At 41.1% G+C, this 56,510-nt stretch overlaps 4 protein-coding genes and 2 long non-coding RNA genes across 7 annotated transcripts; 3 read left to right on the top strand and 3 right to left on the bottom strand.

Annotated features, from left to right (window-relative positions):
• The first annotated feature begins 2,341 nt into the window (after nucleotides 1-2,341).
• LOC130992727 (uncharacterized) lies at nucleotides 2,342-4,340 on the top strand. Its single transcript, XR_009091370.1, has 2 exons — nucleotides 2,342-2,984; nucleotides 3,212-4,340. It is a non-coding gene; the product is annotated as an uncharacterized LOC130992727 (long non-coding RNA).
• An 8,809-nt stretch (nucleotides 4,341-13,149) lies between these two features.
• LOC130993827 (uncharacterized) lies at nucleotides 13,150-13,578 on the bottom strand. Its single transcript, XM_057918863.1, has one exon. The coding sequence runs from the start codon at nucleotides 13,576-13,578 to the stop codon at nucleotides 13,150-13,152; it is 429 nt and encodes a 142-aa protein (XP_057774846.1).
• Nucleotides 13,579-15,318: 1,740 nt separating this feature from the next.
• LOC130992726 (protein RESPONSE TO ABA AND SALT 1-like) lies at nucleotides 15,319-16,434 on the bottom strand. Its single transcript, XM_057917458.1, has one exon. The coding sequence runs from the start codon at nucleotides 16,190-16,192 to the stop codon at nucleotides 15,521-15,523; it is 672 nt and encodes a 223-aa protein (XP_057773441.1). The 5' UTR covers nucleotides 16,193-16,434; the 3' UTR covers nucleotides 15,319-15,520.
• A 22,201-nt stretch (nucleotides 16,435-38,635) lies between these two features.
• Nucleotides 38,636-49,102, top strand: LOC130992725 (uncharacterized). 2 transcript variants are annotated; one of them, XR_009091368.1, is made up of 4 exons: nucleotides 38,636-38,698; nucleotides 40,873-41,251; nucleotides 41,468-47,503; nucleotides 48,834-49,102. It is a non-coding gene; the product is annotated as an uncharacterized LOC130992725 (long non-coding RNA). The 2 variants fall into 2 exon arrangements; XR_009091369.1 differs by lacking the exon at nucleotides 38,636-38,698 and having other exon boundaries at nucleotides 41,111-41,251; nucleotides 41,468-48,132.
• On the bottom strand, nucleotides 39,030-40,508 carry LOC130992724 (protein ALP1-like). Its single transcript, XM_057917457.1, has one exon. The coding sequence runs from the start codon at nucleotides 40,438-40,440 to the stop codon at nucleotides 39,076-39,078; it is 1,365 nt and encodes a 454-aa protein (XP_057773440.1). The 5' UTR covers nucleotides 40,441-40,508; the 3' UTR covers nucleotides 39,030-39,075.
• Nucleotides 49,103-51,360: 2,258 nt separating the features above from the next.
• On the top strand, nucleotides 51,361-53,388 carry LOC130992723 (protein DETOXIFICATION 48-like). The gene is made up of 2 exons (XM_057917455.1): nucleotides 51,361-51,623; nucleotides 51,708-53,388. The coding sequence occupies exons 1-2, from the start codon at nucleotides 51,492-51,494 to the stop codon at nucleotides 53,208-53,210; spliced, it is 1,635 nt and encodes a 544-aa protein (XP_057773438.1). The 5' UTR covers nucleotides 51,361-51,491; the 3' UTR covers nucleotides 53,211-53,388.
• Nucleotides 53,389-56,510: the final 3,122 nt, after the last annotated feature.

Raw genomic sequence — 56,510 nt, 5'->3', positions numbered from 1 at the left:
TAAATTTTTTACCTGGGTTCGAATCCTGGAGGGAGCGAAAATTTTATCTAATTAATTGAATTTCATTATGCAGTCATTACAAGCAGCTTATGCAAGTTACAAGCATTTTATGCAACATATATATTCGTTTATGCAATCATTCCACATTCGCACTGGTAAAGCATAAATGAACGGATGGTCATTTTATCGATGAATTGTTATTGAATTGTGAATTATACCTAGTGGTTGATTGGAAAAGTGAGAGAATTGCTAAGTTGCTGAGAGCACGAGAATAGAATGTAATAGTATTGAAAAGTAGAGATAACGTAGATTACAGAATGCGTATGCATGGGTATTTATAGATTATATGATATGGGTGTAAACACAAATTTTTGTATTTCAATTTGATAAAATACAAAAACGCGTTACAAAGATAGATTTAATAGATTTGAAGATAGATTTATGCGGGTTGTAATCTCTAGTTAATCCTCTGATTCTTCTCTTCCGTTTGATTCTTGAACAAGCTCGAAGGTTATTGAAATACTTGATTTGATGACGCCAATCCAAGGGACTTAAGTCGTGATTTTGGATTGAACGTTGAACTTGATTTGATTTGAGAAAAACGTCCTTAGAATTTTGTAAGAACGCCTTGAAGCTTTCGAACTTGATTTGATTTGATTTGAAGAACGTCCTTAGAATTTGTAAGAACGCCTTGAAGCTTTGGGACTTGGTTGATTTGATTTGAGGAAGATCGTTATTGGAATTTGTAAGAACGCCTTGATCACTTGAAGATTTGAAGGTTTGATCACTTGAAGATACTTGAAGAATACTTGAAGATTTGAATGCTCAAATACTTGAAGATTCGAAGAAGACTTGAACGCTTGAAGATTTCGAAGGATACTTGAAGATTTGAATGCTCAAATACTTGAAGATTCGAAGGATACTTGAAGATTTGAATACTCAAACGATTGAAGATTTGAAGGAGACTTGAACGTTAGATAGAATTCTTCAAGATACTTGAATACTTGGAAGAATACTTGAACTCTCCAATTCTCCGCCTCTTCTACTTGTGATACTAGAGAGAATTCTTTGTGCTCTTCGATCTTCCACTCCTTCACGTTGTGATAATGAGCACCCCAACACCTCTATTTATAGATTTTAGAGATGGGCTTCATGGGCTTTATGGGCTTTGGGCCTCCATGTATGGGCCTTAGGGCCTTAGGTGGCCAATAAGCCCATTAATTCATTATATTAAATATTAATCATATATATCTATTTAATTAGGAATAAAATCCCATTTAATAAAATAGAAAATATAATTGAATATTTAATTCATGAATTTACACGTGGCACGATTTAATTCGACGATAATTTAATTGTCTACAAATTGCCCCATCGAGACTTGTTTATGGACGAAATGCCTTTGGTAATAGACGAGTCTCGAAATTTATTTTTTTTGATAATTTAAACTCTTATCGAGGAGTTCTTGACTTGAATTTGAATTTATAAATAGTTTATACTCATATTTAGGAGTTCTTGAATTTCTTTGGATTTATAAATAGTTTATACTCGTATTTAGGAGTTCTTCATTTGATTTTGGAATTTTAAATAGTTTATACTCGTATTTAGGAGTTCTTGAATTTCTTTGAATTTTGTAAATAGTTTATACTCGTATTTAGGAGTTCTTCAATTTGGATTTGAATTTTAAATAGTTTATACTCGTATTTAGGAGTTCTTCAATTTCTTTGGATTTATAAATAGTTTATACTCGTATTTAGGAGTTCTTGAATTTCTTTGAATTTTGTAAATAGTTTATACTCGTATTTAGGAGTTCTTCAATTTGGATTTGAATTTTAAATAGTTTATACTCGTATTTAGGAGTTCTTCAATTTCTTTGGATTTATAAATAGTTTATACTCGTATTTAGGAGTTCTTGAATTTCTTTGAATTTTGTAAATAGTTTATACTCGTATTTAGGAGTTCTTGAATTTCTTTGAATTTTGTAAATAGTTTATACTCGTATTTAGGAGTTCTTGAATTTGGATTTGAATTTTAAATAGTTTATACTCGTATTTAGGAGTTTTTCAATTTCTTTGGATTTATAAATAGTTTATACTCGTATTTAGGAGTTCTTGAATTTCTTTGAATTTTGTAAATAGTTTATACTCGTATTTAGGAGTTCTTGAATTTCTTTGAATTTTGTAAATAGTTTATACTCGTATTTAGGAGTTCTTGAATTTGAATTTGAATTTTAAATAGTTTATACTCGTATTTAGGAGTTTATTGAAGGTTAGCTTCCACTTGCACAAAAATAGATTACATTATATATACACACTAGCCCCCATGAAAAAGGGTCCCCAAATCCACTACCAAAATCAGCATATCCCCACCACTAAAATGCTTTCATCACTAACCCATATGATATGGGAAAGCATCGCATATTTTGACATTTTTACCTTTACTCTAGCTCCACTTTAATAATCTGAAAACAAAAGTCCTTGCAATAAAGGCAGTCCTTTTGAAACTTTGACAGCCTGCTTTGAAGGGTTGTTCATAGCCCACTGAAAATTGCAAAGAACAGCTGGAACTCCACCTTTTCTTCGTACACACTGGCGGCTAGGATTTCTTTTCTTCTTCCTTTTTTATTTCTTTCTTTTCTTCTAGTTTTGCTTCTGCTTCTTCCTTTTTTTTTTTTTTTTTTTCTATAAATAGAGTAGACCCTCCCTATGTATTGCATCTCAAAACAAACGCAGCTTCCTCTTTCTCGGCTGCCTACAGTAGCCTGTTCTAGGAGTTTTCATTTGATAGTTGTAGTATCTTTTGATAGCTATAGCTATAGTTCTCAAAACAAAGCTCGGCTTGCTTCTAGTTCTCGCGGAGTGCCTACGGAGGGTTGAAGGTGGTCGGAGGACAAGAACTTGGCTTGTTGCCGATTTTGCTGAGCGCCGGTGGAGAAGTCGAGATGAATTTCGACAGAGGGAAGGAGTTTTGACAGCAAAAATGTGGTATGTTTTGAGCATATTTGCTGTACTCATTTTAAGCTTTTGACTCCACATTTTACTTCTTTCTTTGCCCCTGTTTATCACTATTGTTTTCCTTGTTTTGCCTTTATCGATTTGAGATAGCTGCACCTGCACTTACATCTAAAGAAACCCCAATTTCTCTTTTACTTTTCTGTTTCTTTTTTTTTTGGCTTCTTTCGCGATCTGTTTCTGAATCTGCTTGTTCGTAGGAGATTCGAAGGAATCTTGCAGCATACTTTCAACCAGCAAATATCTTCCTACAGAATTCGGGAAAAAAAATTGGGATATTGTCGTTGCTCTCGTGATTGCAGAAGCCGCATCTGGGGAAGGGCGGATTACTCCACATATTGGGGCCCAATGGCGCCTCAGGGGCCTTGTTCCCTACCACGAGCGTCGAGATATCGCCGAATTTCCGCTCCAGATCAAATTCTATTGTGAACTTCTGTTCCCACTTCTTGATTACCATATTCTCTTCTATCAAATGGCCGGGCTGTTGCAGAAACATCGAGACTGCTATTAACGGAACTCCTCCAAGTTGATAGCCCCTTGCCCGTTGAGCCACCGCTAGCAGCCATCCCAGCCCGAGAAGATCGAGAGTAGTGTGCTCAGGGTTGAAAACAGATGGAGTTCCCAACATTAATTCCTTCAAACCAGACCCACTATCACAGCCTAATCCTAAGAAGGTCAAGAGAAGCAGCAGCGGTGCGGCTCTTTCAGGATTTCAACGGTGGTATTTCGCGGAAGATCCAAGTCTTCGGAGCGGCGGCGGGAGTAACTCCTTGTTGCTGCCCTGTTTCGCCGGAGCTACTTGCGCAGCGGCAGTCTCCAGAAGCGGTGGCGGAAGTGTGTGGGAGATGGAGGCCGGAGAGGTCGAGGAAGTGAGGGTGACCAGCGGCGGTTGACGTCGGAGGAGGAAGGGCCTAGCGGCGGATTTCCGATTTGAGCTGAGAGAGAGTGAGATCTGGTTCGTGTTGTTGAGTGGCGGACTGTTGGGATCTCCGGCATCTGCGATGGTGGAGAGACGTAATCCGGCGGCTGTGCTGGTTGGCACTTGCAGCGTTTAGCCGGAGGTCTGAGGCAGGCGGCGATTTTTTGAAAGGAAGAAGAATTTGCGTATGTTTTGAGAGGTGCAGAGAGAAAGAGTCTAATCCCTCAGTGGGCCCATTTTGTCAAACCTTCTATTCATAGTTCAGGCCCAATTTTTAAGTTACTTTAGACATCAAATCCATTTCTATAAGTGAAGCACAAAAACAATTAGGCCAAATTTTTTTTGAATCAATCAGCTGGACGAGAGCCATTGTGTTTCCTCCAATTTATTACCATTCACATTTTTTTTTTTACTTTGATGTAAGCAAGTAAATTCTCAAATCTGATTTTTTTTTTTTTTTTTTTTTTTTTTTGCAGTTGGCCTCGATGAAAGCTTGAAGGGTTCTGTTCAAGATTTGCATAGTCTTATTAACCAACACCATGCCAGATTTTGCCCCAAGCGAGATGCTTTGAGTATTTGCAAAGTTCGGAATCTATTGTTATATTTCTTTCAATCTTGATATCTCCATCAGCCCGACTAAAGACCATCTTCAGAGAGTTCATCCAAAAGTCTGGCAGCAGCTCATCTAAGACCTTATTTGAGTGATGTTTACTTTGCACTTCAGGTGGCTCAATTGGCTTTTAATCAGATTTCGGGTGCGCTCGGATCTGGGCTGTGAGTCTAACCTTTGAAGATTGCTGGTTACATCTTCTCTTTGCGCGCATTTGAGCAGGCCAGACGACTCAATGGTGTTCTATTATGTTTGGCGAACATGTGTTTCAACTCCACGAGCGCATTCAACTTTAGCTTGGAGAGAAGTGAATTTGTCGATGCATAGCCGACCTCAATGCCAGATAACTCAATTCTTTGACAGGTCTTGGGTGCGCTCAGGCCTGGGATTGTTTGAATCTGGTTAGAGTGAGGTTGTTGTTATGTTTGGCATCTCACGAAGTTGGGAGAATTCTGCACAACGGCTCGAGAAGATTGAGTATTTTCTTCTTGATGCTTAAGCCAAGGAGAATGAAGCCATCGTCCGAATTGCTTTGATCAAGGAAGTGCTTGCTATGATAGAGAGGTGGAAAACAGAGATGACGTTGTCCTTCAAGCAAGATAGTGCCTCCTTTCATATTGTCCGAGGTGCAATCCCAGAATTCAAAAGAGATTTTGACAAACATAAAGTTGCACATGTTGATGAGGAAATGCTGCGGAATTTTGAAGACTTCAGAGTCACTTTTGATCTCTGCTCAGAGAACTTTGGAGGATCAAGACCCATTTGCTTAGTATTGGTGCAAACCGCAGTTTCTATCATTTCTCTCTTGATGATTCTTATTTGGTTTGTGATGGATATTTTGACATCTTCTCCAAATGCTTGTGCTTCTTTTGATGGCTTGATTTTCTTCCCAATTTGAGACATATTCGGCTTCACATAATCAACTTAAATCATAACTTTGATGATATAAATTGAAAAGAGCCAAACACAATTCATGACTGAACCTAGAAATTATCTAAGCTGCCTACGTACCCTTTTGAAAGGGATCAAGTCAAAACGTAGTTCATAGGATCAACAGGTGTTTGAGATTGGGTGCCGTGCACAGTTTATACTCATGCGGGCCAGGAGTAACATGCAGTTTAGGCTCGTGCGTCAAGGAGCTGTCTTCATAGACTCCATTTTGTTGCTTTTCTTCATTTCTGGTTTCTCATCTGACTCATCTTTTCGGCTTTTCTGCTTTTCTATTTTTTTTTTTGCTTTTTATGCTTTCCATTTTTTTTTTTTGGCTTTTCTATTTTTTTTTTTTTTTTTTTTGGAACTATATACATATGTACATGCTTCAACTTCTACCACCCTTCAAGGATAGTAGTACTTCAAGAACTTTCTTTTGAGAGTGATAACAATTGGCTTCCTTGCAGCGAGGGCCATGTCTCCAATTTGAAAAGAGGGCGCTCGCACTGCTTTGTTGAAGGATCTTGAAGGAAGAGTTTGATAGTATTCCAATTTTGCTGGACTTCTAGTCTCTCTTCATCCAGAGTTTCCAGTTCTTTGGGGCTCAAGTGCGAATTCTCTTCTCCAACGACCATTTTCTCGCAGGAGGTGATATGGTTTGCTGTGACAACGTCTTCGTCTTTTCGGCGAGGATCTTTGCAATCAAAACACGTCTTTATGCTTTCATTTCTCTGGCGTATGAAGGCTATATTCTCTGCAACGCTTGTTGTGATAACGCCACTTCTAACGAGACTTGCAATTTCACGACGCACTTGACTTTGAGTAGTATGAGGAAGAGGAACTGGATTACTAGCACTATTAGTAGTGTAGTAAGAGGAAGCCACACTTTCTCTATCTTCTTGATCTATGGCATCTCGTGTGAAGATGGTGGTCTTCATTTGAGCTTTCATTTTTTTCCCACATGACATAATCAAAGTGGTGTATCTTTTCATTCGAGGAGGGATCAAACTTCTCCATTTCTCTGTTATGTGCAGTTCATCACTCCCTTTTGTCTTGCTTCGTTTCCATGATTTGCCTTTGCCAAGTCTTTTAAAGACAGATACTCGTTGAGCTTCTCTTCTACCCATCATTCTGAAAACAGAAACCCTTTGAAAGTTTGAATATTCCAGGGTTTGTTGGGTGCTAGTATAGTTAGTGGCAGCTCTTTTGATGGCAATACGAATGGGGCTTTGCACCATGTATCCCAAGCCTGCCTTGGGATTTTGGCCTGCGTTATCAGTCTTTTCCAAATGAGACCTTGACATAGAGCTTTCTTGAGGATTGTATCCAGCATTTACGAGGAGTTTATATGCCTTCGGACCAAAGTGCTTTGAGAGTTCTTTGCTTGAGAGATCTTCATGCTCTATGATGCCACTTCGCTTTGGTCGGACAAACCCTTCAAATGGTTGGTGAATTGGCTTCTTGGCATCAATCTTCGTTAAAGGCATGGTGAATCCTTCCATCTTCAGAAAAGATTCTTCTTTCTTTTTCTCCTGGAAAGATCTCAACTCGTCATGTGATGTATCATCTTTCACCATTGAGACTTTGGTTCTTTCCAAATAGAACTTAGCATCAGCAAAATGTGATTCTGCTTCCGTAAACGGCTTTTGATCACCAACCACTTTTCTTACGACGCCATTTTGATAGTACTTGAAGCATTGGTGTAATGTAGAAGGAATGACACCATTTTCGTGAAGCCACGGTCGCCCTAGAAGCATATTGTAGGATGTCCTTGCATCAATCACATGAAGCAACGCCGTGGAGTCCATGTCCTGCATCTGCAATCGTAGCTTTATAGTTCCAAGAGCTCTTTGCCCTTCATGGTTGAAACCTTGAATCATCAATCGACTGTTTGACAGCTCTTCTGCTTGGATTCCCAATTGCTTCAAAGTCCTTAGTGGCAAGATATTGACTGCCGAGCCTCCATCGATGAGAATTCGATTGACCTTCTGCTCCTGTGTATAACAACTCACGAACAATGGCCTGTTATGAGGTTCAGATCCAAGTTGCAAGTCTTCATTGGATAATGTGATTGCCAATGCATCATCGTCTTCATCCATATTTAGCTCAGGTTCTTCATCTACTTGATTGGATGTGTCATACAGAGCTCCAATACCTTCTATTATGTTATTCAAGTCTGTGGAGACCATATTTACAGCAGTAGCGTCTTCTTCAAGAGATATTTTCCCTTCTCGAGCTAACCGCATGACCCTGTCTTTGAAGATGAAGCAATCATGTATGGGGTGCCCAACCAGACGATGGTATTTGCAGTAACTTGGATCATCTGTCCTCCCTGCTTCATTTGGTCGCTTCATTTCTGGCAACTCGATAAGCTTTTCTTTGATCAGGTCATCAAAAATTCCTGAAACATCAGAGTCTAAGAATGGATATTATTTTTGTTGCATTTCTTTCAAGGTAGGTCTTCCTTGCCCCACGTCTCGGGAAGAGTTCTGATTGTCTCGTGGAGTGTTCTGGTTGCCTTCTTGACTGGCTTTTTTCTTTAAGAATTTCACCGAAGTTGCCTTAATCGCCATGGATTCTTTCTTTGGTGTTTCATTGGATGGTTTGCTTCCTTTCTTGAATTCTGGCATGAATTTGCGAGGTTCTCGGATGGGTGGTTCTTCGATCCCGCTTGCCATCATGCTCAACTCCATATCATGAGCTCTAGTGGCTAGTTCTTCGAATGTTCTTGGCTGGATTCCTCGCAAGATGTATTGCAAGCCCCAATGCATCCCTTGAATACACATTTCGATGGCAGATGATTCAGACAATCGGTCCTTGCAGTTGAGACAAAGGTTTCTCCATCGGTTGATGTAGTCAATGACTGGCTCTTCTTTGAATTGACGTGAACTTGTGAGCTCCACCATGCTGACAGTTCTTCTAGTGCTATAGAAGCGGTTGAGGAACTCATGCTCCAGTTGTTCCCAACTATCAATTGAGTTTGATTCTAAGTCGGTGTACCAATCAAAGGCATTACCTTTCAATGAGCGAACAAACTGTTTGACCAAATGATCTCCATAAGTACCAGCGTTGTTGCATGTTTCAATGAAATGAGCCACATGTTGTCTTGGATTTCCTTTGCCATCAAACTGTTGAAATTTTGGTGGTTGATAGCCAAGAGGCATCCTCATACTGTCAATTCGCCGAGTATATGGCTTGGAGTAAGTTAACGATGACTTGGAGCTTCCATCGGAGTTATTCTTCATTGTTGCTTCAATGAACTCTTTGAGTTGGTCAATGGGAATGAGGCCACCAGACGAGAAGAGAATGTCTTTTCCTGAAGGCCTTTTTCCATCACTCTTTGATTTGTCTTTGGAGATTTCTTCATCGTTATTCTCTCCATCTTCTTCGCTTTCTTCGCCTTCCCTATCGTTGTTGGCGTGGCTTGAATCTCCTTTTTCTCCTTTAAGCTTTGCAATCTGGGCATCTTGCTCTTGGATGTGCTTGGTTAGAGATTCAACCATCTTTGTCAAGTTCAAGAGTTGTTCCTCCATGGTGGAAGTGTTTGTCATCATGACACTTGCATGGAGTTGATAATTTTCAGTGGGGAATGTGAAACTTCTCTCAAAGTTGTCATCTTCTTCATGGATAGATGGAAGACGGGAGGTCGACTTTGACACCTCTTGCATCAATTTTGCTTTGCTTCGCGTGATCACACCGATGCTTTCCGAAGAACCTTTAGATGAAGCTGGAGCAGTTGCATTTGGTTGAATGGACATTGTTCAAGATTTTTGGTGAAGAGTAGAGATGAGAGGTAGAGATGTCCCACCGGGCGTGCCAAAATTTGTAAACACAAATTTTTGTATTTCAATTTGATAAAATACAAAAACGCGTTACAAAGATGGATTTAATAGATTTGAAGATAGATTTATGCGGGTTGTAATCTCTAGTTAATCCTCTGATTCTTCTCTTCCATTTGATTCTTGAACAAGCTCGAAGGTTATTGAAATACTTGATTTGATGACGCCAATCCAAGGGACTTAAGTCGTGATTTTGGATTGAACGTTGAACTTGATTTGATTTGAGAAAAACGTCCTTAGAATTTTGTAAGAACGCCTTGAAGCTTTCGAACTTGATTTGATTTGATTTGAAGAACGTCCTTAGAATTTGTAAGAACGCCTTGAAGCTTTGGGACTTGGTTGATTTGATTTGAGGAAGATCGTTATTGGAATTTGTAAGAACGCCTTGATCACTTGAAGATTTGAAGGTTTGATCACTTGAAGATACTTGAAGAATACTTGAAGATTTGAATGCTCAAATACTTGAAGATTCGAAGAAGACTTGAACGCTTGAAGATTTCGAAGGATACTTGAAGATTTGAATGCTCAAATACTTGAAGATTCGAAGGATACTTGAAGATTTGAATACTCAAACGATTGAAGATTTGAAGGAGACTTGAACGTTAGATAGAATTCTTCAAGATACTTGAATACTTGGAAGAATACTTGAACTCTCCAATTCTCCGCCTCTTCTACTTGTGATACTAGAGAGAATTCTTTGTGCTCTTCGATCTTCCACTCCTTCACGTTGTGATAATGAGCACCCCAACACCTCTATTTATAGATTTTAGAGATGGGCTTCATGGGCTTTATGGGCTTTGGGCCTCCATGTATGGGCCTTAGGGCCTTAGGTGGCCAATAAGCCCATTAATTCATTATATTAAATATTAATCATATATATATCTATTTAATTAGGAATAAAATCCCATTTAATAAAATAGAAAATATAATTGAATATTTAATTCATGAATTTACACGTGGCACGATTTAATTCGACGATAATTTAATTGTCTACAATGGGTAAAATAGTAATTTCGCCCGCAAAGCATGCCTTCCGTATGGTCGAGGGTATAATAGTAAATTTGCCCCCAGGCGGGGGATTCCGCTACTCTTTCGATGATTTCTCTGGCGAAGGCCATTTCTCTGGTGAAGACCGTTTCTCTGATGACATTCGTTCCTCTGGCGAGGTCCGTTTCCCTGATAAAGGTCATTCCTCTGCTCTGCATATATTACTCCTCATCACTCACCACATATATAAAGTTGGGTTCTGGTAGAATCCTTCGTATATAGTTTCAAATCTGGACCATTAATTAAAAAAATGTGGATTGTACAGATGAATGACACGTGGCGCTAACAATAAAAGATTCAATTTTTAAAAAGATACGGAGGGGCAAAACAGTCATTTTTACGTTTTTAGCAATTAGTTGTGCATGGTTGTGTTTTATAATATGCATTTTTATGTTATGTAATATGTAGTGTTCTATTTTGTCATATGCATGGTACTTGCAATTAGTCATGGATTGTTTTATTTTATTGTTGCAGGGTTCATTGACACGAGGTGCATGGTTAATTAACACAATATGTAGGGTTCACTGTGGTACTTGCAATTAGTCATGGTTTGTTTTATTTTATTGTTGCAGGGTTCATTGACACGAGGTGCATGGTTAATTAACACAATATGTAGGGTTCACTGACACAATATGCATGGTTCAATTTATATGAATGCATGGTTCAGTTTAAACATAGTAGATTTTAGGGGGGAAAATGCATGGTTCATTGACACAATATGCATGATTCATTTTAAATTGTAGGAGATACGTGAAAAAGTATATATATAAAAAAAGTCTACGAGTAAGCTTAAAGTGAGAAGTCTGAAAGTTAGCGAAGTAACAGGTGCTACCAGGAAATAGCAGATGGTGACAATCAGTGTAAATTGTCAGTACGATATTGCAACCTTGAGAATTGATCAATGGTCATTGCCTCGTAACTCATGTGATTAGTCTAAAGGTGAACTGACTGGTCAAACTGACTTGCATTTATAAAATAAAGAATCCTAAGGTGAACTAAATTTCCTTATTTAATAGGGTCGTGGATGTAGGAGGACTGAAGAAGTTGCTTTGAACCATGTTAAATTGCTTTATATTTTTACTTCAGTTTTGTTGTTTCTGTCTAAATTGCTTTTCAAATCTCTTAACAAACTGAAGACACAAACAAGCAAATTGATTGTGTTTTTATAATCAGTAATTTGGTTCAATGTTGCCTTACTTGACAAATATTTCAGTACACTAACCAACTGCATCAGCTCTAAGTACAAAACATTAAATTGATTTTCATGATTCTATCAGTATGACTCAAGTCACTGATAGTCAAGTAGAACTCTACTTATGCTGAATTGAAAAGACAAAAGATTTTCTTAACGAGTACAAATCACCATTATTCTGCACACGTTTTAGTTTCTATTCTAACTGATATGTTGACGAGTAATCAGTAGAATAAACAACTAACTATTTGTTAGGCAGGAGCTTTGCAAAACTATACTTTCATATCACCTCAATGCGTTGATGTGTATCGATCTTTCATACTGACTCATTACCTGCCTTAGAGCATTAGCAGTGGGGATGACCTGATAGCTGACCTGATAGACAGGGGACCACATTGGATCAAGGAGGCTGTAGTGGAATGACATGATAGTTGACCTGATCTTTTTAGTTTTGATTTTTGTATTTTTCATTTAATTTTAATTGCACAAATTTAAACATCACAATTTCACTACTACAAAAATGCTCATAGATAACAGATAAAAACGGATTTTATCTGTTATCTATGGCCCCAAAAAACCGATAAGTATAGTGGTGTTATCTATGATACGGTCATACATAACGGTAAAAAACCCGTTATGTATAGTCGTATAGATAACGGTATGACGCTCATACATAATGGTTAATATCCGTTATCTTTACAAATGATACATAACGGTTCTAACCGTTATGTATTATTGTCTTTACCGTTATGTATTAGATGTATATATATATTACATTAAAAAAAATTACATAAATCTTAAAAATTTAAAGACATCCTAAAATAACTATTCCGGCTCTAGAGGTCCAAAACGTGCCCAAACGTGCTCCATCAAATCATGTTGGAGCACAACATGCATCTGCCTATCTCGGAGAATTGCATCTCTTTGCACGTATTCCTCGAAGCAAATCGGGGTTGCTCGAGCACTCTCCATCGAGTCACTGCTAGATGCCCCGTGTCATGCGTCGTCATCTCTCCAATGGCCAGCTCTATCACCATCGTTCTCCACAATCATGTTGTGGAAAATGATGCAACACATCATGATGTCCTTGAGATTCTTGGCGTACCAACCTCGCGCCGGACTTTGAATGATTCCCCACCGAGCTTGAAGCACTCCAAAGGCGCGCTCGACATCCTTCCGTGCCGATTCTTGCATCTTCTTGAACCTCGCCTCCTTCTGATTGGTCGCCATCGGTGGACTCTTGACGAAACAACGCCACTCCGGATATATGCCGTCACACAAGTAGTAGCCCATCTGGTAGTAGTGTTGGTTGGCCTGAAAGATCACCAGCGGCGCCGTTCCATCCAACACGTCGGAGAAGAGAGTCGACTGGTTCAGAACGTTGATGTCGTTGTTCGAACCAGCGACGCCGAAGAAGGCATACCAAATCCACAGATTGTGGGATGCAACGGCCTCCAAAATCAAGGTGGGCTCCCCTTGATCACCGCGGGTATATGCGTCGTGCCACACCTTTGGGCAATTCTTCCACGCCTAATGCATACAATCAAGACTCCCGAGCATCCCGAGAAATCCGTGTCGCGCCTCGTACATTTGAGTAAGGCTTAGATGTCTGTCTGCATTGGACGGCGAAGATAATGGGCTCCGAAAGCCCAGATGACAACCGTGCAAAACTTCTTGAGACATAGACGCCCCGTCGTCTCGGCAACCTTGAGATACTCGTCGAAAGTATCCGCACTGACGCCAGTGGCTAATTGGCGAATAGCCGCCGTGCATTTTTGCAACGGTGTGAGAGAGTCTTGACCTCGTGCATCATGGCTCATCTGGAAGTAAGTATCCTCACCTTGAACAGCCTCGACGATGTGCAAGAACAGCTCCTTCTGCATCCGAAAACGACGTTGGAAAAATGTAGGCCTATACGTTGGATTGTCGTTGAAGTAGTCTTGCATAAGACGTAAATGGGCGCCCTCACGATCACGGTGGACGTATTGACGGTGATGAATAACATGTTCCGGCGCCGATTGGGAGTACATCGCAACAAGCAACTGTTGCTGCTCCTAGAGCTCATCGATGATCTTTTCCATGATCCCGTCAGACGAAGATGACGAAGTATCATCGAATTGCTCCATTTTTTAGTGTGAATGAAGGAGGAATAGATGAAGAGTGGAAGAGAGATTTTTTTTTTTTTTTTGAGGGAAGAAGAGAGAATTTTTGTGTATGTGTTTGAAGAAGGAATAGAGAGGTATTTATAGAAAGGAGAAAAAAAAAAACAAAAAAAAAGTAAGAAGACGGATAAAATAGCCGTTGGGAAGAGAGAGAGAGAGAGAAACAAACGGCTAAATCATCGTTTTTCAAAATTCAATTTTTTTTTTCTTTTTTTTCTTTTTAAATTGGCGCGTGTAAAACACGCGCCTCACATTTTCGCTATCGGGGCACACCCGATCTATCGGGACCCCATCTAGTCATCCTTAGCTGCAGTGGGCAATCCGATAAGCGGGGTGACTCGAGTCCCCCCTATCATGTCACCACTGCGGGTGCTCTTAGAACATTTAAGTTGAAACATAGCAAAAAGTTTTTAAACACTAGTACATACTCGTCCCGTAACTAATACAAACACACTACAAGAAAAAAGCATTTTTAACAATCAAAATTATTAGTCGTTAATTAACGTCGTTAACGACATAACAACTGAAATAATTTTTTTAACGATCTTAAATTTGATAGTTAATATTATTATTTTTTAACGAAATATTAACGACTAAAATAATTTATTATTATATTTTTTTAATTCATTTGTCAATATTATTATTATTTTTATTATTTTAAATTTTATCGTTAATATTAATTTCTATTAATTATTTTGTTATTCTAAAATAGCTGAGAATTTTTTATTTTTTTTAATGATAATATTATCTTTTAAAAACTTTTTGATGATAATATTAATTTTTTTAAAAAAATCTATCGTCATTTTCTACGGTCACTCTCCCACCAACATCAACAATCTTCCTCAAATCATCCAAACAAGTCTCGATATATTTCATCCACATGTATATTTTGAGGGTATGCATGAATGAGAGTGCATATTAAACGATAGTATAAATGAATTGATGGTTGTTAGTTACATCAATAATATGAATCTTCTTTATTGATGCCACTTGGAAGAAATTTCGAGATTAATTGTGCTTGACTCATCAGTTACATGATGGGTGGTCCATTAATTGAGAAGTTTATGAATGTGTGTGATATTGAGGATAAAATACGTTAGGAAAAAGAAAAATTTGATCGTTAAAATTTGTAAAGGGTGAAATTTAATTAAGATCAAAATCGATATTTATAACTACTGAATTTTCGATCGTTAAAAGGCATAACGACCATCTAAATAACGACACTTCAAATTAATTGTTAATTTTGATTGTAAAAAATTGTAAATGGTGGAAATTTAAGATGAAAATTGATATTTATAACGACTGAATTTTCGATCGTTAAAAGTCAGAAAGACCATCCAAATAACATTACTTCAAATCGATTCGTTAACGTCGCTTTTTCTAGTAGTGACACTTCGTTCGAAACTTCTGCTTAGCTCATTCCCACAATGCAAAACTGTTCAACGACGCAATCGCAAAACGACATCGTTTTGCCTTGTATATTTAAGCGGTGATAATTTATTAAATTTTACTAAATTAATCAGACTAACCCAAAATAGTAAACACCCCAACTATTTTTGGGCGGGATTGAAAGATCAAGGGCATGAATAAATAGAAAAAGAATCCGAATCACAAAACAACATACCATATGACCATAATATATATTTGGGAGTAGCGTAATACATATGATAAAACTTCACTTGAATTGAAATGTAGTAATAATTTCTAAATCCAAGAAAAGAAAAAAAAAGGGTAGTAAAGCCGATTTCAAGGAAAGGTCAAAAGTCACGGCCGATGCGTCTCTCTCTCTCAACTCTCAACGAAAGGTAGTCTAGGCGTCTCTCTCGACCCCCCAATTTCTGGCCCGAAGCTGAAAGCGCGCCACCGCCGCCAAAAACCTGACCCCCTGCACCGGATCCAGCACCTCTACCATCTCGGCCACAGTCCACCCCTGAAGCGCATCCGCATTCCCGACCACCGCCCGCATCGCCGCCTTGAGCTCGTCTATAGCCGCATGCATCTCCGGCACCGAGTAGTCGACCGAGTTCCTGAACCTCTTGACCAGACTGTAGACCGGCTGCTCCGCCACCGTCTCCTGCACCCGCGCCATGTCCTGCGTGATCTCCCTCTCCCTCCGGCGCGACTCCGTCTTCACCTCCTCCATCCGCTGCATCTGCCCCGGCGACAGCTCCTCCGCCAGCGCGCCGTCCATGATCGGGAAGAGGATGGACGGCCGAAACCCCGTAATCCACAGCAGCGAGCGCTCGAAGGAGCTCATCCACGGCGGAGATATCGACACAAACACATCCTCCTCAACCGCCGCCGCCTTCTCGCGGTAGAACTCCCGGTAATGCTCGATTACGCGAGGAATGATATCGCCGCATTCTCTCTTCCGGTCGAAGCCGTCAACCGGCGACAAGAGGGCCTCGAGCTGCCGGAGCAGGTCTTCTTGGCGGCTGAGCCACCCTTGGTAGAAGCTGCTGAAGTTTGCCATTTGTACCATTATTTTCAAGAGAGTGAGGGTATAAATATATAGGTGGAATATTACAACGTGGACTTGGGAGTTACACTTTTGTCTTAGGAATTAAGGATTTTTGTATGTATATCATTTTTTTATTTGTTTGGGAATCGGGAAAGGAATTAATAATTTGTCTTAGGAATGAAGGATGTTGTGTTGTAGTTTTATTAATGAATTTCTTAATCCGCAAGAATTTGAATTGTTGGTAAATATCAATGGAAAGCGGTGTTGAGGAACGGCGGAAGACGTGCGCAGTGTTTTGTCGCTTTCTCTTCAACCATTTGGTTGATTTTCTCATCACAACTTTACGCTCATACGTTAAAGACAAATATAAAATAGTCGAGGTGAATTCATTGAATATGGAGCATTTATAAGTCATTTTTGTCACCACACATTGGATTAAGTTTCAAATAGTTGTTAGCTTTTATTTATGTGGAGAAATGTTTGTGTAGGTAAAGGGCTAAGCGAAGATAAAATAATATACTTTCTTCGTTCCAAAATAATATAATATGCACATATTCTTGTATGATTTTAATTTAATAAATATTAGGTGAATGTATTATGAACGAAGAAATTGATTCACTAATATATGTTGTAATATTATGATAATGGGGATAAAAAAAATAATGCACTTTTTAGAAATTATGTGTAATAAAATTGTAAATAATCTGAAAAAAATGAAATAAAGAATTAAGAGTTTGTGACGGGGTGATGACCAAAAGTGAAATGTGTACACTTTAGTGGGATGTGCCGAATTAGCAAAAAGTACATATTGTTCTGATACAAAAGGGCTACTATGTATGATTGACACTAAAAATCAAATACTCGTAACGTTATATTTTATTGGGATAGGTCCAAGTACCCCTCCTCTTCCACTCAGCTATAGGCTTTTTACGTTGCCAAAAAGCAAATTTTAATAACACTTTTGGGGGTCTTTGGGCTTATGAGCCTTGTTATCTAATCAATGAACTTATCTTATAAGGGTCGACATAAAACCATTCACATAATCTTGCATATTAGAAATTACTTGAGTATCTTCTATACACTTATGTTAGAGTGTTTTAGATATTATTGATTTATACAGGAATATTAGTATGTAAACATATAAATTTTAAAGTTTTTTTAAAATTGCACATGGCAATTTCTTTTTCTGAACATAAATACTCAACCTTCCAATTTTTCCAGGTTTGCATACGATTTAAATTTCACCCAAATCGAAGTTGAGTTGCCAAGCATAAATTCCTACACGGCCATATCAGGGATGAAAAAAAAAACGATGCAATATTTAACACATGAAAATGTCGTTATTTATAACTAAATAGGGTTTTTAAATCCAAGAAGCGGCTTCAGGTGTCATTGGCAAGATCGATAATGGTCTTGAAAAACATGATATCCCTATTAAAAATTTATCGTTGTGATACGAATTATTTCTTGAAGAGCTCGACGATGCTCATGAAACCTACCCTTTAAATTGGTAGTTAATCTTTGCTTGAACTCATCATGAATTTTCCTCAATCTGCCATAATTATCATCAATCAAATGATTTATGGATTTGAAACTCACATTTTGTTATAAACGATAATATTTTGGTATGTGATAGTTCCTTAAGGAACATCTACGTGTTTTTAGTAAGATTGAAGGCGGAATTATATGTATAAACGTAGGGAATGATGAAAATGAGTGGTTTTACCGAAGGTAATTAAGTATCGAGTGCGAGCTTTCTGGATTATGGAGTCTGTCGTCTTGTCGTGAAAGCTTCACTGGTTCTCGTTGTACTTGTTTCGTGCACTGCAAAATAGAGGACCAGAGAGGGACTTCTGGGCAGGCATTACGATGCCCAAATCAACTATGGATCGGTGATAGGATAAACGAAATAACACAAAAGTGAAGAAATATCAAATATGTGTATGGAATGGTGAAGAATGAGGCGTACATACCATGCTTTTGAATGGTGGGATTGTTATAGGGTTTTAGGATACTTAAGAGGTATATAGGTAATTCTCCTTGTCGAACGTGTGTGTTCCTGGTGCATGATCGTCGCTTTCTCTCTGTTATACTCGTTGCCTTAGTAGAGGAAAATTATCAGGTGGGGGACAATGGGCAGTTACACACGTCTCACATATGTCCCACCTAACGGATCCTATGTCATTCACGGGAATCTTCCATCATACCATTCTTGATTTGTTCCCGTATTTCTGAGTAGATCATTTTTCCTACGTAGATATTGTTTTGAAGGTTCTTTCTCATGTACTCGAGTATCTTAAAGTTTCCCTTCCAAATAATGTTTCTTTCGAAGGGATTCTACCAGGTCGAAGGCCAATGGTGAGGCCCTTGGAGCAGTCAATGGTCCCCCCACTCCGAATATTTACCTTGGTAATTGTTTCGAATAAGTCCTTTACTCTATCAGGCGTCTTCCCTAGGGATTTCCTGCTTTAATCGGATCTTTGGACACCCGAGGCGATGACATCAACCCTATCGAGTATCTGTCAATTTTCTTACCATTATTCATCGTTTTTGTAGTCGTTTTCAGGAACTCCACTTTTTCCCAATCGTCTATCAATTTCCACCCTTGACTAAAGGGAGTTTTATATTCATTTTGTAACATTGGCCGTCTACGTGGGATCACTACCCCACACATTTTGTCCTAAAATCCATTTTCTTTCTTTCTCTCCTACTTTTTCTTTCAAACTTTCTCATCTTATTTTCTACTCCCTCCGTCCGCCAAGATTATGTCACAATTACTATATCGGACGTCCGCCAAGATTATGTCACTTTCCTTTTATGGCAATGATTCCACCATCCTCTTTAATATTTTATCCTTACTAACACTCTTTATTTACAAAAAAACCACTCAAAATTCAATCTCAACCACTCATCTCATAAAGTGGTGGGACCCTTTCTCCACTACATCAAAATCATCACCAATTTTATTAAATCTCGTGCCCAAGCAAATTGTCATAATCTTGGCGGACGGAGGGAGTACAAAACTTCTCCCACTTCATATGAAGGAATGAAACAGTCGGTGTCACTGCTCATCTCCGTTCTTCTATTTTCCAGACAATGTCGACTCCACGCCAAGGTTTAGATACCTTTTTACATCCTACCATGCTTCTTTTAACTCACACTTTGAAGTGTTTCAAGTATATGTTAATTTGTGGTATTTTTTTTTTCTCTTTTTGCATCTATTTATTTTCTAGCCATGCTTCACAAAATTCCTTCAATTTTGTCTGTTGCCGAGTTCCACAGTATAACCAACTAGGTCCTTATAATAATTTTGACATATGTACTTTGACTGACAAAGATCGTCCTCATACCATCATATCTCCTACCATGGCTTTTGAAAAAGCCACCTAGATGCAATCATTAGGTTCTCAGTTTATCCATATTTATCAGGAATATGTTATAATCCCCCATCTTCTTCTTCTCGCACTTTTTTTCCCTTCATTTATTACTTGTTCAACTACCTTGAATTGATGTCATATTTTCAGTTTTTAATTCTTCGTATTTGTTGTTTTCATATATGAGTTTTGCCATATTAATGATGGTTTAATTCTATGGTGAGCAGGGCCTTTTGCCCATGGGAACTCTAACTTAGTGAAGAATCTCTCTGGAGAGACAAAGGTTACCGCGAGACGCGAAGGATCTGCATCTCAAATCGGCTAGAAACTTGTCCTTTCAGTCTAGCAACTGTTATTCTATGAAACCCTCTGAAAAACTCCCAGTAATTCTCATTGAAGCTGTTGATATCTCGGTTATTCTCCCAAGTGGCTCCCACTAAGTTCCCCTTCCAAACACCATTTTTATCAAAGGGATACCGCCATGTCGGAGGCTAATGGCGGGACCCTCGAAGTGGCCAATGGTATTCGTGTGGTCAACTACGTAGGGTAATTATTACTCTGCATCAATATGTTTTAATACCATGTCGTTTTTTCAACTGCCGACTCAAATTTGATTTGGAGAAACTTAAAACTGTGTGCAAATTTAAAAAATTGAAAGGTCGAATATTTATTTCTGTTAAATAATTAAAAAGATCTTGTGCAATTTAAAAAAATCTATAAAATTCGTGTATTTACAGGGAAATAACTATTTATAAAAGGGTTAAGTACCAAATCCCCCCCTCCAACGTTGGGGCCCCTATCGCGTATAGGACCCTATAGTCAGGGTAAGCACTGTTTACTACCTCAACGTGGCTAAACCTAAGCAAATCCCCCCCGCGTTTTAACGGCCCCAAACGCCGTTTGTTATTTAATTTTTTTTATTATTATTTTAATAAAGGTGGGCCCCATTTCACACGTCACTACCACCAACCTTCTCCCCCCATCCCCGCCGCCGCTGCCCCCAGACATGTTCTTCCCCAACCTCTGCTACCGCTTCTCCCGCCACCGCCAGCCATGCCTTTCACCGCCACCAGACATCCCTTTCCCAAACCTCCCGGCGTCCCTTTCTCTCTCTTCACCGTAGATCCTCCCCCATCTTCCCAATCGCCACCACGACCACAACAAAAGAAATCGAACCCCAATTCAGAGGGAGGTCGAGAAATTGAGAATCAAACCCCAATTTTTGGAGAAATCGAACCACCAATTTTTGGAGCTTCAGTTGGTGCGGCGGAGGCGCATAGTCTGGTGGGGGAGGGCGGCGGAGGAGGAGAAGGGATTGATGGGGGTAGGCGATAGAGGCCATCGAGGAAGGCGGCGGATCTGTGATGGTGGTGGGGAAAGGCGGTGGATGAAGAGGTGTGGTGGTGGGGGAGGGTAGCGGAGGGAGCTGGAGAAGACGCGGTGGATGGCGGTGGATCTGTGATGGTGGTCGGGGAAGGCATGGCTGGCGGTGGCGGGGGAAGCGGCAGCGGAGGTTGGGGAAGAACATGTCTGGGGGCGGCGGCGGCAGGGATGGGGGGAGAAGGTTGGTGGTAGTGACGTGTGAAATGGGGCCCACCTTCATTAAAATAATAATAAAAAAAATTAAATAACAGACGACGTTTTGGGCAGTTAAAACGCGGGGGGATTTGCTTATGTTTAGCCACGTTGAGGTAGTAAACAACGCTTACCCTGACATGTCAAACTTTATATTATAATTAGGCTAGTAACATCATAATCACCAATTTCTTTTCTTCTGCTTTATTAAAGTATGTCATTTTTGTTACAGACACAATGTAAAGATGAAATCTTTATCATCATAAGAGTTGTGACTGATGCACATATGTCTCTCAAATGCAGATACTCTGATGCACATATGTCTCTAATTCACAAGTCATTTTACATCAGTTTACAAGCCACATTGATCTTTAAGGATCAATACTCAGTATGGTTAATCTAATCTTATTTATCAGTTTATTTTATAACCTCCATCCACGAACATATTTATTAGTATATGCATCTACAATGTAGTGTATAAAACACACAGTATCTAATATAATTAGTAGTACACTTATTATCCATAGCAAAATATTTTCAATAAACTTGTATCAAAACTACCAACGTTATAATATGACATAAAAATTTACACAGGATGCAAAAATAATCGAGATTACAGGATGCAAAAACAATTGAGATATACTATTACAAAAACAGGCAAAAACACAGACAAAAGTTTCTAAGGCACAGTTTCTAATCTAGGAACACAAATGCTCATGTTATCTCCTCACCTCTAGTTGAGGTTTGAATGCAATTACATCACACAATTTAACAATTTTTGGTGACGGGACAATACCCTAACACATAATCTAAATACCTAAAAGCAAAGGCAAAAAGAAGGAGAAATATTGGTGCTGCAATATGGCGAAATACCGGAAAGCAAAGGCAAATTATAAACAAAATTATTTAACAGGGGAAAAGAAGAAGAAAAAGAAGAAGAAGAAGAACGACAATCTAGAGCAATTTTAGCAGTTAAACTGCTACTCGATAACAGTAATTGTTAAAAGAAAATTAGGAAATAAACAAATTTATGTCTTGACAATATTAGTCCTGTTTCATTCTAGAAATAGTCTTGTGATAAAAAAAATTGGTATTTACCTTAACATTATGGTTCGATAATTTGAAACTTCGTATGTACTTATCAAGAAAATGCATAATGGAAACTCCCTATTATATTATGAGTCGAGAACATCAAACAAGAGTTATTGAGAAGGACAATTCTCAATGCACAAGAAAATCGACCATATATATGCGTAAATTTAAGTTGATTAAATCTCTATAGCATTACATAAAAAATAAAATTAAAATGATATTCAAAATTACATCACAATCTATCAAAATTACCTCGATGGCTCTATGGGATCAACATTTTCTTCTCACTGACTTTGTCATATTTTTGCTTCTTGGTACCAGCTTTACGTCCTTGCCAGGGCAGGCTAACAAAATAGAACGTAGAATAAGTATGGAACACAAAAATCTCAGCAATTGTCAGATAAAAGAAAAAAAAAATCTTCCAAACATTTAGAAAACGTCGCCACTCAAAAAAAGTAGGGATCATCTATGTTCAACCAACCTTCCTCTCATAAAATACATTAGGAAGACATCACTGTTTGGGCAATCTAATTTCTTCCATGTGATTCTTATAGTTTATGCAAATAACAGATTTCTTATTTTTGTTATTTTGTTCAAGTAACATTATGAATTTTTAACACTTGAGATAGTAAAAATAGCATTATAAGAAGACAAAATATGGAAGGACTGTTAAAGATTCATAGGAGCATGCGTAGTCGATCCAAATAGGTTTGAGGGTGGTATTTAACGAAACCAACACCTAAACTACGGAATGAAAGGCGTAAACTATACCTAGTAAAGTTGATCGGAAAGGATGAAGTAACAATCGGAGAATCGAGCACGAGAGCAAAATATAACTGTAGTATTCAAGAGCAAATGATAGCGTAATTGTCATACACGAGCACGAGGCCTATTTATAGATTACAATTGAGGGTAAAAAGGTAAAATCGATGCTAGTGCATGCGTTTGACATGATTGAAGGGTATATTAGGAATTTCATCTTCACGCGGGAAAATCCTCCGCGTCTTTGGCGATCCTTCTGAAAGAGGCGATCTCTCTGGCACGGATGACTTCCCTGGCGTGGAGGACTTCTCTGACGTGGATGACTTCTCTGGCGTGGAGGACTTCTCTGACGTGGATGACTTCTCTGGCGTGGAGGACTTCTCTGGCGATGGTGACTTCTCTGAGGGGGATGACTTCTCTGATGATGGTGGCTTCTCTGATGGGGATGACTTCTCTGATAAGGGTGACCTCTCTGATGGAATTGACTTCTCTGGTGAGTGTATCTCTTCTGCCATATTCGTCCCGCCAGTGGGGTCGATTTCTCTGATTTGTATTCTTTCCCTACTCTGCACATATTACTCCTCATCAACCACTCCCCCCTCTAGTCTGGTTGAACCGGGTATTCTTCGTGTTCAACCATTGTAGTATTGTTAAAGCTGGTGCTATGATGTTTTCCTTGATCCCTGCAAGTTATGAAGATATAAACACTCTAATATTTTACGAAAATAAAGGTAAGTCCTGTAAGTTGCTCTCTGGTGTTTTTGTCACTCCCCCCTGGTCTGGCTAGTTCACTTCTGGAATAGTGCAACTAGTCAGAGGATTCGCCCGCATGGATGACGTCACCTGCATTAAATGCCTGCCCGATCTACAGTGCTTTTTCCCGTACCCCGAGGTTACTTTTTAACCCTTGCGTCCTTTTGTCTTTCCGTAGGAATTTTTAGCCGTCGATTTATTTCCGTATGCCACGTGTTGTTCATCCCGCATGTTGGTAGTTGCCCGCGTATACTTTTACTTAGTCGATTCGAACTCCCATTTTTCACTATTCTTCTTCTCCGGTTTTATCAAACTCCCTCTTCTGCAAATTCCGGCGATTCTCCCTCCTGTTCCGGCGTATCTTCAGCGACCCTTCCGCTCCGGTATTTTGCAATCAAACTTTATTTAACCTAGGTAATTCGCATACCCTTCTCTCCCAACTCTTGTGATTAGTTATAGCGTAGGGGTGTGATTATTTGGTGCTCTGATTGAGCGTGCTAGAAAACCCTAGGATTGGTATTTCTGGTAATGGCTTCTACTTCCGCTCCTCAACCCTCGCGTTCGCCCTCTCCTTCTTCCCGAACTTCTTCATCTTCCTCTCCCCAACTCCAGGATCTTGATAACCTCCCTTCCCCCACTGCTTCTCATGATTCCCAAACTGTTCCCAGTTCTTCTCAGCCTAAGAAAAGGGGTAAGAAGACCCCCCTACCCCCGAGGCGTGTTCCTGACTCCCTCCTTAATGTCGCGGCGGTTGAGAGATTAGCACGTAAATGTCGTCACCCCGAAGGTTTAAAATTCGAAGCCTTCTCTAAAAGTTCAACACCTCCCGAGAGCCTTCGTAACCCTAGGGTAATAGTCATCTGGCAAGCCCAAATAGACGCTGGCCTAAGGCTCCCTCCTCCTACCTTTTTGGTTGATGTCTGCAACCATTTTCATATTCCTTTTTTCCAAGTTGCTCCCTCTGCCATCCGAAGACTATACGCCTTCCATATCCTTTGCCGAGCCCACGGTGTTGAGGACACCGCCAAACTATTCTGTCAAACCCAATCTTTTCGCATGCAAGGCAATCCTTTGTATAGCTTTGCGGGTCTTCGGAGATTTCCCACTTCTTTCATTTCCTCTTTAAATTCTTCTGATGGCGGTTTTTTGAGCTATTACTGTTATGTACGCACCCTTCTCGGCACCTGGCGCGAGTATTATGTTCGGGAACTAGAATGGCACAATTCCCGGACCAATTATAGACCAGCCTCCCCAGAAGCTCCCTCTGCCTTTGACCTGGATGTCATAGCCCGTCTGAATGCTATGAACAAAGTCCAGCCCTTAGACTGTAAATACCTTGCTGAGAATAATTCGGCTCTGGCATACAATGGCCTGTTTCCCCTATATCCACAGAAATCAATAGGTAAAGAATATGAGATAGAAAAATACATTAACTTCTGTTACCCTGATGCTAACGGTATAGCATTTTGATTTGCAGACATGTCTTGGAGGAAGAAGTGCGGGGACAATCTGCCCACTATTGCTTCTCCTGTTCCCAGTGGGGAGCATGGTACCAGGGGTTCTGCTTCTGGGACAGGCCCCTCAGAACAGCCAATTGAAGCCGAGCTGGTCGCCCTCCCTCCTGTGGTAGAAGTCCCAGAGGGAAATGTGGAAGTCTCACGCCCCTTTGATGCCGAGGGGGTTGATGCGGGTAGCCTTATTCACAGGCGTGGCCGCTCCCATGCTGGTGATACATCTGGTGCCAATGAAGGAGATGTCCAGATTGTGGACATTACCGATGAAGTTCTCTCGCCTGATTCGGTCCCTGGTGTCACCCTCTCCGAACTATCAAAGAAAAGGAAGAGAGGTTCCCTGATCTCCGTTGGTGAAAAAGAGAGACAGGAGGGCCTGAAGAAGGCCAGCAAGTCTTCAGAGCCAGCGAAGAAGTCTGCTGGTGGTTCGAAGGTTCTCTCGTCTGCCATGGAGAAGGGCAAGGGGCCAGCAAAGAAGTCTGCTGGTAGCTCTAAAGTTCCCGCTTCTGCCGGGGGAAAAGGCATGAGGAAATCTGTGGTGTCCCCTGCTGATGAACCAGCAGATGTTGTTCCTGGGCCGATCTCGAGTTTGTCGGGTCAAGGGCTAATTGATGCCTTGATAGCTCGTGTCCACTCAAAGGACCAGGAGAAAGTGGAGCAATTGTCCCGGGGAGCTTTAGCCACTCAGTTATGCCAGTTGGCTCTTCAGGTACCCTACTTCTTATACTTTTATCATAGAAAGAAAAACGAAGTTACTAACCTTTTTATTGTTCTGTCGGAACCCCTTTTGTTTTCTTGCAGGTGGAGGCTCGGATGTGGGGAGCTGTTAAGTGCATCCACGACTACGACATGGAAGAGAAAGAAAGGGAGAAGGAGCAGGCGGACATCGCCAAGCGTGATGATGATGTCGCTGGGGTGGTGGAGCGTCTGAGTAAGGCTGAAGCAGAAATTGCTGAGTTGAAGGCTCAGTTGGCTCAAGCAGAGGTGGAAAAGTCTTCCCTGGTTTCTGAACTGACCAGGACGACCAAGGAAGGCCATGAGAACTTAGCCCGGTTCAAGGCAGGATATGAAGAAGCCTACAAGGAGACCCGGCGGGGTTGGAAGAAAACGCTTGTAGAGGCGCAGCATCGTGCCTATGTCTTGGGGGCGCGAGATCAACGCCTGGAGTATTTCTTGTCTCCGCAGGGTCAACACTTTCTGGGATTGATGCTGGAAGGCACTTTGTCAGCCTTCAAGCGGACTCAAGAGTACTTGGAGGATTTCGGACCCCTCTTTGCCTATGTGATACAGCAATCCGCCTCCAAGGCGTTAGAGATGGCGGGGGCGACCTCGGAGCAGTTCGCTACCCTGGATTTGCATGCCCTGATGGATAACCTCCAAGATGAGAAGATAAACAAGCTGATGGGGATCCCTGTGGATTCTCCGAAGAAACCAGAATGGTGGTATCCAGTGCTGGAGAGGGTTATTCCCTATTTCGCCTTTGGGGTTGGGTCTGTTTCAGTGCCCTCTGCTCCATTGTACGCGCCTGCCTTCTCTGCTTCCCTGGCGGGCTTTGTGAATCGGCTGCGGGACCCCACCAACAAAAGCACCCGAAGGTTTTCTCAGTATGGTGTGGTGCCTCCTCTGCCCTCCGACTTAGCGGCCTTCGTTCCTGAAGATTCCGCTTCCTCCTCCGCTGTGATGAATCAGCTTTTTACCTTGTACCGAGATGAGAAGACGTTTGTGCAAGAAGCTGTAAAATTGCTGGACCTGGGAGTTCGTCTCCCCGAGGTAAAGGAAGCTGGCATGTTGCCCGTGTTCGCAGAGGGAGCCGTTTCTGGCCAAGTCTCTACGAGTGGTGTTCCTCCCCCGGTTTCATCTACCTCTGCTCCTGCCCTTTCTGCCATTGATAGAGATGCTTCCGTTCCTCCTGCCTGAGTTAATAAAATTTTTGTAATTTTTTGGTCTGTACAAACTTAATACTTACTTCCCGTTTTTGATGTGCAACTCTGCCTTCTCGGCATGTTTATATGAAATTTCTTCCCTGTTTGTACTGCTTTTTCCCTTTCATTACTTGTGTTGTTTTTGTTGTTCCCACGTTCATGTTGAATATGTACTTGGCTTGGTTTGGCTCATCGTGCTTGTTGTCGGTGTTTCTTTGATTTTCTCCTTCGAGATTCTTCTGATTTCTGCTGTGGGGATTTCGTTGATTTTTCTGACGAGGATTTCGGTTGACTCTTCTGGCAAGGGTTTGGCAGGTTCCTCTGGCGAGGATTTTGATTGACTCTTCTGTCAAGAGTTTGGCGGACTCCTCTGGCGAGGATTCTGATGACTCCTCTGGCCAAGATTTGGCAGACTCTTCTGGCGAGGACTTCGTTGAATCCTCTGGCGAGGATTTTGCTGACTCCTCTGGCCAAGATTTGGTAGACTCCTCTGGCGAGGACTTTATTGAATCCTCTGGCGAGGATTTTGCTGACTCCTCTGGCCAAGATTTGGCAGACTCCTCTGGCGAGGACTTTGTTGAATCCTCTGGCGAGGATTTTGCTGATTCCCATCCAAGCTGCTTCCCATCCGAGCTGCTTCCCATCCGAGCTGCTTCCCATCCAGGCTTGAGCACTCTGCGCGGAGCATGGAGGACCCGGGGGGTGCAACCAACTTTCGCGGCTTACGATTAAATAGTAACCCTCTGCGCGGAGCATGGAGGACCCAGGGGGTGCAACCAACTTTCGCGGCTTACGATTAAATAGTAACCCTCTGCGTGGAGCATGGAAGGCCCGGGTGGCACGACCAACTTTCACGGCTTACGATTAAATAGTAACCCTCTGCGTGGAGCATGGAAGGCCCGGGTGGCACGACCAACTTTCACGGCTTACGATTAAATAGTAACCCCCTGCACGGAGCATGGAAAACCCGGGGGGTGCGACCAACTTCCGTGGCTTACGGTTAAGTGCAACCTCCGCACGGAGCATAGAGGACCCAGGGGGGTGCAACCAACTTTCGTGGCTTACGATTATGTGCAACCTCTGCGCGGAGCATGGAAGGCCCGGATGGCACGACCAACTTTCGCGGCTTACGATTGAAAGAACACCCTGCACGGAGCATGGAAAACCCGGGGGGTGCGACCAACTTCCGTGGCTTACGGTTAAGGACAACCTCTGCGCGGAGCATGGAGGACCCGGGGGGTGTAACCAACTTTTGCGGCTTATGATTAAGTGTCACCTCTGCGCGGAGCATGGAAGGCCCGGATGGCACGACCAACTTTCGCGGCTTACGATTAAAAGAACACCCTGCACGGAGCATGGAAAACCCGGGGGGTGCGACCAACTTCCGTGGCTTACGGTTAAGGACAACCTCTGCGCGGAGCATGGAGGACCCGGGGGGTGTAACCAACTTTCGCGGCTTACGATTAAGTGCCACCTCTGCGCGGAGCATGGAAGGCCCGGATGGCACGACCAACTTTCGCGGCTTACGATTAAATAGTATCCCTCTCTCTGCGCGGAGCATGGAAGGCCCGGATGGCACAACCAACTTTCGCGGCTTACGAGCGCTTCCCTCCCTCTGCGCGGAGCATGGAAGGCCCGGATGGCGCAACCAACTTTCGCGGCTTACGAGCGCTTCCCTCCCTCTGCGCGGAGCATGGAAGGCCCGGATGGCGCAACCAACTTTCGCGGCTTATGAGCGCTTCCCTCCCTCTGCGCGGAGCATGGAAGGCCCGGATGGCGCAACCAACTTTCGCGGCTTACGAGCGCTTCCCTCTGCTCTGCTGGAGCGTGATCCCTCTTTTTTCCCTTTACTTGTTGAGAAGTCATTTTTGAATTTGAAAATTGGGGACTACGGGTATACACCCTACTCCCCCCTCTGGTGACATGTGCAATACTCTGTTATGAACATGTTGGCCCGATTATTCCTTACTCCGTTTTCAGCCCATAAACTCGCGTGGGCCCATTATCTCTTAGCCCATTTCTTAAGCCCAGTATCGCCTCTATATATACCCTTCCCCCTTCGCGATCTAGGTTATAATTCCTCATTTCTTTTCCTCCGTCCCGAACTGTTCTCCTTTCCAACCCTAGATCTGCCAACCTTTTGCCTCTCTTGTTATGTATCTTTCCCCATCTTGGTTGTAAAGCACTCAGGTAAGGGAAGTTCCCCTCTGAACACTCACATCCCTAAAGGCTCCGCCTTTTCCTCTGTATTTCTGGTGCAGATCTCTAACTTTGTGGTTGTAATGAGCGGACTTCCCGTACTTGAGAGCATTATTGCTGTGTTTCTCAGATCTTGACGTTGATTCTCCGGATCCGGGCGTTGATTCCCCAGATCTGGGCGTTGGTTTGCTCCTTTTCTGTATTCCTTCTCTGTAGCATTTTGACTTGTTATTTTTCTGGATATTCTGCAGGCGTGTGGTGGAGCTGAAGTAGATCTGAGAAATGAGCATGTCCCGGCAGCGAAAGAGAACTCGAAGTGTTGGATCGTGGAAGAAGAGACGTCCATCCCTGATGCTTGCTTTCCCTTTGACCTGCTAAGAAGCAGTTTTTGTATTTGTTTCTCCCTTGTCCTGCTAAGAAGCAGTTTGCATTTTGAATTTAAAAATTAGGGATTACGGGTATACACCCTATTCCCCCCTCTGGTGACATGTGCAGTGCTCTGCACGAACATGTTAAGTAGCATATGTAATGTAAGAAAGCAAGAATTGAAATAAATGAAACAACACAAGGGAATTCCCTAGAACCACATATCTGTTTTATTGATATTATGGCCCCGGACCTCGTTAAAACCCCTGTGGGGAAAAAGAGTATCCAGTCTACAAGTGATTACTCCTGCTAAGAAGCAGTTATACATAAAACTTTTTGAGTGTGTTTATATTCCATGGCCTGGGGAGAGCTCTGCCGTCTGAATCCGATAATGCGTACGCTCCACCACCCAAGACCTCTGTAACGATGAATGGTCCTTCCCAATTTGCTTCAAACTTGCCCACTGCCTTTAATGCATCTGCTCGTTTCAATACTAGATCGCCCTTGACCAGCTTCCTTGCTCTGACCCTTTTGTCGTACCCTGCTTTGATGACACCTTTATATTTTGCTGCTCTGATTTGCGCTTCTTCCCGCTGTGCTTCCATAAGGTCTAGCTCAGTTCTTCGAAGGTCGGTGTTATGCTCTGTATCATAGGTGATGATGCGATATGATTCTAATCTGGCCTCTGCTGGTATCACCGCATTGGATCCATATACCAGCGTGAAAGGAGCCTCCCCTGTTGCCGTCTTTGGACTGGTGCGGTAAGCCCAGAGGACGGTATCCAGTTCTTCAACCCACTTCCCTCTGCTCTGGTTCAACCTCTTCTTGAGCCCTTCACAGATTGTTCTGTTAGCTAATTCCACTTGGCCATTTGCCTGTGGATGAGCCACTGAGACAAAACGCTGGGTGATGTCCATTCGGTCGCAAAAATCCGCGATTCTCTGCCCTGTGAACTGAGTCCCGTTATCAGATACAATGATTCTTGGTACCCCGAATCTGCAACAGATGTTCCTCCAAATAAAGCGTTCCACTGTAATTTCATCAATCTTGCCCACAGCCTCGGCCTCGACCCACTTGGAAAAATAGTCTACCGCCACGATGAGAAAGCATTTCCCTCCAGGTGCTGTAGGCAACTTTCCTACTATATCAATGCCCCATTTGTCAAACGGACAGGCAGCGTACATGACACCCATGGGCTCCCCTGGTGTGTTGATTCTCCCGGCATGCCTCTGGCAGGCTTCACACTTGCGGACGAACTCTCTGGCTTCCTTGTTGATATGAGGCCAATAGAACCCTGCCCGGATAATCTTGCGTACAAGGTCCCGAAATCCCGTATGCCCACCACAGCAACCTGCATGAATTTCTTTCAGAGCAAAGTTAGCTTCTTCTGGTGATAAGCATTTTAACAGAGGTTGAGTGAAAGATCGTTTGAAGAGTTGATCGTTGATTAGGCAGTAATTCTCATAACGCGCCCTCTGATTGGTTTCTCTGCTTAGCCGTTCCCCTGTCTTTAGGAAATGTATGATCGGCGCCCGCCAATCATCCCTGATCTCTACCGAGAACACCTGCGAAGTCTCCATCTCTCTGGTATCACAGAGTAAAATGATCTCATCACTCCAAGTTTGTTCTACTGCACTAGCCATGCGTGCCAGTAGGTCGGCCTTCGTGTTCTCCTCCCGAGAAATCTGTTCGAGCTTAAATTCCATGAACTTTTCTTTCATTTCGCTAATTTTGGTATGGTACGCCTTCATCCTCTGATCCTTGATATTATAACCTTCCGAGAACTGTTGGGCAACCAACTGGGAATCTGTCTTTATGATGACACACTCGGCTTTAAGCTCTGACAAGATATGAGCCCCTCTGACCACGGCCTCATATTCCGCTTCATTGTTGGATAATCGACAAGTGAATTTGATGGCGAACTGGTATGTCCCATAACCCGGCGAAGTGATATAAACCCCGATTCCACACCCTTCTTTTGTTACCGATCCATCCACGAAAGCAACCCAGAACTCTGGCACGGGACGCCGAGTTGTTTCTTGTAGGAAATCTGCCAGCGCTTGCGCCTTGATCGCCGTTCTCGGCTCGTAGTCCACATCATACTCCCCCAACTCCACAGCCCACTTAACCATTCTCCCAGACAAATCCGGGCGTCCCAAAACTTGTTTGAAAGGTAGAGCAGTGCGCACCACCACCCGATGTGACAAGAAGTAAGGCCTCAACTTTCTCGCCGTGACCATGACTACCAGAGCAGCCTTCTCAATCTCTGTATAATTCAATTCAGAACCTTGAATAATTCGGCTGACGAAATAGATGGGCTTCTGGTGGCTTCCTTCTTCCCTGATAAGCACAGAGCTGATCGCATCCTCCCCTACCGCTATATACAGATACAACGTTTCTCCCGGGACCGGCTTGGTCAGAGTCGGGAGCTTTGCCAGATATACCTTAAGATCCTCGAATGCTGCTCGACATTCCTCTATCCATAAAAACTTAGTTCCCTTCCGCAATACTTTGAAAAACGGCATACTACGTTCTGCCGATCGTGATATAAATCTGCTCAGAGCAGTGATGCGTCCGTTCAGAGTCTGCACCTCCTTGATTCCTCTGGGTGGTGTCATTTCCATGATAGCTTTGACCTTTTCGGCGTTAACCTCAATCCCTGCAGGCGTGACTTTATATCCCAAAAACTTCCCCGTTGTGACCCCAAAGGTGCATTTTGCTGGATTCAACATAAGCCGATGATCTCTGACCACCGTGAATATTTCCTCTAGATCAGAAACATGATCCTCTGCCCTCACACTCCGAACAAGCATGTCATCCACGTATACCGAAATATTCTTAGCAAGTTGGTCTCTGAAAATTTTTTCCATCATTCGCTGATACGTGGCTCCCGCATTTTTTAAGCCGAAAGGCATACTTCTCCATCCATATACTCCGCAACAGACGGCAAAGGCTGTTTTGGCGATGTCTCCCCTGTTCATCTTTACCTGATGATATCCCTGGTATGCATCCATCATGGATAATAAGGCACACCCTGAAGTAGAATCCACCAATTGATCAATCCTCGGCAGAGGATAGTGGTCCTTTGGGCAAGCGGCGTTTAAATCTCTGAAATCCACACACATCCTCCAAGTGTTTGTTTTCTTGGGTACCATCACCGCGTTTGAGATCCACTCTGGATATTGCACCTCCACAATATGCCCGGCTTTCAGTAATTCATAGACCTGCTCTCTGATTGCAGCGTCATTTTCAGCCCCAAAATTCCTTGTCCGCTGTTTCACCGGCTTAACCTTAGGATCCACGTTGAGACAATGCTCCGCCAGCCCTCTATCAATTCCCTTTAAATCTGCGGTGCTGAATGCGAATACATCCGCATTTCGCCGAAGACAGCTAATGAGCTCTTCTCTGACTTGATCACTCATGGTAGATCCAACCTTTGTCTGGAAACCCTATTTCCCTGGAAATAATTCAATCATGTTGCAAACATCGCTAGTGGACACCAGCGCGGTTTTTTCTGTGGAGTCTCTGTCTTTTAATAAATCCGCCAACTCTTGGCGCTCTTCTGCTGGGGCGTGCACCTCGCCCACTTTCCCCTTCTTCCGGGCGTCCGACCCCTCTGTTCGTCTTTCCCTTTTCTGCCCCGCTGACTGTGTGAGCATTTGCACGTGGCATGCTTTTGATGTCGTTTGATCGCCGCAAACTTCTCCCACTCTTCCACCCTCGATTGGAAACTTCATTTTTAGGTGAAACAAAGAGATAACCGCCCTGAACGCCGTCAAGGCAGGCCGGCCGAGTATGACATTGTATGAAGGTTTTGGCATGTCCACAACTAAGAATCGTGCCATCCTTGTCTTGCTGCTAGCAGCATTAGCACCCAGAATTATTGGTAACTCCACATAACCTAACGGCATGACCATCTCTCCCCCGAACCCAAACAAAGGGGCATTTGTTGGCTCAATACAGGCTTCGATTCCCATGTTTTGAAGGCATTCCTTGTACAAGATGTTTACAGCACTACCCGAATCTACAAATATACGGTGAATGATGCAGTCGGCAATGTCTGCCGTGATTACCAGCGCATCATCGTGCGGGTACATTAACGTGCGCAGATCCTCTGCCCCGAATGTGATAGATGGGTCCTCCGCCGCGCTTGTAATCTCCATGACCCGCTTAGGATAATATCCCGATTTGACTGCCCGCACCACCTGTTTCTTAGCCCTGTTCGATGTGGGCATCCCATTCTCTCCACAAATCATATGAACTTCCCTCCGATATGGGAAAGGGGGAGCTTGTCTTTCCGGTCCTTCTCTGCGGTTATCTCGATTATCGTCGGGCCTACGATCTCTGTTATTTCCCTGCTCTTGTCGCTGATCACGGTTATTTCTCTGATCCCTCTGATCTCGTTGATCCCTCTGATCTCTCTGATCATTCCGCCTCTGACCCTCATTTCCTCTGTCGATGAACTGGTCGAGGTATCCCTGCCGCACCAGCAACTCCAATTGGTGCTTAAGATGTCCACAATATTTCGTGTAATGCCCGAAGGAATTGTGATATTCGCACAACTTATTATTAGGCCCCTCTTGTGGCGGCCCAGTCCGGTAGGTTCCCGGTGCCCAAAAGAACGGCTGATCCTTTATCAAATGAAAAATTTCTTCCTGTGGTTTATTCAAGGGTGTGTACTCAGTAAACCGCGTAACCTCATTCACTGTGCGCTGTTGATGGGACGGCATTCCTCCTTGTGGTGGCAATACCCGCGGAGGCAACCCTCTGAACGGGGCCCTGTCCTGGTGTCTCTGTTTCTCAGGTGCTTCCTCAGCTTTCTTGACCCTATGCTTATCATTCTCCACTTTTCTTGCCATCTTGGCATCCTCTAACTGTAAGTATCCTGGCAGCCTTGCCATAATGTCATCAAAATCCCTTGCTGGACGGATTTGCAATTCGTCAAAGAAGATCCCTGGCCTTAGTCCCCGGACATAGGCGCAATTTTTGATTTGCGATTCCGCCTCTGGCACCTCCAGAGCAGCAAGATTAAACCTCGCTGTGTACTCCCGCAGCGTTTCTCCCTGCTCCTGCTTAATATCCATCAGTGAAAGAGCTGACTTTCCTACCCTCCGTGAACTCGCAAACTGACGTAAAAAGCGAGTCTGCAGATCTTCAAAAGAGTGAATGGAATTCGGGGGAAGCGTCCCAAACCATAACTGAGCCGGTCCAGTGAGAGTAGTTGAAAAGATACGGCACTTGATGCCCTCCGTGTACATATGCAGCGTGACCAACCCTTCAAACCGATTGAGGTGCACCTCCGGATCGGTAGTGCCATCATAATCCAGTGAGATGGGCTTGTAGCTTCTGGGTAGGGTATCTGCCAAAATATCATCAGAGAAAGGACTACGGTTGCTGACAGGGTGAAACCGTGAAGTCTTAGCCCTCTTGTCCCCCTTATGCCTCCCCTGCTCCCTTCTGTCCCTGGGTGCGTCACGAGCATGGCGCTTGTGAATTCTATATTCAGGTCTGCCAGAGGAATACTCCGGTTCTCGTTCCTCTGATCTCTCTGTGTAGCGCGATTTTTCTGATCGATGGGACTTCTCTACCCGGTGTGATTTTCCTGACCTTTGTTCCCTGTCCTCCCTCCGGGATTTCTCCCTCAGTGATTCCTCCAGATCCTGGAGTTGATGTTTCAGCTGGGACACTTGGTTTTTTAACCGTGCCTTCTCCTTTGGTCTCTCTTCCTCGAACGCATGGGAGACGGATTGACTATCAGACTCGTCAACCCTCTCCTTTCTAACAACACTGTTGAGTCTAACCCGGCTCCCCTCTGGTCTTCTTTCCACTTCCCTGTCAGCAGGGTCCCCTTGCAGTTCCAGAGGCATCACAGCTTGCTTGTTGATTGCCAAAGTGTTTACCTCCTGAACAGCTGGAGGTGGGGCCTCAGTGCCCTGCGGGTTTGCTGCTCCAACCAGGGGAGCTACAGTAGGAACCATAGATAGCATCGGAGTTCCCATTGCCTGGCGCATGTTAGCGTAACTGAGCAAGGCCATCATCTGCTCTGCTATCCCAAAGTTAATCGATCCCCCACCAGATGTGGGGGCCAAGCTCGGCACCTCTGATCCTGGTGTCACCAGAGTAGACCTCTGGAAGTTACCATTCAATCCCATCAGCGGAGTAGCTGAGACAGCGGGGAATCCCGGCGGTGTAGCGAAGGTTGTGTTGCCCTGCAAGTTGTTGAACAAAGAGGTAGGCACCTCAGTGGTGAGCGCAGCGGAGTCGAACTCCTTTTCTAGGTTGCGGTGTGCATCAGAGGATCCCATGGTACCTACACATAAACAAAGTGAGAAACCATTCTAACGACAAAAGAATAAACCCTCTGTTGCCGATTGAAATCCCGATATAAGAAATCCAATAAGAAATCCCGGCTACCGGTACAGAGACCGTTAAAAAATTCCTCACGCAGTAACTCTATGCACTGGGAAATAAACCCAGGGCATAGATTGAGAAAACAGAGCCCGTATAACGATGGTTTCCCCCGTGAACCCTCACCAATGTCCGGCGGAGAAAACAGAGCACCCAAAGAACCAAAATAGGAAATCCAAAGACAAGCAAAAACAGGGCAACCACCAACAAACTTATTAGCGTAATGCGTTAGAAATGATAGATAAACGAGAGCTATGTAAGGAAACGAACAAGATTAACACGGCAATCAACCCAAGATTAACATGATCCTGTCCTATAATAATCACAAAGCCTATAAACAACAGGATTATCGCGACCATCACCCAAATTATTAGCGTAAGGCAGTATTCAACGCATAGAACGAAAATTAGTTTAAGCAAGCATGAAGGACATCCATAATTATTCTTTTAAACGCAAATTATCCACCCATCAGCAATACAAACCTCATTATAACAACACCAAAACACTAATCGATGTATTAATCGGTGTGAAACCCGTAAATTAACAGTAAAAAAGTTCATGAAAAAAGAGACAAAGTGCGGAATAATCTTTCATCAGTGCAAAGCCCCTAATTAACAACAAAACCTCACATCCTCCCAAAAACAGAATAATACTCAACAGCCCACAAGCATAATTCAAAGATTATCGGAGAAAACATGAAGATCACCCACAATTATCCCGTTTATACGTAAAACACCCGTATATTAACAACATAAACCCAAGATACCGGAGATACGAGGTCAGTCCGCAGTTCATCGACGCAAAACACTAGATCCGTAAGAAAAAAGCACCCAACATGATCAAAACAGAGCCTCACATCACAATTTCCTCATGCAAAACATTAGATCGGTGATGAAAACGTCAATTCTACAAGGAAACCCCTCGTTCGTAAACAGTTAAACCACACAAACGGTAAATAAACGTAGAATTCCCCGATTCCTGACTTATGCCCGTCGCCACCTTTCCCCATGCACTAAAAGCATAAATCAACGCAAATCATAGCAGATTAAAAACATATTAACCCGAAAGACGCAATTAACCGATTAAAAACAGCTGGGTGTCCGAATTATCGGCTCGATTGGTGCCAACGCCCGCAAATCCGATTGGAATTTCAGATCTGCGTACGCCGGCGACCTGATCTCACATCCTAGCTCAGTAGCATTCCCACAGACGGCGCCAGTTGGTATTTAATGAAACCAACACCTAAACTACGGAATGAAAGGCGTAAACTATACCTAGTAAAGTTGATCGGAAATGATGAAGTAACAATCGGAGAATCGAGCACGAGAGCAAAATATAACTGTAGTATTCAAGAGCAAATGATAGCGTAATTGTCATACACGAGCACGAGGCCTATTTATAGATTACAATTGAGGGTAAAAAGGTAAAATCGATGCTAGTGCATGCGTTTGACATGATTGAAGGGTATATTAGGAATTTCATCTTCACGCGGGAAAATCCTCCGCGTCTTTGGCGATCCTTCTGAAAGAGGCGCGATCTCTCTGGCACGGATGACTTCCTTGGCGTGGAGGACTTCTCTGACTTGGATGACTTCTCTGGCGTGGAGGACTTCTCTGACGTGGATGACTTCTCTGGCGTGGAGGACTTCTCTGGCGATGGTGACTTCTCTGAGGGGGATGACTTCTCTGATGATGGTGGCTTCTCTGATGGGGATGACTTCTCTGATAAGGGTGACCTCTCTGATGGAATTGACTTCTCTGGTGAGTGTATCTCTTCTGCCATATTCGTCCCGCCAGTGGGGTCGATTCCTCTGATTTGTATTCTTTCCCTACTCTGCACATATTACTCCTCATCAGAGGGGCTAATCAGATGCATATGAAAGCATAATATTTGTGAACCTGCTTAGAAGATATCTTCAATACTATCCAAATCATAGTAATGAGCTAAAGAAGAGCTCGAAAATGCCAAGACATAATTAAATAGATATCCAAAGAGATGACAATAAGATGCGCCAACTAATCTGATTTTCTTTCTTGCTCGAGTGCTGCATCAAGTGAATAAAAAGTTAAGAAAAATACCAACGCTAAATAGACCATCAAATACACAACAACTAAATAGTTAAAAAGCTCGAAAATGCCAAGACATAATTAAATAGATATCTAAAGAGATCACAATAAGATGCGCCAACTAATCTGATTTTCTTTCTTGCTTCGAGTGCTGCATCAAGCGAATAAAAAGTTAAGAAAAACACCAACGCTAAATAGATCATCAAATACACAACAACTAAATAGTTAAAAATAGATAATAATTTATCTCAATAAATTTTTTAATAGAGCTTGAACCTGATTCTTGATGTGTATGTAATAAAAACCTATAATTTATTTCAAGGCGTTTCAATAGCAAAGAAAAGAAAAAACTGAGCAAAAAATAGAAGAAAAGTAGTGTTGGCTGCGGCAAAATTTTTTATCATTGGAACTTCTGAATTTATAGCTAAAAATGTTGGTTATAAAATTTTCATTGTTGAACCTAAACCCTAAAAAAACTTGGGTGATTATTGATCGAAAGGTAAATCTTTTCAAAATTTGATTTTTCTAAAACTCAGCACTAATTATAATAAAATCAAACGTAATCTTTCCTACTATAATAAGTTTCAATTGTTAAACCTAAGAGCATCCACAATGCTTGCACCCATAGTGGGTGCAATACCATGGGTCCCACTTCTATTGCACCCACTCCCACAATGGTATTGCACCCACCCGGGTGCAATAGATTTTAATTTCATTTTCTCTTTACTTTTATTCATTTTTCAATTTAAATTAAACAACTTCAATTTTAACAACATAAAATTCATTCAATTAAAAATCCAAACATTACAAATAAAATTAAAAAAAAACAACAAATATTTAAAACATCCAATTTTCGAATAATTTAAAGCCGTCGAACTACGGGTCAACCGGACCAAAGCGTGCCCATATATGCTCAACCAAATCGTCGCGGAGGCGAGCATGCAATCGTGCATCCTTCAAGCTTGCATTCCGTGCCAAATAGGCGGCGAACTCCGGTGGTGCTCCGGAATTGAATTGTGTTTGAGGAGTAGAACTTGGTCCCTCGCCGTCGTCACCGTCGAAATTACTTGCATTTCCACCTTCTTCCTCAATGATCATGTTGTGCAATATGATGCATGCAAACATGATCGAACTCATTTGCTCCGACTTCCACAAACGTGACGGTCCCTTAATTATACCCCACCGAGCCTGAAGAACACCGAAAGCTCGTTCCACATCCTTCCTTGCAGCTTCTTGCATCACCTTGAACCTCCGCTTCTTCTCATCGTTCGGAAATTGGAAGCTCTTCACGAACACCGGCCAGTCCGGATAGATGCCGTCTGTTAAGTAGTATCCTCGACTGTGGTGAGAATTGTTGGCGAGGAAGTGCACAGCCGCTGCATGCCCCGCTAAAACATCGTTGAATAGCGTGGACTGGTGGAGCACGTTGATGTCGTTGTTGGACCCAGCGACTCCAAAGAATGCATGCCAGATCCATAAATCTTGTGAAGCAACGGCCTCTAATATAATTGTTGGCTCGCCTTGATCCCCTCGAGTGTAGGCGCCGTGCCAAGCAACGGGGCAATTCTTCCATCCCCAATGCATGCAGTCTAGGCTCCCCAACATTCCCGGGAACCCATGGCGGGCTTCGTGCATTGCAGTGATGCGTTGCACATCGGCAGTTGTTGGCCGCCTCAAATACGTGCCGCCAAAGATACGAACGACGGCCTTGCAGAATTTCTTCAAGCATTCCATCGCCGTCGTCTCTCCTATACGGAGATATTCATCACAACAATCAGCAGAATTTCCGTATGCCAATTGTCGAATAGCGGCAGTGCACTTCTGGATCGGGGAGAAGCCCACCCGGCCAACAGCATCCGGACGTTGTTGGAAGTAAGGATCGACTTCTAGCGCATTGACAATGCGTAGAAACAACTCCCGGCTCATGCGAAATCGACGGCGAAAGAATTGTGGCCCATAAACAGGCTCGACGGCGAAATAATCGCGATGGAGGCGCTCGGCTCCACCTTCACGGTCACGACGAACCACTGCCCGCTTTTTCGCCGGGCGTTGTGGAGGTGGATCGAACCGATATGAACTTGCTACTTGCATAAAATTCACAGCACATCTCATAAAAAATAAATCGGGGGCTTGAGTAGGATCGGGAAGAGGAGGAAGTTGTGCGGGATCAACATGAACTTCTTCTTCGGATGAAGAATTTGAGGAAGAATTATTGTTGGAAGAATTGGTGGATGAAGACATTTTTTAGGAGTTGAAGAGAATTGTTGGATGAATTGTGTTTGTGATTGAAGGGGATATATATAGGTGAAAAAGAAAAGAAAAAAAAAATAAAAAAATTCGGCCGAAGACCGTTGAAGGCAACGGTCTTTTGACCGTTAAAATTAAATTTTTTTTTTTTTAATTTCGGAAAGGGGCGCGTGTTTACACGCCCCCTCCTTCGCTCCCACATTCGTCGAGTGCGAACGCTCGCCTCCCCTCCATCGCACCCGGGAGCAGCAACGGTGGTGGGTGCGATAGGCCGGGTTCGATCCGGCCATCGCACCCACCATTGTGGATGCTCTAAACCCTAAAAATAAAAATTGGCAGATTATTGATGGAGAGATAAATCTTTTCAAAATTTTATCTTTTTAAAATTGAGCACTAATCATAGTCAAATGTAATATTTCCTAATAGAATACTTACCATGGCGAATCACGGCGGAGGCAGGGGAATGTCTAGTGTGAGAGACGGGCAGGGGGGAACGGGAACAGGCCGTACCGGAGGAAGGAGCGGCGGTGCTGATGTCTGGTGTGAGAGACGGGGAGGGGGAACGGGAACATGCCGTACTGGAGGAAGGAGCGGCGGTGCTGATGTCTGGTGTGAGAGACGGAGGGGGAACGAGAACAAGCCGTACTGGAGGAAGGAGCGGCGGTGCCAACTTGAGGCTGGCGTGCAGACCCGGCGGAGTACAGCGAATGAATCCTCGAGGTTTTTACAGGTGCTGGAAAGGATTTCAAATCTTGCGCGAATGAAAATGAGGAAAACGAAGAGGCGGCAATTTCGATAGCTTTTGGTAGGAATTGCCGCTCGTACTGTCGATCGCAATTTTGCTTAATTAGTTCTTCTTCTTCTTTATCTTGTTTAATCAGAATTAGATTATTGCCGCTGCGGATTTCTTCATTGCAAACAGAAACTGGACTTTTAATATGTGTCTCGTTGATCTTCTATTTAAATTCTGAATCTGAGTAATTGCAATTACAACCTGTTGTAACTGTTTACTTTCTTGCAGGAGAATCTAGGTAGTGGAGAAAGGGAGTTGGCTTCAGAGTGGAGAGCGCTGCCTAATGCTCTAGGGAACTCAAGGAAGTATGTGATTTGTGTATTTGCTAATTCCTGAATCAGGTATCTGATCCTTTCTTCTTAAATGCCTTTGGATTAATGTGAACGGCGTGTGTTGGAAAATAGTCTTTGCTTTAAGTACCGTGGATCCAGGATTTGTCGATAGGGTGCTGAACTTGTTGAGGTATGGGGCTGAAGCCTGAAGATACCTGCACAAAGCACAATGTAGAGGCAACCTCTAAGCCAAATTTTTCTGGACAGTCAGCAGCATAGTTCGTTTTTTTGGTCCAAATAGAATCTTAATGTTTTTAGGATTATGGCTCAAACACTTACTATAATAAATACTCCCTCTGTCCCGTTCACTTTGCATGCATTCCTTTTTTGGGCTGTCTCATTCGATTTGGCCTAATCCATTTTTGGCAAAACTAAGGATCACTAATTACACAGCAAAAGCCTAATGATAGGTCATAACACTTAATACAATAAACACTCGCTCTTAAATAATCGTACCAAGAATAACTAGGCCATATTCCATTGATTCAACAATAGGTGCATTGAAAGTACAGAAAGAGCCACCTCTATACGTTTTTTTTAAAGAAATTGTTTAATCTTCTACAAAAATAAACTAATTTTCATTATTAATTGTTCATAATCTTATTTTAACTAGGAGCAGCATTGAAAATTAACTAAGAAAGGGGAAAAAATACAAAAATAACACAAATTTAACAAACTAATATAGCAAATCACTGTTAAACGTAAGCAATTATTATGGGTTCTATAATTATTAAACCAATGTATTATGTTCTATCTTCTCATCTTATTTCTTATATATAAAATTGGGAGGGGACTTCAGCCCTCCGGCTTTTAGTGTCAAAATAGTGTAATTGCATCTGCATGGACTGGTTTTGTTCTTTTAAGGAGTTTGTGTTTGGCTATGGCTTATCATGGTTGAGTTGTGGCTGGAATTCTTGAACTAGAAGAATTCAATATCTTATATTGTCTTCCCTTTAGAACTACAGTTTAAGTGAAAAGTGGCTATGGGAAGAATTTGTGCTAGACAGTTCACTTTTAGCGAACCTCGCTCTCGATGTTAGAAATTATATGCTAGATACGTCTCTTGAGCAACTGACCACTTGAAATTCCTAAGGAAATCAATGAGATGCATTTTTTGGACTTGACTGCTCATATGGAGGAATAGAAACCTGAAATGAGGGTCAATTGAATTAAAACAAATTGAATATTTTTAAAAATGATAGGTTGGCACTCTGTTTCCTTTAAGAAGTCTTGTCCTTTCGTCATTATTTGGAGAGTTCTTGCACTTTTATCTTGAGATTTCTGATATTCATATGAATATATGCACTTCCATAATGAAGATATGTAAAATTTTAACTCTTGGGTAGGGTCACATAAAGGATTAAAAAAGATTATGTGTGGGAATGAAAAAAAGATGTAGTTTGCTATTTTATAAACATTTTAATATTATTCTTTATTTATCTTACATTAGTTCATGAAGAGTCTCTGCTTGATGGACTTAATCCAAATAATATGCTCTTTATGTTCATTTTTTTTTTTTGACTTGGGGGGAGTTGGGGAAGGGGAGTAGTGGAGTTTGAACCCGGGACCTCACTGTTCATACACAGGAGATCACACCGCTTGGTGTCCCCTTAGGGACATAATATGCTCTTTATGTATGGAAAGATAAAAGTTGGTATCATAAGAAAAAAAAAAGCACACCAGTTTTTAAGATATTAAGATACTTGTTAAAGTTACATCTAACATTGTTGATGCAAGTCAAATATATTATATTTCCATCAAGATCAACTAAATATATTATATATTTCCGTCAAGGTCAACTAGTTTTGGTCATAAATTACCATATTCATTATGTTTATCTTTCTTGAGTTTCCACTTTCCTACATTTTTTATAAGTGGTCTTTCTAAGTGATTCTTTTATCTAGAAAACTTTAGAAAATTTCTACAAGTTGTCTACACGTTGATGAATTCCTACTTTAATTCTGAAAACTTTCACTGGTTCTCAGTCTTTATGGATAGTTTAAGAAGGGACAAATGAATGCTCTTATAAATTGCTGCACTTGTTGGCTAATCTGAAATTCATATGTTGGAGTTTGTTTGAGGTATTCACTAGCACTCTTATTTTCTCAAATTAGGTTGTGAAGTTATATGGATTGAAGGGATACCTATTGACAACTTAAGCCACTAGTCTGTAAAGGTTTCTTATACAATGAATTTCATTAAGGCATGTGCATTCAGTACTTTTTATATGATTAGTAATTATGAGAAGGTATTTGATAAGATTAGTGGTTTACTGAATAATCTAAACTAATTATATATTTTACACTAACCAAAACTAAAACTCACAAGATATATTACAATAAGTCAGTAACTAACAAAAAATCATACTCCCTCCGTCCGCCAAAAATATTCCACAATTACTATATTTGGCGTCCGCAAAAAGTATTCCACTTTCCTTTTTAAGCCATGGTCCCACCATCCACCTTTATATTTTATCCTTACAAACACTCTTTATTTACAAAAAACCCACCCCAAATTCAATCTCAACCACACATCTCATAAAGTGGTGGGACCCTTTCTCCACTACATCAACATCATCACACATTTTATTAAACTCCGTGCCCGGCCAAAGTGGAATACTTTTGGCGGACGGAGGGAGTATAATTTTAATATTGGAGATGTACAATAATGAACATGATTTCAATATGATAAAATTACATACACATGTAGAATGCCTATGTGTTTTTGGTGCACAAATAATTTGTTGTTTTTTGTAATTGTATATTATCATAAGTTAATAACATTAAACATAATTAAAACATATTAAATAAGATTATTGAAGAATAATAAAGTGAAGGCAAAAAGTTAAAACATGATACTAAGGGGGTGTTTACTTTGGAGAATTAGCCTTGATAAATAAAAATAGTAAGGCTAATCCCTTGTTTACTTTGATGGATTAAAATTTTTGGATATCCCAAGGTCCTTGATTATTTCTATCATTTAAGCTAGTTTGCTTGACTCCTATCCCATTGAAAGGGTTGGATTGGAAGAAGTCTTAGTCTAGGATAAAAATACTCAATCATGCATCTAACCCTAAGGTTGAAATGAGTGTCATTTACCATTTACTCCCTTCGTCCCACTAAGCATGGCTCCTTACTTTTGACACGGTTATTAAGAAGAAGAGTAGTTAAAGGAGAAAAGTGATAGAAAGTGGTGGAGCCCACAACTTTTTGTGAGATAAAGAGATTTCCTTTTTTGGAAAGTGCTATTTGTAATGGGACAACCCAAAATGGCAAGGGGGCCATATTAAATGGGACGGAGGGAGTATTATATATATCGTTAATAAAAAGGTTGAATATATATTATATATTCAGTACTTCAATTTTCCTAGGCCCTGAGACGACCGACCTCAATTGCCTCATGGACAAGCTGGCATGGCTGATGGACTTAATCCAAATAATTTTCTCTTTATGTGTGGATAAAAAGTTGTCATCATTTTGGAAAAAACAAAATGCACAAAAGTTTTTGAATTCCTAAGATATTTCTTAAGTGATTCAGTTAATGATTCCTACTTTAATTCTAAATACAGGTTCTCAGTCTTTACAAATGGTTTAAATAGGGGGAAATTAATCTCCTGTAAATTGCTAGTTGTTTCTAGAATTGCTGATAATCTGAAAGTGACCTCATATCTTTTTCTCATTTTCTGAAGTGTTTTCTGGTTATCTATTTTTCTCAAATTAGGTTAGGATTTATATGGATTGACTTACCTATAAATTAATTTCCGATTACTAGAGTTATATTGTCTATAGTATTTTGTTTTTGTGTTGCCATTTTGTTGTTTAGTTAATAATGCTATGAAAGGGATGTTAACTAATCAGCAAATTATCTAAGTGACCCAGATTGAAAAGCTAAAGCTTATAGATTCATTCAATGTTGGAAAGGTTTTTTATTTCATTAAAGCATTTCAATTATGTTATGTATTTTTACATGACTTGTAATTATGAATAATTTGCATTATTGGTTACTGGATGCCATGTTTTATATAAGTGATGAAATTCCAAACTGTAGCAAATACTGGCATCATCATCATCACATACTATGATCTCTGTCTCTCACTCGTCATGGCGCACACTAACATGCTGTGTCTAACCTGTAGTAGAAAAGATTTTCTAGAAACTTTTGTGCGATTCTTACATCCTCCATGTACTTTAATGCAAAGTTGCAAACCATTGCTGATGTATATTTTTCTTGTTGATTATGTAACCTACAACCACACTTCTAGTTAGATCTAAATCCAAATTCTTTTTGCACTGTTACAATATTCTCTCTCGAGATAAAATGCTTCACCCAAGTTCCCCTATATTTTCAATAGAGCTTAGCTTCATTCAAAGCATTAGAAACTGTTGGTTCCAAACCGTGGTGTAGTTCAGCACTGATGGACTTGTTAGATACTCTCTTGCAATTTTGTTTAAGCTAGGTATTTCATTTATTAATCTTGGAGCTGTGATTGCATCTTGCTAGAAGACTCTAGAGTATCAGAACCTGGTTTCAGTTATATCTAATATGATGTTAAATTTTGCTCATATCCTTCACCAAAATAGGAGCAATAGTAGCTTGCAAATAGTAAAGAAATGCTTTAAATTTAGACCTATCAAAGGCATTTAGGGCTTCAAGTTCACCTGTGATGATAATAATGATGGTGGTGATATTATGATGTAGATGATAAAAGCAACAAAGGTTATTATGATAATATGTCATCACTATCAGATTTTCTAATCCGCTCCAGCAAAGATCATTAATCTTTTTAGAAGGGGCTTCTGCTTCTAATTTCTAATTACAAGGCAGTATATTTCTGAAAAAATCATAATGTCCCTTAACCCAGTTAAATGAAAGTATGTACTTTAGTGTAAATTTAGTGATTTCCCTTATCCCATATGGCCATGTGAATGGAAGTTCGTTGTGTTAGATTTAGAGGGTGTTTGGCTGAGCTTATAAGCTCCTCAAAACAGCTTATAAGTTGTTTAGGAGTTTGTAAGCTCATTCCAAGTGTTTGGTAAAATAAGTTCCCAAATAGCTTATAAGCTCAAAAAATAAGCTCCAAGAGCTTATAAGCTCCCAAAAAAATAAGTTCCTCTACCCCAACTTATTTGTTTATAATCTCATATGCAATAATCATTTTACAATTATTTTTCAACTATAATTTATTATTTTCATCATATATCATTCAAGTTCATTTTTCTTCGATTTTCTCTTTCTAATTTTTTTTTTCTCTCTAGCAAAAAACTCTCTCTAGCTTATAAGCTTAATTATCCAAACACTTTGATAACTTATAAGCTCTTAAAAATTACATCTTATAAGCTCTTTAAAATAAGCTTAGCCAAACACCCTCTTTAGTGACTGCTGTCAGAACAATAGAGTGCTTAGTGAAATTCTTAAATGGTGATCCACATAGAGCATTTAAGATGCAAACTACATATCTTATCCTTGTGAAATATTTTGATGAATATTCTTTTTAAGTGATCAACCTCTTCGCTGGGAAATAGAAAATATCTCCGTCGCACAATTGTACTGAAAATCTGGCACCATCTTTTTAAAGTCCTTGAATCCATCTATTCTAGAAATACTGAGAATCCTTTATATAAGCCATGATTGAAGCAGGCCACTCAGACAAAAGTTGTTCATAGAGTAAATACCTTACTGTTACTGATTAGGATGGGTGGTGCTTCTCTTGTAAAACATCTCAAAGATTGTACATAAAAATTAATAAACCATGTTAGCTTGAGTTGATTCTAACATCATTCTCAACACTGCTTTTAACTATTAAGATAAGCTGTAGGATACCAGGATTTATTCCTGGAGGCGAAAAAAATTATAATTTCCACAGGAATTTGCTGCCCATTACCTGATGTAACTATTATGCCATGGAATCTCATGCAATTTGCACCATGAGCTGGTGAGTGATTTTCCTTTTTTTTTTTTCTTTTTTTTTTCTTTCTTTAATTTCCTGGTTGGTGGCATGAATTGCATCGCATGAAACCTTATCGAATACAAGCTTCCATACTCTTGTCTTCAGAAAGCATGGCGCTAGATTTTTGTGAAATTGTACCTTTTCACCATTCTCTTCCTTTTGTTTGCATCTTAGCTTTGGAATAAATTCTTATGTGTATTGCATTATCAGTATCTATAAAGGGTATTTTGCCTTCTTCTGATTCTTGTTACATACACAAAAAACATTGACCAGCCTTTTGTAATTTGACACACAAATGTTACACGGCTTCGGAAATTTCCAGAGCCTTTTAAATTAGGCAGGTTACTACATAAAACATATGTTGTTAAGCATGCACAATATATATATATATATATATAGGGTGCGGTTATAGTGAGAACCACACTTATCGTGAGAACATAAGAACCATTAAAATCAATGCATCTACTATATAAATTAATGCATTCGCTATTAAATTTAATGCATCCGACAATAATAAATTTTTTGCTCCCTTCAGGATTCGAACCCAGGATCTGCATTCATCCACCAAGATGATGCATCCACCGTAGATCTTGATGATCGAATGATTTAAAATGGTTCTCTGTTCTAATTTTATTTAGTGGTTCTTATTTGAACTTCTCCCTATATATATATATATATATATATATATATATATATATAGGGTGTGGTTCTAGAGAGAACTATATTAATTGTGAGAACGGGAGAACCATCAAATCTAATGCATCCACTGAAAAAATTAATGCATTCGCTGTTAAAATTAATGCACTAAAATTTTTTTAAAAAAATGCTCCCTTCAGGATTTGAACCCAGGATCTGCATTCATCCAACAAGATGATGCATCCACCGTAGATTTTGATGATCGAATGGCTGAAAATGGTTCTCCGGTCTTCTTTTATTTATGATTCTTTCTTGAACCTCTCCCTATATATATATATATATATATATATATATATATATATACACACATACAGTGAAAACACTTCTTAAAATATAAATATAAATATTTTTTAATGTACGAATTTTATCCAACATGGTTACGAATTGTGAAAAATAAATTTTTGCTACCTTTGGGATTCGAACCCAGAACCACGAATTCATCCAACAAGGTTACGAATCAATCGTAGATCTTGATGATCTAAGGGCTGAAAATTGTTTATATTTTATATTTTAAAAAGTATTTTTATTTTAGCCCTCCCCTATATATATATATATATATATATATATATATATATATATATATTGACAATTGGCATTGACACGTGGTTTCAATATTTAGGAGACTACGAGAGGGGCTCAACAACACCAGAGGATGCCAGATATCAACTGTCGACCTTTTTATCTCTTAGTAATTATATTTAATCAATCCTTGTTGCCTTTATTAACATACATTGCCTAGGTGGCGGAATTTACAAATTATTCTTACACTGTATATTGATGTTTTGTTTACTGAAATTATGCATATTGCGATGCTTAAATTCTTCATGCACTCTGATGAAGAATATAATAGTGGGTCAGTGGGTGAATGTCAATTTTTGGTGGACGCAAGAGACGCCCTTCTTCTTTTGTATCAGAATGTGTCTATTTTTCAACACCAAAATCAAAGGTTACGAGCCATTTGGTGAACCCCACTTACCATTTTTTTTACACCAAATTTCCAGCGTGGCTCTTGCATTTTCATATTTAACAAAAAAAAAAGTGAAAACAAATCCCCTTAGCCCTTAGGGATGGAGCGATTATTTTTATGTTTCGAATTTCACTATTGCCTCGATAGGTATGAGTCTGCCACACATAATTTGCACATTGCGGTTAACTCAGCGTTACTTGCAGGTTATTGCACATGAACAAGGGATCTATTGTATAGAAATATGAATTTACCGGTGCCATGCTATACTGCATATGAGCGTGAGAATTTTGCCGTTGAGTGTCATTCAAGTGTTGCTTCGTAAGGAAATATAGACGATGTGGTTTATAGGGTATTGTAGAAGAAGGAGAGGCTTAGTAAGTTTTTTGTGCAGGGAGATGATAATTTTAAACAAAAAGAAATGAATTTGCATGTTGTAGTTTAGCTCTCAGACTGGGAGTGGTGCGTGTGAATTATATGAAGCAGTGCAGAAGGCGATTATTATAAAGTGCATGGCGCAGAGAGGGACAGAGCGGTACAGGGTGGGGGAAGGCCCCCACTTTTAGGCAAATTTGGTTGTTTTTTAAATGGATATGCATTTAGCACGTAGTTGAGAGTTACCGATTTATTTGAGATTGTGTTTCCTCTCAACCAGTCTGCCGGTGATTACCAATACCATTTTCCATTTATTATATAAATATCATATCATAGTGGTCCCTTTCCCCCATAACTTGTTCATCCCATTCTCCTTTCTATTGCAACCGTTTTTGCTTCAAACTTGTCATTTTTGGAAGCATTTCAAACCCCTCGCCTTCTCCCCATTATTAGGAACCCTCTAATTTGTTGATTGAGATTGGATTGCCGTCTTAGCTGGGTAATCATCATATCCATCTTTTCCTTTGGACCATCCACTCCACAATTTCATTTTATGTTCTCTTCCTACTCACGATATTTACTCATAATGTATACTAGCAAACTCAACATCAAATTCAAATTTTGGCTTTGCACGCTATAATATCTTAATTAATTGAGATGATGGTCAAACCCTCTAGCTATCTCATGCCACATTTTCTTAGTCAAACAAGCTCATACTAATAGAGACGTTGATGAGATTCAAATCCGAGCTCTTTAGCCTAACAAATACCCACTCCACCGCTAGGAACAATTTCCTAGTGTTATTTAATTATATATGGCTTCATCTACAAAAAAACACTTCTGATGAGAAACACACACACACACACAGAGCCAGAAATGAGATGGGACCTCATAGTGATTTATGGATGAAGTTGTGCCTCTCAAATTGGGCAAGTAGCTAAGGCGTGTTTGGTTGTGAGAAATCGGCCGTGGACAGCTCCGACTGCGGTACATCACATGGACTGTGGAGGGAAATGTAACATGGGATTGGTTTTGCCTATGGACACACTAACACCTTCCCACTGTGTGTTTTTTGTTTGTAGATGGATATGATAAACACACACAATGATGCTGTGTCACCTCAACACAACTAGCCATTGAGGGAATTGAATTTAGATTGCTTGTCAATCCCATTCACCCTTTCCACTTAGCACTGAAGATAATCTTTTTATATATTCCTCATGTTTTTCTCTTTTCTTTAGAGAGAGAGAGAGAGGGGGGTAAAAAAACCTAAAAAAAAAAAAAAGATTATCCTACGTAAATACTTGGATTAAAAAAGGGAAAGATTAAGCTACAGAACTCCCACCATGAAATAAATGCCCAAAAGAGAAGATTACCTAAACAAATTCTTGGACTCAAATCTGTAGGCGGTTCAAAAGAATGCCGTTTCCACCAATCACATCCACGCAATATATATAATGCTACTTGGATAATATAGTGAGAAAAACTCGCGCTTCCGCTCCTTAATACACACGTCAATTTTTTATTTCACCACTGTTCCACTCTTAACAACAAGATGCATGAAATTTTTATTGTTACTTTTTTTTTTTGTGTGTGTGTGTGTGTAGACGAAGAAATTAAAAAGGAGTTGTGAAAAGTCCCCCACCCCCAAAATAATACTAGTAATAATAACACAAAATAAAAACTGAAGTTGTAGCAAGCGGCTTTTTCATAGCATTCTTCTTTTTTGACACGTATTGAAGGCATACCTATTCCTGTTTATGTATATATAGACAATCAATGTTCGCATTCCTCCCATCAAGTTTTGCAAATGCCAAACATCCTACACCAACCCAAAAAATTTGTCTATTTTTTATTTGGTTAACTATAGTCCCTCTCACTCTCTCCCAACCTTTAGCACTTTGTAGTGAAGAAAATAAACAAAAAAGAAGAGAAGGTATGTGCAATCCCAAGCCGTCTTCACCTTCCTCCTTTATTCCTACCAATAAAAACCATTTCATAAACCCCAACAAAACCACGGTCGTTGTTGATGATGAAGACGACCTGGATAGATGGCCGAATATCTCCGAGGTAATTAATTAAAAATCACAAAAATATGTGTAGAGCATAGAATAATAAATAATGTTTGGTTTTGGTTTTGATATTGATAATTAGGGCGTTGAAGAAATGAAGGAGATAGGGAAGATATCATGCCCAACGGCGATGACAGGGCTTATACTATACTCACGAGCCATGATATCAATGCTATTCCTGGGTTACCTGGGCGAGCTGGAGCTGGCCGGTGGGTCCCTGTCGATCGGCGTGGCGAACATCACCGGGTACTCCGTTATCTCCGGGCTGGCCATGGGCATGGAGCCCATCTGCGGGCAAGCCTACGGCGCGAAGCAGATGAAGCTACTGGGGCTGACCCTGCAGCGCACGGTGCTCCTCCTGCTCTCCACCTCCATCCCCATCTCCCTCATGTGGCTCAACATGAAGCGCATGCTCCTGTGGTGCAACCAAGACGAGGAGATCTCCTCCGTGGCCCACACCTTCATCGTCTTCGCTATCCCTGACCTCTTCTTCCTCTCCCTCCTCCACCCTCTCCGGATCTATCTCCGCACCCAGAGCATCACATTGCCCCTCACCTACTGCTCCTGCGCCTCCGTCCTGCTCCACGTCCCCCTCAATTTCCTCCTCGTCAACTACTTCCACATGGGCGTCGCCGGCGTCGCCCTTGCAATGGCGCTCACCAACCTCAACCTCGTGCTGCTCCTCTGCTCCTACGTCTACTTCTCCGGCGTCCACAGGGCCTCCTGGGTCTCCCCCTCCCTCGACTGCCTCCGCGGCTGGCCCTCCCTGCTCTCCCTCTCCGTCCCCACCTGCGTCTCCGTCTGCCTCGAGTGGTGGTGGTACGAGCTCATGATAATGCTCTGCGGCCTCCTCCCCAACCCCAAGGCCACCATTGCCTCCATGGGGATCCTCATTCAGACCACCTCCTTCATCTACGTCTTCCCCTCCTCCCTCAGCCTCGCCGTCTCCATCCGGGTCGGCAACGAGCTCGGCGCCAGCCGTCCCGCCAGGGCGCGCCGCGCCGCCGCCGTCTCGCTCGTCTGCGCCGCCGGCCTGGGCGTCGCGGCCATGGCCTTCGCCACGCTCATGCGGGGCCGCTGGGGGCGCCTCTTCACCGACGACGGGGCCATCCTCGAGCTCACCGCCGCGGCATTGCCGATCGCCGGCCTCTGCGAGCTCGGGAACTGCCCGCAGACCACCGGCTGCGGCGTGCTGCGGGGCAGCGCAAGGCCGACGGTGGGGGCGAATATCAACCTGGGCTCGTTCTACTTGGTGGGGATGCCGGTGGCCTTCGTCATGGGGTTTTGGCTCGAGATGGGCTTCGCCGGCCTGTGGATCGGCCTGCTGGCGGCGCAGGCGTCGTGCGCGCTGCTCATGCTGCTCGTGCTCAGCCGCACCGACTGGAGGGCGCAGGTGGAGAGGGCCAGAGAACTCACCACCGCCACCGCCGCCACCGCCACCACTCAGAATTGTTTGCCGCTTTCCACAGCGGAAATGGCCACCATTGATAAAAAGAGTCATGTGCATAATCTTGATGAGATCTTATGTGCTAACGCTGTCGAAACGGATCCTCTCATCATCGCTACTACACAAACTCCGCATTGAATTAGGGTAGCTTCATTTTTTTTTTCTCTGTTTTTTTTTTTTGTTTTTTTTTTTGTTTAAGGGTACGTCATGATGAGGAGAGGCTTTGTGAAAAATTCTTGAATTGAACTAGTAGTACTTGCTAGCTAGTGTTTTGGGTTTGTACCGTTTTACAGTGTAGAGATGTTTTATTCTGATATTCCTTCACATCACCCTTTTTTTTCAACATATAGTGCAAATGGCAAATGGTAAATGGTCTCACATTTTATTCCTCGTCTTTTAAGATCCGAGTACTTCCTTTTTTATCTTTTAAAAGTTTTTGCAGGTTGTAATATTATATATAGCGTATACTTACTTATACTTGTGTGTGTTGTGGAGCATGATGAAGTGTAGGAGTAATATATAAGAGTGCATGTTTGGTGGGATTATAGTGTCAGAAAATTAGAGAAAAAGGTTAAGCTGTCGGTTGTTTTAAGGGCTTGGAAAGAGGATGTACCTGCCCTTTTCCTCATGTTTCCCTTCCCGATTAGGTCACAACATTCTCGACCTAAAATGGAATGTTACCCTTTCCCCCATTTCTCCCTAATAATTCATCATTTATTAATTACACTACCAACCTCAACTTTATGATTTTTATTTTCATTGAATACCTATAATATTGGTTTCTTTTAATAGTTTAATGTTGTCATATCAAAACATTTAATTTTAACATTGGTCTTTTGTATAATAATTGGGTCGAGGTGTACAATGCATTCAAGAGCGACATTTTATTGTTTCAATCATTTTTTGAGGAGCTGATAAGTCTCGCCAATTTATCAATTTTTGTCTTCAATCTCCACCGCCTCTCTCTCGATTTTTCATCGTCGTCACTGCCTCCTCGGAACATCACCTCCAAAATTGAGGCTATTATAAACTTTTGCGAAAAAATACGTAACAATGTAAAAAATTTGTAGTTGTGATAAAAGTGTAATAATGTAAAATACACAATTACACAATTTTTCTCGACTATTACATGATTTTGCAAAATCGTGAAAATTGAAAAAATGTGTAACAATGTATTTTAAACTACTACACACTACAAGGGTATTTTGGTCACAAATGTTATCATTTCTACAATTTTACCCATATTGAAAGAATTTTCTTTACTATATGGTTTTGACTAGAATAGAGTGCTACCTCATATTTCTAACATCTTGGATAGTACCTAATCAGATCTTTTATTTGCGTTTGGATAAGGTTCTCATGAATCTAACTAAGCTCTTGTGTTAGCTCTTGAGCGCAACTTCTGACTCACAAGAGAACCTAAGGGTATTGGATGTTTTAGAGACAGGTCTTAAGAAGATATGAATTTCACCCCTGATGTCTTCAGGGTTCCCATTGGGTTTCTCGATGCTTAGAGGTGTTTGGCTGATGTTATAAGCTCTTTAAAACAGCTTATAAGTTGTTTAGGAGCTTATAAGTTTGCTCAAAGTGTTTGGTAAAATAAACTCCTAAAGAGCTTATAAGCTGTAAAATTAAATTATAAGAGCTTATAAGCTCTCCAAAAAATGAGTTCCTCTACTCTAACTTAATTTCTCATTTTCTTATAAGCAACACTCATTTTACAAATATAACTCAACTATTTTTTTTTTTTTTCATAATATATCATGAGTAAAATTTTGAAGTAGCCAAAATAAAGCATAAAACACAATTTATGGCAACACATTGAAAAAACACAAATTTTGGCCATTTTTATTGATTTAGACGTTTTTACCCTTAATGAGGCGGACCGGGTAGGATCAGGCACGCGGGTCGCGTGCCGGGTCGGGTTAGGCACTTATGGCACTATTAGTGCCATAAGTGCCAAGATTTTACTTTGGTTTTATTTTGGATTTTCGTTGGCACTAATAGTGCCATAAGTGCCAACGGAAATCCAAAATAAAACCAAGTAAAATAATCATACGTGCATCACAAATATAGAAACAACAACATCATTTAAACCCTAAATGGATAATCTAAACCCTAAATGGATAATCTAAACCCTAAATGAAACATCAAAACCTCAATGGATAAGTGTGCACTTATGGCACTAATAGTGCCATAAGTGCCATACGTGCAGCACACAGATCAGATCAGATCTGTCATGGCTGAAATCGAAGGAGGCGACCGATGGAGGAGGCGGCGCAACGATCAGATCAGATCCACCGCCGCCGCCTCATCAGACCAGATCTTCCGCCGCCGCAAGAGAGAGAGAGAGGGAGATGAGAAAGAGAGAGGAGAGAGCGGCAGCCGCTGGAGAGAGAGAGATGGAGGATCTCCTCCACCACAGCTGCGAGAGCTCCCAAGCTTGACGCCGCTGCCGCTGGAGAGAGAGAGAGAGGGAGATGAAAAAGAGAGAGGAGCCGCTGGAGCAGAGAGAGGGAGATGAGAAAGAGAGAGGAGCCGCTGGAGAGAGAGATGGAGATGAGAAAGAGAGAGGAGAGAGAGAGAAGGGTAGAATAGTCATGACATACAAAAAATGGCCAAAATTTATATTTTTTCAAATGGTGGACAAAATTTGATGTTGTATGTTGAATAGGGCCATTCGGCCCTATTGTTTCATATATCATTCTAATTTTATCTCTTTTCGATTTTCTCTCTCTAAACTAATAAGTATCTTTCTAGCTTATAAGCTTAATTATCCAAACACTTTGACAACTTAATTATAAGATCTTAAGAAATTATATCTTATAAGCTTTTAAAACATCTTATAAGCTCCAAGAGCTTATAAGCTCTTTAAAATAAACTTAGCCAAACACCCTCTTAGTTTTATCAATGCTAACTTAGGCCAGCTGATCCAATATATCGCCCATCATTTGAGAGTTGGTATTATTCTGCATCATTATGTTACTCCCTCCGTCCACCAATTTTTGTCCTAGGAGAAGTGATAAATAACCCTTTCCCTAGGACACGAATTGGTGAACGGAGGGAGTATTTATTTATTATTATTATTTTGTTGTCGTTGTTATTATTATTATTATTATTATTATATTATTATTATTATTATTATTATTATTATTATTATTATTATTATTATTATTATTATTATTATTATTATTATTATTATTGCGTGGTCCAATCGAGTAGATAGGCTATTTGATACGTTTTGGGAATATATGGACCATTTAAAATAGAAAAGAACAACTGGTGGACTGTATATATGCAGTAAACAACGCAATGCGTGCTTCACTGTATTTTAGAGATTTGAATTTACAAATATTTTTGTATTACATGTAACATCTACTATCATCAATAAATGTATATATATTGTATGCATGTTATGTACGTTAATGATTTTATTAA

The sequence above is a fragment of the Salvia miltiorrhiza genome, chromosome 7 (assembly GCF_028751815.1).
Source record: "Salvia miltiorrhiza cultivar Shanhuang (shh) chromosome 7, IMPLAD_Smil_shh, whole genome shotgun sequence".
NCBI classification, from domain to species: Eukaryota; Viridiplantae; Streptophyta; class Magnoliopsida; order Lamiales; family Lamiaceae; genus Salvia; species Salvia miltiorrhiza.
Note: the sequence above shows the minus strand (reverse complement) of the source record. Positions and strands in the feature narration are given on the sequence as shown.

Coding starts and splice junctions, on each gene's coding strand:
- LOC130992724 (XM_057917457.1), bottom strand. CDS start 40,440: ATGTCTTCATCCACCAATTCTTCCAACAATAATTCTTCCTCAAATTCT.
- LOC130992723 (XM_057917455.1), top strand. CDS start 51,492: ATGTGCAATCCCAAGCCGTCTTCACCTTCCTCCTTTATTCCTACCAAT. Junction 51,624..51,707: donor GATGGCCGAATATCTCCGAG/GTAATTAATTAA, acceptor ATTGATAATTAG/GGCGTTGAAGAAATGAAGGA.
- LOC130993827 (XM_057918863.1), bottom strand. CDS start 13,578: ATGTACTCCCAATCGGCGCCGGAACATGTTATTCATCACCGTCAATAC.
- LOC130992726 (XM_057917458.1), bottom strand. CDS start 16,192: ATGGTACAAATGGCAAACTTCAGCAGCTTCTACCAAGGGTGGCTCAGC.